The sequence below is a fragment of the Pelophylax lessonae genome (assembly GCF_965119305.1).
Source record: "Pelophylax lessonae genome assembly, chromosome: 4".
Lineage (NCBI taxonomy): Eukaryota > Metazoa > Chordata > Amphibia > Anura > Ranidae > Pelophylax > Pelophylax lessonae.
Genome location: NC_138771.1, coordinates 79,188,629 through 79,260,717, shown reverse-complemented (window position 1 = coordinate 79,260,717; position 72,089 = coordinate 79,188,629). Strand labels below are relative to the sequence as shown.

At 42.9% G+C, this 72,089-nt stretch overlaps 1 protein-coding gene across 1 annotated transcript; it reads left to right on the top strand.

The window, feature by feature from the left end:
• The first annotated feature begins 34,233 nt into the window (after positions 1 to 34,233).
• On the top strand, positions 34,234 to 70,854 carry AFG2B (AFG2 AAA ATPase homolog B). The gene is made up of 9 exons (XM_082254033.1): positions 34,234 to 34,284; positions 40,757 to 41,821; positions 46,786 to 46,971; positions 57,685 to 57,843; positions 60,536 to 60,745; positions 60,871 to 61,092; positions 65,682 to 65,816; positions 67,551 to 67,676; positions 70,524 to 70,854. Exons 1-9 carry the CDS (start codon positions 34,270 to 34,272, stop codon positions 70,686 to 70,688), a joined length of 2,283 nt encoding a protein of 760 aa, XP_082110159.1. The 5' UTR covers positions 34,234 to 34,269; the 3' UTR covers positions 70,689 to 70,854.
• The last annotated feature ends 1,235 nt before the right edge of the window (positions 70,855 to 72,089 follow it).

Below are 72,089 nucleotides of genomic sequence, written 5' to 3'. Positions count from 1 at the left end.
TCTCCCCCCCCTTGGAAGAACACAATGGGTCCACGGAGGGATTTTCCCATCAAAACTGACTGTGTTGATGGGAGTATGGTGGTTGCAGGAAAGAAAATCTCTTCGTCTGTGACCCAGCTTTAGACAGCACATATGGAAATGGAACAAAGTACTACCTCCCAGGGGAAGAATACTCACAAAAAAAAAAAAAAATCGAGGTGAGACTTCTTTTTTATAGTAGGATAAAACACACACAAATATCAATATCACTTTTGGCTGGACTGATCCTTAAGGCTACATTCACACCTGAGCGTAGCATTTTTGCGCGTTTTTTTACCGCGATTTTACCGCGATTTTTGTGCAGGCGTTTTTAGATTGAATAGAAACCAATGGAAAACGCCTGTAATCTGCCCAAAAAGAAGCTCATGTACTTTTTTGAGCGTTGGGCGTTTTGCTCACAGCGTCAAAACGCTCAGATGTGAACAGGGGCCATTGAAATGAATAGGATTTGTCTTGTTGGGCGTTTTGAGAGCTGATCCTAGAGCAGAAAAACTCCCCAAAAACGCCCCAAAACGCCTACATGTGAACGGAGCCTTAAAGTCGGACTATGGTCAGAAGTTATTATCAGATATGTTATGCAGGCTACCTATACCATTATGTGCCCATTCACACTTTACCATCCTCAACAAACCTTGATGGAAAAGTTTAAATGGGCCCTCAGACAGCACTGCTTGTTTTGTAAAATCCCTACTGTAACATAACGTTGGTATCTGGCGAGCATGCCAGCAGTATCTTGATCTTCGACTAACTTCAATAGAGTGACAACACTTTTTATTCTGTAGCGAAATCACTGTAACATTGTCACCTTTTGGAGCCACATGAACTACAGCAGTATGTGAAGTCTGATAGCATTCCTTCTAAGGTCCCTGGGGCATTCAGCAGCTGTGCGTCCCTAATGGCGCTTTAGTGCACCAAGCAGGGCTGAATCTGGTACTGAATGGAGCTGTCATTTAGGGCCTTGTCTGTTCAGGGATGAAGTTTTGAAGCGCATGTTTTCTGCGTTCTGGAATTTCAGACCTGAATTGAGAGGGCATTAAATGCCGGCCCTATTTGGTACAGAATTCCTCCCTGTCCAACCATAGACTGCTATAGACTTTGACAGTCTGCCTCCGGCTGGGCTGAATGCTGCAACCATCCTTCTTGGGTGCAGTAATGTGCTGTATGGGACTCACTTCTCCTTAATGCCCCAGTGTGCATGGTGCCTAACTGTCAGCGGCTGACATTCTCCTCCCAGGATTGACAACCCATCCAGCCACGGTGACTCCTAAATACACACAGTCTCCAGCTCATCTGCTAGCAGTGCTTACTGGAAATGTTGTATCATCAGGAGCTTTTACATCCAGGAAGGACTTGCAAGCACAGCTGAATCCCCCGCCTTCACTTTATAGTTGCAACCGGCTTAGAGACAACTGTTACAAATCATGAATCAGATAAAAAAACGAAAAAAAAAAAAACTAAAGCACTAAGAAAATGAACCGGCGGTTAACCCTGGACATGGTTAGTAATTAATCTGAAAAGAAAAATACGACAGGGTTTAAATGGACCTCAGTCTGTCATTTTAACGGCAAAATAGAATTGTTTTCTAAAAGTTTTCTGTACACACTGCTCTGATAAAAGGCGAAGCCCTTGTGTACAAGGCCTAACAACATAGCCAAGCGGCTCCGAGCCTCCCGCTGCCGGAGGCATTGTTCCGTTTTACAGCACAATGCAGTTTGGCCTTGAAAATTGTTTTTCAATACGAGCTGTGCTGAACATATGCATCTAACCTCATAGACTCATCAATAAGCAATGGGCTTCCAAGGATAGTCTGTATTATGCCAAAGAAAACCAAGCTTATCTAAGCTGCGGTAGCTCTAAGCGGCATGCTACACCTTCTCAGTGAGAAATTGACCTTGTACTAAGGTCTCTATATATGAAATAGCATGGAAAACAAAGTCATTTGTGTACAGATAATGTAGAAAAAAATGACGCAAATACCTTTCAGTAAAAGATATCTAAACCCAAAAACAAACATTTTATATAATGCAGCTTATTAGTTCTTAGATGTGGTGGCTGCAGAGGCATATACCCTTCCAGAGGCGTATACCCTTCAGGGCCAAGGTGCAAGAAACCATGAAGGGCCCCCCTGACCCCAGGTCCTTCCCTCTGAGCTTGGTGGCAGAACGCTGGGGTCCAGTCGCAAGTGCAACCTTTGCATCCCTGGTAGTTCTGCCATTGGGGTCAGTGGTTGTTTATTTTTGTTATTTTATTTTTAAATATTTTATACCATTTTACAGTAGTTTTTTTTTTTTCAATTTTTTATTATTATTTTTTTTTTCAGTTTTTCAGGAGCCCCAGTGGGGGGTTTTGGTGAAATATCAGGGGTCTAAACAGACCTCTGATGTTTCACCTTTAAAGAGAAAGGAGATTGAGGACACAGCCTGGCCCCTCATCCTCTATTTCTGCAGCCTGAGCAGCACAGAATGAATGGACAGGAATAGCATGTACAGAGCATCCATTTCATTCACGAACTGAAGCATAGTAAACACAGTTACTTGCCCCTTCCCCACTCCCCATCCTGACTCATCCCCTGCAGCAGTCGGCAGACACATCCCTCTGGCATGTCCCCTACAGGTCTGCCAGAAACCGTCAGAGCTGCGGGGACAAGGGAGGGCCAGGAAAGCTCCCTGTTTCGGATAGATGAGTTCTGTTTGATTAAGACTTTTATTTTATAGGATCTATTTTGTGATAGTACATAGGCTGTATCAATTATACTGTATATACAGTTGCATGTTCTTTATTAGGCTACTGTTCTAAACATCAACATTTTCTACTGCAATTGCTTATGTGTACCAAAGGACAGCTGGTACATTACACAGTTTGAGGAATTAGCTCAGCAGCAGGTTGTGCGTGACCCCCTGGATGATTCACAGCACGGTGAAAAAGGCACAGTAAGGCCGCTTACACACGGGCTTTCCGATCCGATCCGCCTGTCAGTTGTTCAGGCGGATCAGATTGGATGCTCCATGCAGCCCTATGGAGCAGCGGATGTCAGCGGAGACACCTCCGCTGACACCCGCTGCTATCCGATCCGATCCTGTCCGTGAAATCCGGACGGATGGAAACCCTATTTTCCATCCGTCTGGAGGATCGGATAGGATCAGATGAGAATGGACAGGCAGTCTGTTCTCATCCAATCTCCCATAGAGGAGAGCGGGGATCTGACAGCTCCGTCTCTGCACACAGAGCGGAGACAGAGCTGTCATCCTCCCGTGTAAAAGGAGCCTGAGACAGCAGGATCTCGGTGAAACACAACTGTGGTTTATTAACAAAGTCAGTGTTTACAAAGTGCAGGGATCAAAATAAAACAAAAATCAGAAAATAAACTCTTGCCACGTTGGGCGTCTAACTACCTGTCCTGGAGCAACCTACTGCTGCCCAGGCACCTGGCTGTCATACAGAATAAATTAAAGTCTTTGGTCACACAGACTAATGCTGGCCATACACTATACAAAAAATCGGCCAAAATTTGGTCATTTGGACAGTTCTTTCGTTTTTCGGCCAGTTAATGGGCACAAATCGGTAATCAGTTGGGATGTTTTTGAGCCGGGCAAGTTTGGAAATTTTCTGCCGAACGAAAGATAAATTGAAAGGTTAATGTGTTTCTTGTCCAAACTGTTTGCACTAGGTATATGTGAAAAAACAAACAAAACACTGATTCATTTATGTCCATTGAACGATTTATCGGTCATTACATGATGGCACGATCGTTTGCTCTCACGGCTGAGTATTTGTTTTTGAAAATAAGTTTGAACGATTTTTCATATAGTCTATGGACAGGAGTCATTATTATGTTGGAATACTGCCCTGCGGTCCAGTCTCTGAAGGAATGAGATCATTCTCTGCTTCACTATGTCACAGAACATGTTGGCATTCATGGTTTCCTTAATGGACTGTCGCTCCCCAGTGTCGGCAGCACACATGCTTTCCCAGACCATGACACTTCCACCACCATGCTTGACTGTAGGTAAGACACACTTGTCTTTGTACTCCTCACCTGGTTGCAGCCACACACGCTTGACACCATCTGAACCAAATAAGTTTATCTTGGTCTTATTAGACTACAGGACATGGTTCCAGTAATCCACGTTCTTAGTCTGCTTGTCTTCAGCAAACTGTTTGCGGGCTTTCTTGTGCATCACCTTTGGGACGACAGCCATGCAGACCAATTTGATGCAGTGTGCGGCGTATGGTCTGAGCACTGACAGGCTGACCCCCCACCCTCTTTAGCAATGCTGGCCGCACTCATACGTCTTTTTCCCAAAGACAACCTCTGGATATGACGCTGAGCACGTGCACTCAACTTCTTTGGTGGACCATGGTGAGGCCTGTTCTGAGTGGAACCTGTCCTGTTAAACCGCTGTATGGTTTTGGCTACCATGCTGCAGCTCAGTTTCAGGGTCTTGGCAATCTTCTTATAGCCTAGGCCATCTTCATGTAGAGCAACAATTCTTTTTTTCATGTCCCCAGAGAGTTCTTTGCCATGAGATGCCATGTTGAACTTCCAGTGACCAGTATGAGAGAGTGAGAGCGATAACACCAAATTTAAAAACCCCTGCGTCCCATTCACACCTTAGACTTTGTCGCAATAACTAGTCACATGACACCGTGGAGAGAAAATGGCTAATTGGGCCTACTTTGGACATTTTCACTTAGGAGTGTACTCACTTTTGTTGTCAGCAGTTTAGACATTAATGGCTGTGTGTTGAGTTATTTTGAGGGGACAGCAAATTTACACTGTTATACAAGCTGTACACTCACTACTTGTATTGTAGCAAAGTGTCATTTCTTCAGTGTTGTCACATGAAAAGATATAATAAAATATTTACAAAAATGTGAGGGGTGTACTCACTTTTGTGAGATACTGTATATGTTTTATTGTTATGCTTTATTTGGACCACTAAAGACACAGTTTTGAGTGTTCATCATAGCATGATATGGGCAGGGACAGGACTGGATGGTGGTGTAGGGGCAGCTGTCATGGGTGCAGTGTCTTTGTGTGTTGGGGAAGGGCAGCACGGGACAGCAGCCCAGAGAGTACATTCATCTGAGCTGAAAGCCTGTCATCACCCCTTCCATCCTTTACTCACCTGCACTGCTGCCTGGGGGCTACCTTACTTGATTTGAGGAGCACCAGTAGAGGAACAGGGAAGTCTCCCAAGGTAAGGTCCATTGTCTGCACCAGTGGTGTACTTAGAGGGAGCATTCCGCACCAAGCACCAGCACTATGGGGGTGCCATCTGGCCATCCAATATTTTTCTTTTGTTGTCCCTTGCAGCTGTCAGATGGATAGAAGTGGTGCTGTAGTGTTAGTATTATAGATCCCAGCTATGGAAGACAATCAAGGGCACCCACATCGAGAGGAAGTGTGCACAGTTTGGCATCTTCACCCTGTGCATTGGAGGAACGTATCATCACCCCTGGGTATGGGTCACACTTCAGCTAAGGTTGGAGTTATGGGTAGATGCCACAGCCTCTGGAACCATTTCCCCATGCTCATGTTTAAACTATGCAGAAATTTTTGAAGTACCATGAGAAAGAGTGAGAAAGTACAGACAAGCACCAGAAAATTATAATGGTTCTGAAGGGTATTTTAAAGCAAACAGGCTAAAATGAACCTTCATAGGAAGCAAAAATGTTTCTCAGTTTGATCAGTCTCAGAAATGCCTGATACCTGCTGTTTTTAACATTTAATGAATGAAAAAAGCTATTTTACAACTGTAAAGCACAGCGTGATATAACCGCCTGGTTAGATCTGCAGTCTAAAGAAACTAAAGACAGGAAAAATACATCATTAGGATAAGAAAAAGGATACGTCTATTGTCACTCCAAAAGCTTGTTATACATGAAAGGAACAAAATAAGATACTCGGGTCAAGATGAACAATAAAAAATCAAGACAAAAAACTAAAAAAAAAAAAAATACATATGCAAACATAAGTATAAGGCCTCATTCACATGAGTGCTGGGACTGGTAGTCCATAAATGGGCTATATGTTGATGCTGCTTGAGCTGCCAGGTTCTGCATACTGGCAGCCCAGATAAGTGTATGGGGATGCAGTGGCTGAAGGGACTTAGCCGCTTGTCCTAACTTGGCAGGTATAAGGGTTCACACACTGTTTGTGTTCAGGGCCTTTCACCCCCCCATACCTGTCAAATTGAGATGGGAGGCTAGGTCTGTGCAGCTGCTGGGTCCTTGTACAATTACATAGGCTGCCTGAATGTAGCCCCTGGTGGCTTAACCAACATAGACACACGGCCCATTCATGGACTATGGGCCTCAGCGCTTATGTGAAATACCCTATAGATAAATTGTAAATATAAATAATAATAATATAATATTTTTTTCAATGTGAGCAACAACTACACATAAAAGTAGCAGGATGCTCAATATGATTATATTATTAATTATCATAAAGTGCAGTATTATCTATATTAAAACGCAATGTCATCTAAAAGGGTACCCCCCCCCCCCGCCCCCATTATTGTAAACCTTTTTAGGATGATACAGAACTTATCAATCTCACAGCATCAGGGGAAAAAAAGCTGTTCCTCACTTTGATGGTTCTAGTCCTAATGATGTGTACTGAGTCCATGGGGCGGGGGTTGGACAAACAGTCCATAAACAGGATAGGAAGAGTCCTTATAATATCGGGTGGTGTCTTCCTAGACTTGCTGTTGTACATGTTATTGATAAAGGGGAAGATTGATGTCAGTAATCCTCTGGGAAGCCTTTACCAGACAGCACAGCTACTGAACAGTGATGCAAGAAGTAAGGATTCTCTCCACCACTGTGGTGCCAAAGCCAGCACACTTCCATCTCCTCAAAAAGGAAAGGTGTTCATAGGCTTTCTTCACTATGCTAAATGCATAATGAGTAGCGCAAGTCCACACACCACAAAATGTGCTCTCTTTGGTGCTACACACAAAATAAATATAATAACCAATTGTCTAAAAAACGAAGTCATCTGAAAGCCTTACCCTTCTAAAATGCATACAAAGAAGTACAAACTTAGACAAAGTGCAAATGCAAGAATAAGTGCAAACAAAGATAATGTGCAAACATCAAAAAATAGCAACAATGAAAGTGCTCTATAAGGCCCCTTTCACACTTGTGCAACCTAACATCAATTTTGTCGCAATTTTTTTGACGCAATTTTGATGCGATTTTGCCTTGATTTTGACTGGACTTGAAGCAATGCCTGTGTAATCTTGAGGTCTCATAGACCTCAAAACGCACCAAAGTCGGACCAAAGTAGTGCAGGGACTACTTTGAAGTCGCTGCAATTTGAAGTCACACAGATATGAATGTTACTGATTGGAAATCATGGATTACGACTTGTCATGCAACTTTTTATTTGTCAACAGCATAACCCCCCAAGCAGAAAGGAGGAGGGTGGCGTCAGTTTCCTAAAGTTCACAATCATTAAAAGAGAGATTGCTAAAGCAGAGTTCCATCCAAAAGGGGATTTTTTACCTCCTCCTCTGCTTATTTACCTCCTCCCCCCTCCGCTGCCACATTTGGCACCTTTCGGGGGGTAGGGGGGAGCGTGTACCTGGTTTTGAGAGGTACCCACTCCCACTTCCGGCTGACTTTGCCAGAACAATTGGATTTACTCCTTTTAATATAGGGTTATAACCGGAAATTCAGATACATGCCATTGGGATTTTAACAGGCCCTAATGACAAAGTAGAGAAAATACTGTTTATATGTAATGTACCCAAAAACAACTTAAAGTATATATACAATACACATCGGCTTCACATTACAGTTTGTCTCTTAAAAGCTAATAATCTTTCAGCTGTCAGTTTGTAAAAAATGTTGGTGCAGCCTACAGTAAATATGTGTAATGCGCAGTACAGTAGCGATGATCGTCTCCATCTTGCCGCTGACATGCACGCTACTTGGTTCAATGTTGTCCCACTAGAGAGCGCGAATAAGAAACTGACAGAAAGCTATGAGGGGGGCTCCAAGTTTTCAACTGCCTAGGGGTTTCCACCGAGTTTGATCTGGCAGTTGCCATTGCACCAAAACTCTGACTGTATTCTGCCTGCACACTGAAGTTAAGATTTGTTGCTGGATGACAGGAGAGATAAGGGTAAATGTAGTCTTTAATGTAAAGTTTTTAACTCTTTGAGTTGATTAATTTTTTCTATAATTTTAAGAAAGCTTCACTGTAATTATCTTTTAAGATCAAATCAAATGGTGTAGGGTCAATAAGCCGATGCCTATTCTGCCTATTTGGTATTCCAGCACTATTCTTCTGATTAGCACTGCAGACAATCAGGAGACAGCTCTCTTGCTTGGCACTAGCTTAAGGGCTCTTTCACACGGCCGCTCTGTGTGAAAGCTCCGCTGCGGGACTTTTTTCTTTTTTTTTTTTTCACGGAGCGGATGACATTTGTGTCATCCGCTCCGTATGTCCGCATATCATCCCATCCGTTTGTGGATGATATGCGGACATAATGTAAGTCTATGGGGATTGCGGATGTCAGCGGATGACACCGCTGACATCCGATTTTCCTTCCTTTCCGTTTTTTGAACAGAGGAAATAGGGTTCTGTTCCGTTCCAAAAAACGGAACAGAACTGAAAGGAGGAAAATCGGATGTCAGCGGATGGTATTCCGCTGACATCCGCAATGCCATTGACTTACATTATGTCCGTATATCATCCGCAAAAAAATAGGATGATTTGCGGACACACGGAGCGGCCGTGTGAAAGAGCCCTAAAGAGCAAAGCAATGCCTGGTACTGAGTTTGAGCAATGCATTACAACGCCAAGCCACCCTACTGCAGTTTCTTACATGTGTCCTTTATGACTGCCCCCTGTCCTGTGTACCCCTGACTTCAATGTGTTCTTTCATGCCTGCTATGCTGCCAGTGTTCATTGTATCTACCTTCTTGTGCCTTAGTGCACACCTCCCAACTTTCTGAAATGAGAATGAGGGACGCCTATTAGCAAACATATGTAGGCATAGGACACATCCCTGCCATGCCCCCCTAAAGGAGAATTATACAAAAAAAAATGTTTGGGTAAAACCGCAAGTATTTTATTTTATTTTTACCTCTACAATTCCTTTTAATTGGCTTTTGGAATTAACAAATGCAGCAATTTATAAATTGGATGAAAAGTTTAGCATTGTATAACACTTTTGGAAGGATAAATGGTGCATTTATATACAACTATATAAATCAGATCAGAAATGAGGGACAAATGAGGAGGAAAGAGGGACAGAAGGGCTTTGTTCAAAATGAGGGACAGTCCCTCGAAATCAGGGATAGTTGGGAGCTATGCCTTGGTGTTCCTGTGTGCCCCCATGTCTCTAGTGCGCCCCAGTGTGCCCGTGTCATTTAGTGACTCCAAGTGACCTCCTGTGCTCTCTGTCCTACTGGCTGTTTTTTTTTATTAGAATTCCTACTTCCTAAGTGCTGATTGGGATGGTCTTACTGTTAGATACATGATTAGTCCTAATGTAATAAGAGATTACTGTTTTAAGTAGCAGTGAGCTAAACATGAGCAGCAAATGGCATTTCTAGGAAGTTCTGTATGCCAATAGTTTACAAAACACCCCCATGCAATGGAGTCATTTTGTAACTTTCTGGCAGTTTTAGAAATTCATCTGTCTTGTAATAGTTTTGCCAGAAGATCTGACACTTGTTCTACAGTAGCCGTGTCCTTTCTAACAAGGTTAATTATTTCTTCCAAACTCAAGTGACATTGTGTCACCTTTTTACTATTGACAGGCTTTCCTGGCTTGTGTCTACTAAATTCCTCCTCCAACATATGCCCAGGGGGCAACAGGAGGATGGGTCACCTATTTCATCATGTTCTACTGGGTTTTTCATAATATTCCTGTAAGAAGTCATTCTCGTAGGTTAATTATCTTCCTCCCCAAAGGGCCCTAGTGTGTCTGTGTGAATGAATTAGTTAAATGCAAATCTTGTAAAGGGCTGTGAGATTTGTCAGCAGTATACAACCTATAAATAATAAAATGCGATCTTGCATTAGTTTAAGACAGCCATTTTCAACCAGGATGCCTTGGAAAAATTCCTAAAAGGAGCCCTAAAATTTTATACAAGTCGGTGGGTGGATGAAACCTGCCTTTTAGTTACACAAAGCAACAGATTTTCATTGTACACCATTACAACCTTTTGGCTGCCAGCATCTTAACAGCCAATGACATCATCATTTGATAAGGAGGATGTCAGCTGCCTGCATATCATCTTTGTTTGACCCTCCTGTGCCTCTCTCCATCAGCTTTGGGGTCTCATCAGCTAGGTGATGGAGAAAAATTGAGGGAGAAGACAAACATTGGAATACTAGTCAGTACCAGTTTGCAAAAGTGTGGATGTCCTATGTGTATTGATGATGCTGCATAATGTAAAATGATTAGAATAGTTTTTACATTTTAGAATAAGGTGCCTCAAGACTGTCCATAATTATGTAGGGTGCCTCCAGATTGTCCTTAATTTTAAAGGGTGCATTACCTGATAAAAAAAAAGGTGAGAAACACTGGTTTATAATAAAGTGCTTTAGAGGCCACTGTAGGCCTTATAAAAAATAGCTATTAGAGGAGCTGTATACAAGATGGATTACATAAAAAAAAAATGATAAGCTATAATTTTCTTTTATTGCTTTTTATCAGAAATATATGGTTTTGTAAAATGTTTGTAACAGCAGTTTTTAGTAACAATAAAAGATTCCAAAAACGAGTATATACTGTATGTTCTGAACAGCTAAGGCCCAAAGTGCAATAAAAAAAAAAAAAAATTATTGCCAGAAGTTAAAAAAAATAAACACCCATGGGGCCCTATGCACATAGCGCTTGTGCCCATTTAAATCTGTGCTGTGGATTTTAAAGAAAATTAATATTTTTTCTATTTGTGTGGGCTTTAGCTTCACTTCCCCCCTCCCCCCGAAGTCCAAAATATAGATGTTCCCATTGGGAGTTACAGCCATCACTCAGCGTATGGCGTGTTCTGAAAATCTCCTGACCAGAGCTCAGGCCTTGCATATCCAACTATTCACCTCCCAATGCAGTGTGTGAAAAAGCAATGTGCTTGGAAATGCTCATTACAAGTTTTTCTTAGGGGTTGATTTACTAAAACTGGAGAGTGCAAAATCTGGTGCAGCTCTGCATGGAAACCAATCAGCTTCCAGGTTTTTTTTAATCAAAGCTTAGTTGAACAAGCTGACGTTAGAAGCTAATTGGCCACCGTTCAGAGCTGCACCAGATTTTGCACTCTCCAGTTTTAGTAAATTAACCGCTTGCGGACCGCCGCAAGTACATATACTGCGGCGGTCAGCCCCTCACAGGCAGAGTGACGTATCGGTACGTCACTAGCCTGTGAGGCTCTGGGGAGCGAGCGCGTGCTCCCGCGCGGTCACGGACCCCCCCGCGCGTGTGACCACTCTGCGATCACTCTGCGGTCACTCTGCGATCGTCGGGGGAGAGGGAGAAAGGCAGGTGGCTAGTGTAAACAAGCCGCCTGTCATTCTCCCCTGTGTAGAAACACTGATCATACGGTTCTACTATGTAGGACCGTTGATCATTGTTCCTACAGCTCAAGCCACAGCCAATCACAGTTAGAATCATGCCCTTAGGGACACACACAGCCCCTCCCTCTCAAATAAACTTAACCCCTTCACTGCCAGTGTAATTTTACAGTAACAGTGCACTGATTACTGTAGAAATGTCACTGGTAACCCCAAAAGTGTCAAAAATGTCAGTCAAGGGTCTGATCTGTCCGCCGCAATGTTGCAGTACCGCAAAAAAATCGCAGATCGCCGCCATTACGCGTTAAAAAAAAACAACAAAAATGACAAAAATCTTTCCCTTTGTTAGTAAACGCGATAACTTTTGCGCAAACCAATCAAAATACGCTTTTTGCAATTTTTTTTTTACCAAACATATGTAGCATAAAACAAATTGTCCGAAAATGTTAAAAAATTTAGATTTTTACTTGTTTTTGGGGGGAATTTCATATAAAAAAATGTGAAAAATATTGTTATTTTTGCAAAATTGACGCTCTTTTTTTGTTTATAGCGCATGATCAAAAAATCGCATAGGGGATCAAATACCACCAAAAGAAAGCTCTGTTTGTGGGGAAAAAAAGACGTCAAATTCATTTAGGTACAGCGTCGCACGACCGTGCAATTGTCTGTTAAAGTCACGCAGTGCCGAATCGCAAAATACCCCCTGGTCTTTTAGCAGCCAAATCCTCCGGGGCTTAAGTGGTTAATGAACTAATAAAACCCTGCCATCAGCTATACTGGAGAGACAGGATGGAAACCATGAGCTTGTGCTGTTGTGAATGATTGAAGGTGAAGAGAAGTGCATTCATTTACACAACACAAGCTAACAACAGCACAAGTAAAGTACTACACTTATTCAAGAGACTAGTGTAGTAGCCTAATAAAGAATTACAGAGTTGTTTTGGGACTTTTCATGTACCTTCTTGGGTTAAAAACCACTTGACCAACCAGTTTACCGTATATATTAAGAAAATGTGTACCGTGTGCACACTGTGTAATATGCAGATAGGAGTTGCCTATCAATAAAATGTCCAGAACACATATCTTTATTCAAAACTTTAAACAGTTCTTTAAAAAAAAGAGGTTTGTCTTAAAAACAACTTAACAAACTGTTTGTCCAGTATGGTGTTGTCCTAGACCTGAGATCCGAATTTTTGTCTAGCCAACGCGTCAGTGCCTCAGATCATGTTAAATATTACAACTATATATAATGAGAAAATTCAAATATAAAACAATGAATATGTTATGTTTAATATTTAACAAATCAAATTCCATATTATATGATGTTGCAAAAAATATATTTATTATTTACAATCTTTTTAAAGGTTCTATCCATTGCAAAAAATCATAGAAGAAGGTGAATAACATTTCACAGCATAATACATTTTTAAGTAAAAAAAAGAAAAGATGATATATAGAACAGGTCATCTTTATAGTATTGCTTCATAGTTGGTAGGTAGGTAGCCTGGGGAGCCCGTGGGGAATATCTCCAAACCCTCAGAAGACAAATACCCACAACCGATACTTGGACGATAATATATGTCTGGGTGTTAAAAATATTTCCTATAATATATTTGTGTGTATATATATATATATATATATATATATATATGTATATATATTTGTGTGTATATATATATATATATATAGATATATATATATATTTATATTTTTTATATATATATATATATATATATATATATATATATATATATATATATATATATATATATTTATTTAAGCATGATCTCACAAAAGTGTGTACACCCCTCACATTTTTGTTCATATTTTATTATATCTTTTCATGTGGCAACACTAAAGAAATGCTCAGTTGTTCAACCTACACTTTCTTAAATGTCCTTCAATACTGTGATTGGTTACACTGAACTGCCTGCATTAAGTTGTCTCCCATATGGGCATACAGTATCTCACAAAAGTGAGTACACCTCTACCATTTTTTGTAAATATTTTATTATATCTTTTCATGTGACAACACTGAAGAAATGACACTTTGATACAATGTAAAGTAGTGAGTGTACAACTTGTATAACAGTGTATATTTGCTGTACACTCAAAATAACTCAACACGCAGTCATTATTGTCTAAACAGCTGGCAACAAAAGAGAGTACACCCCTAAGTGAAAATGTCCAAATTGGGCCCAACGTTTCAATATTATGTGTGGTCACGATTATTTTCCAGCACTGCCATAACCCTCTTGGGCATGGAGTTCACCAGAGCTTCACAGGTTGCCACAGGAGTCCTCTTCCACTCCTCCATGATGACATCATGAAGCTGGTGGATGTTATAGACCTTGCACTCCTCCACCTTTCGTTTGAGGATGCCGTACAGATGCCCTACAGATGCCCAATAGGGTTTAGGTCTGGAGACATGCTTGGGGAATCCATCATCTTTACCCTCAGCTTCTTTAGCAAGGCAGTGGTCATCTTGGAGGTGTGTTTGGGGTCATTATCATGTTGGAATACTTCCCTGCGGCCCAGTCTCCAAAGGGAGGGGATCATGCTCTGCTTCAGTATGTCACAGTACATGTTGGCATTCATGGTTCCCTCAATGAACTGTAGCTCCCCAGTTCCGGCAGCACTCATGCAGCCCCAGACCATGACACTCCCACCACCATGCTTGACTGTAGGCAAGAAACACTTGTCTTTGTACTCCTCACCTGGTTGCCGCCTCACACACTTGACACCATCTGAACCAAATACGTTTATCTTGGTCTCATCAGACCACAGGACATGGTTCCAGTAATCCATGTCCTTAGTCTGCTTCTCTTCAGCAAACTGTTTGCGGGCTTTCTTGTGCAGCATCTTTAGAAGAGGCTTCCTTCTGGGACGACAGCCGTGCAGACTAATTTGATGCAGTGTGGGGCATATGGTCTGAGCACTGACAGGCTGACCCCCCACCCCTTCAACCTCTGCAGCAATGCAGGCAGTACTCATACTTCTATTTCCCAAAGACAACCTCTGGATATGACGCTGAGCATGTGCACTCAACTTTTTTGGTAGACCATGGCAAGGCCTGGTCTGAGTGGAACCTGTCCTGTTAAACCACTGTATGGTCTTGGCCACCGTGCTGCAGCTCAGTTTCAGGGTCTTGGCAATCTTCTTATAGCCTGGGCCATCTTTATGTAGAGCAACAATTTTTTTTTTTAGATCTTCAGAGATTTTTTTGCCAGGAGGTGCCATGTTGAACTTCCAGTGACCAGTATGAGAGAGTGAGAGTGATAACACCAAATTGAAAACACCAGCTCCCCATTCACACCTGAGACCCTGTAATACTAACGAGTCACATGACACCGGGGAGGGAAAATAACTTATTGGGCCCAATTTGGACATTTTGACTCAGGGGTGTACTCACTTCTGTTGCCAGCGGTTCAGACAATAATGGCTGTGTCTTGAGTTATTTTGAGGGAGCAACAAATGTACACTGTTATACAAGCTGTACACTCACTACTTTACATTGTAACAAAGTGTCATTTCTTCATTGTTGTCACATGAAAAGATATAATAAAATATTTACAATAATGTGACGGGTGCACTCACTTTTGTGAGATCTGTATTTCCTATAGATTACATCAATTCAAACATAAATCTGCATGTGTTATCTATTGACAGTAAATTGCAGAATTCCTAGTTGTGGCTCCTCACCATGGTCATCATTGAACCAAGCTATAGTATTTCAATGACCTGTTGGCTGTTTTATAATGTTAATGAATAATTAGAGTATTCAGCTTTCAGCTTGAGCAAAATGATGGCGAGGCCGTCTCTGTTGGCAAGGTCTCCACAGGTGAAGTCTTACTGTCAGAGGTCTCATGAGCTATAATAAGGTAGCAGCAGGGCTGGCCCTACCATGTGTCCCGCTGGGTCTATTGGACCCAGGCGGCACTTGAAAAGGGGCAGCAAATTGACTCCCAAAATTTTTTTTTTTACAGCAGTTTTGTGCGTCAACAGTTTGCTGTGCATTACGATGGCATTTCCCCATCTCATACTGCCACTCATAGTGAAAACTGATGAGTATGAGGAGTCAGAGCGTCCCCTGGGGAACGTCCCTCCCGTGATTGTGGTGTGCGCAATAATGTCAGACATCAGCGCACTTTATCTCATGCAGGGCAGGCTGGATCTTCTAGGGCGGGGGCCGCGGCAGACACAGATGTGACAGGAGGACTGGGGACAGACAGTGGGTGTTTGGTGAACCGGTCCAGTGGTAAGTTATGGAAGAAGATAACAGTATATATGTAATCATTTCTAAATTTTATATTTATATGAAATAATGAATGGGGGGCCTTTTGGTGGGCGTGATTTTTTTTTTCTTTTGGAGGGGGCAGCACAATGTCTTGGGCCAGCCCCTGATAGCAGATGATTTTGTTTTTTAACGTCCACACAAAACTGCAATATCTGTATCAACTAAGGTTCACTTTCTTATAGGGCACATAAGGGTTATCTAAAGACACAGCTTGATATCCAGTGTGCTGTAACCATGTACATGAGGTAAATGAGTACATGTGTCTAGCCTCAATAAAATAGTTTTACCACTCAGGACATGCAAGGAACAGGATTTATATATATATATATATATATATATATATATATATATATATATATATATATATATACATATATATATATATATTTATATATATATACTGTATATACAGTGCCTTGCAAAAGTATTCGGCCCCCTTGAACTTTGCAACCTTTTGCCACATTTCAGGCTTCAAACATAAAGATATAAAACTGTAATTTTTTGTGAAGAATCAACAAGTGGGACACAATCATGAAGTGGAACGAAATTTATTGGATATTTCAAACTTTTTTAACAAATAAAAAACTGAAAGATTGGGCTTGCAAAATTATTCAGCCCCCTTAAGTTAATACTTTGTAGCGCCACCTTTTGCTGCGATTACAGCTGTAAGTCGCTTGGGTATGTCTCTATCAGTTTTGCACATCGAGAGACTGAAATTTTTGCCCATTCCTCCTTGCAAAACAGCTTGAGCTCAGTGAGGTTGGATGAAGAGCGTTTGTGAACAGCAGTTTTCAGTTCTTTCCACAGATTCTCGATTGGATTCAGGTCTGGACTTTGACTTGGCCATTCTAACACCTTGATATGTTTATTTGTGAACCATTCCATTGTAGATTTTGCTTTATGTTTTGGATCATTGTCTTGTTGGAAGACAAATCTCTGTCCCAGTCTCAGATCTTTTGCAGACTTCATCAGGTTTTCTTCCAGAATGGTCCTGTATTTGGCTCCATCCATCTTCCCATCAATTTTAACCATCTTCCCTGTCCCTGCTGAAGAAAAGCAGGCCCAAACCATGATGCTGCCACCACCATGTTTGACAGTGGGGATGGTGTGTTCAGGGTGATGAGCTGTGTTGCTTTTATGCCAAACATAACGTTTTGCATTGTTGCCAAAAAGTTTGATTTTGGTTTCATCTGACCAGAGCACCTTCTTCCACATGTTTGGTGTGTCTCCCAGGTGGCTTGTGGCAAACTTTAAACAACACTTTTTATGGATATCTTTAAGAAATGGCTTTCTTCTTGCCACTCTTCCATAAAGGCCAGATTTGTGCAGTATACGACTGATTGTTGTCCTATGGACAGAGTCTCCCACCTCAGCTGTAGATCTCTGCAGTTCATCCAGAGTGATCATGGGCCTCTTGGCTGCATCTCTGATCAGTCTTCTCCTTGTATGAGCTGAAAGTTTAGAGGGATGGCCAGGTCTTTGTAGATTTGCAGTGTTCTGATACTCCTTCCATTTCAATATTATCGCTTGCACAGTGCTCCTTGGGATGTTTAAAGCTTAGGAAATCTTTTTGTATCCAAATCCGGCTTTAAACTTCTCCACAACAGTATCTCGGACCTGCCTAGTGTGTTCCTTGTTCTTCATGATGCTCTCTGCGCTTTAAACGGACCTCTGAGACTATCACAGTGCAGGTGCATTTATACGGAGACTTGATTACACACAGGTGGATTCTATTTATCATCATTAGTCATTTAGGTCAACATTGGATCATTCAGAGATACTCACTGAACTTCTGGAGAGAGTTTGCTGCACTGAAAGTAAAGGGGCTGAATAATTTTGCACGCCCAAATTTTCAGTTTTTTTATTTGTTATTAAAGTTTGAAATAGCCAATAAATTATGTTCCACTTCATGATTGTGTCCCACTTGTTGTTGATTCTTCACAAAAAATTACAGTTTTATATGTTTATGTGTGAAGCCTGAAATGTGGCAAAAGGTCGCAAAGTTCAAGGGGGCCGAATTCTTTCGCAAGGCACTATATATATATATATATATATATATATATATATATACAAACTTATATCTATTATTATAATCTTATGAAGTACAACATTTAAAACAGAGCCCAGTTTTTTGTATGAATAATTGAATCAAGAATATCACAGCAGTATTTACAAGTTGAGTAGATTTTCTGTATAAATGTTCAGCTCCAAGTGAAATCATCCCTAATCCAGGCTCATCTAAACAATATTAATAGTGTTCTAGAAAACACGGTGTTTATATCAATGGATAGGCTGACCTGGAATGCTCTTTTCCAAGCATTTATAGCTGCAATCTGAAATGTTCCTATGCTGAAACAGGATAGACATTTAGGGGTTGATTTACTAATACTGAGGAGTGCAAAATCTGGTGCAGCTGTGCATGGTGGCCAATCAGCTTCTAACCTTAAAGATATGAAAAACATTGTGCTAGAGTCAAGAAAGAGCAGCCAGCACTGAAAGTCAAATGCAAAAACTCCCAATGGATAACATAATACAATAGTGCAGTTCTAAAAAATTAATAATAAAAGTATAAGATTATAAATACAAAACAAATAAAATGAATGTACATATCAGTAAAAAAGAAAGAAAAAAATCCCATTCCCTAATCCAAGATCCCATATGATAGGAGGTGTAAAACAAAGTAGGACTGGAAAGGGTTTGTCGAACTCCACACCGTAGTGTAAACGGAGGCTGCTTACCGGACAAATTTGACCACTAATGCCTCGTTTCCACTGAGTGGTACGGTACGGTTCGGTTCAGTACGGTGCGGTTCGGAACGGTACACATTGCGTTTCCACTGCCAATAGTACCCTTTCATGATAGGTGTGGTGTAGCAGGAAAGCTGTGATAGACGATTCTCTGTCAACCAATCAAAGTTCTGCAGAGTGTAGCTCCACCCTGTTGGTACGGTACTAATGTGCTTGGTACCCCAACGAAAGGGTACCAAAAAGTGGTACGGTACGGTTCGGAATTAGGGTACCATTCATAATGGAAACTGCATAAATAGAGTACCGTACCGAACCGAACCGTACCAGAAAGCTCAGTTGAAATGAGCCATAAGTTATAGGTAGTCAAATGCAGCACGGAAAAATAATGGCCTCCCCAAAACCCTGCATACGATGTCACCACTTAAACTTGTCCGGCAAAATGGATATGTGGGGAAAAGCAGACAAACACTTCCATAGCCTAATAAGTATGAACTCGTTTTATTACATAAAAAGGATTGCACTTACAAACTTCCAATAAAATCAGTTCGTATGTGGAAAAGTATGTATAGTGGCGTCCCTCCAGATCTCCCTCCAAACTCTTTCGTCAAACAAACCAATCGGAGAAGCATATATGTAATGACGTCACTGTCGTAAGCCCCACCCTACGCATTTTGTCATATATAACGTCCTCTGGGGATAGGCTATCAGGGTGGGTGCTTACGACAGTGACGTCATTATGTACTATATACGCTTCTCGGATTGGTCTGTTTGACGAGAGAGTTCGGAGGGAGATCTGGAGGGATGCCGCTATACTTACTTTTCCACATACGAGTTTGTAAGTGCAATCCTTTTTATTTAATAAACAAGTTCATACTTATTATGCTATGGAAGTGTCTGTCTGCTTTTCCCCACATATCCGAGTTTAAGTGGTGACATCAAGTGCATGGTTTTGGGGAGACCATTATTTTCCCTGTGCTGCATTTGACCACCTATAACTTAGTGGCCAAATTTGTCCAGTAAGCAGTCTGTGTTTGCACTACGGATGTGGAGTTCAACTAACCCTTTCCAGTCCTACTTTCTTTTAGACCTCCTATCATATGGGATCTTGGATTAAGGACTGGATTTTTTTCAGTCTTTTTTTCTGATATTGACTTTCATTTTATTTGTTTTGTATTTATAATCTTATACTTTTATCCTTAATTTTTTAGTGCTGCATTATTGTATTAAGCTTCTAACCTTAGCTGGTTCAATTAAGTTTAGACAAAAAAACTGGAAGCTGATTGGTTTCTATGCAGAGCTGCATCAGATTTTACACTCTCCAGTTTTAGTAAAGCAACCCCATAATGTAGAATTGGCTATTCTCTAAAGAAAGCAGAAAATGTAAATATTGAGGTTGTTTTTTTTTTTTTGTTTTTTTTTTCAAAAAACGAGTCCGTTGGGCTTGCTATCCTGCATCTGGCAAGTACTATACACTGTTTTTTTTTTTGTTTGTTTTTTTTACAGTAATACATCCCATTTACCCCTTGCCAGCTTTAAATATTTGGGTTAAGCTTTGCAAACAAAGGATCAGTATTCCATTTTTAATCCAGCAAGAATGTGCTGCTGAATTCAAATTTGCATATGAAATGTGAGATTGGATTAACTGTGTATTTAACCACCTAACAGATCTAATACCATATTATTTCAGACTAGCAAAAGTGTGCCCATTCCACAACAGTCAATGTTGGGGATATTACAAACAATGCTTGAGAAATGTCTTTACGGAGGGTATGACACCAGGCAATGTGTGCAGGAAAACAGTGTGAGGTGCCGAGTGAAATGCAGAGGGTATGACAGTGAACAGTATGTGCAGGAGAAGAATGTAGAGGGTATAATGGTGAGCAGTATGTGCAGGAAGCGAGAGCAGAGGGTATGATGGTGAGCAGTATGTTCAGGGGAGGAGAGCAGAGGGTATGATGGTGAGCAGTATGTGCAGGAAGCGAGAGCAGAGGGTATGATGGTGAGCAGTACGTTCAGGGGAGGAGAGCTTAGAGTATGACCGTAAAGAGTATGTGCAGGGGAGGAGAGCTTAGAGTATGACCGTAAAGAGTATGTGCAGTAGAGGAGTGCAGAGGGTATGACAGTGATCAGAATGTGCAGTAGAGGAGTGCTTAGGGTATGACGGTGAGCAGTATGTGCAGTAGAAGAGAGAAGAGGATATGATGGTGGGCAGTATGTGCAGTAGAGGAGTACAGAAGGTATGACAGTATACAGTAGGTGCAGGAGAGGAGTGCAGAGGGTATGACAGTAAACAGTATGTGCAGCAGAGGAGTGTAGAGGGTATGACGGTGTGCAGTATGTGCAGGAGAAGAATGCAGAGGGTATGACGGTGAGCAGTATGTGCAGTAGAGGAGTACTTAGGGTATGACAGTAAGCAGTATGTGCAGTAGAAGAGAACAGAGGATATGACGGTGAGCAGTATGTGAAGTAGAGGAGTGCAGAGGGTATGACAGTGAGCAGTAGGTGCAGGAAAGGAGTGCAAAGGGTATGATGATGAACAGTATGTGCAGTAGAGAAATGCAGAGAGTATGATGGTGAGCAGTATATGCAGTAAATGAGTGCAGAGGGCATGACAGTGAGAAGTATGTGCAGTAGAGAAGTGCAGAGGGTATGATGGTGAGCAGTATGTGCAGTAGAGAAGTGCAAAGGGTATGATGGTGAGCAGTATGCGCAGTAGAGAAGTGCAGAGGGTATGATGTGAGCAGTATGTGCAGTAGAGAAGAGCAGAGGATATGATGGTGAGCAGTATGTGCAGTAGAGGAGTGCAGAGGTTATGACAGTGAGCTGTATGTGCAGTAAAGGAGTGCAGAGGGTTTGACAGTGAGCAGTATGTGCAGTAGAGAAGTGCAGGGGGTATGATGTTGAGCAGTATGTGCAGTAAAGGAGTGCAGAGGGTATGACAGTGAGCAGTATGTGCAGTAGAGAAGTGCAGAGGGTATGATGGTGAGCAGTATGTGCAGTAGAGAAGTGCAGAGGGTATGATGGTGAGCAGTATGTGCAGTAGAGAAGTGCAGAGGGTATGATGGTGAGCAGTATGTGCAGTAAAGGAGTGCAGAGGGTATGATGGCAAGTAGTATGTGCAGGGGAGGAATATGGAGAGTATGACAGCAAGAAGTATGAGCAAGGGAGGAATGTGGAAACTATGCCACATGTGTCGGGGAAGAGTGCAAATGGCATGAAAGAGGGCAGCTTGTACAGGAGATGGTATGATAGCAAGCAGTATGGGCAGTGGATGAATGTGGAAAGTACGATGGTGGGCAGTAAGTGCAGGGAGGGAATTCGGAGGCTGTGATGGAGAGCAGTATGTGCAGGGGATGAGTACCAGGGTTATGATGGCAGGGATTATGTGAAGAAGCAAGACAGCTGGCAGTATGTACAGTGGAGACGTGTTAAGGATATGATAGAGCACTATGTGCAGAAGAGGAATGCTGAGGCAATGAAAACAAGTACAAGTGAGGATTGTGGAGGGTATGATGATACGTATTATGTTCAAGGAAGGAGTGAGGGGGGTATGCGCATGTAGAAGGATGCAGAGGGTATGACAGAGAGCAGAAGATAGAAGGGAGGAATGTGGAGGGTATGACAGCAGGCAGTGTGTTCAGGGGAGCGGTACGGAGGGTGTGACAGCCGGTAGTATATGCAGGGAGGAATATGGAGAGTATGATGATGGGCAATAAATGCAGGGAAGGAATGCAGAGGGTATGATGGAGATTAGTATATTCAGAGGATCAGGGCAGAGGCTATGATCGCAGCGAATATGTGCAAAAGATGAGTGCAGAGAGTATGAGGACAGTATGTGCAGGGGAGAAGTGTGAAGAATATGATAGAGCACTAGGTGCAGGAAAGAAATGCTGAGGGAATGGCAGCTGGCACTAAGTGCAAGGGATTAGGATGAAGGGTATGACAGTGGGTAGTATGTTCAAGGGAGCAAGGGAAGCATGTGAAGGGTATGAGAGTGGGTGGTATGTTCAAGGGAGGAGTGCGAAGGATATGACAGTGGGTAGTATGTGCGGGGGGGGGGGCAAAAGTGCAGAGTGTATGATGATGGGCAGTACAGTATATGCAGGAGAGGAGTGAACAGCATATAATGGAAGACAGTGTGTGAAAGGCTGTCTAGAAGGTATGATGGAGAAGAGCATGTGCAAGGCTGTATAGGGTATGAGAGCAGCTAGGGGGTGCAGGAGAGGAGTGTGGAGGGTATAACAGTGGGCAGTATGTGTACAGCGATGAATATGCAGTGTGCTCAGTGTTTGGAAGAGGTGGTGGGAAGAGAAGTACACAATATATAAACACAGTGTGCAAGACATAAGGGTGAAGGAGTGGAAAGTATGGGTAGACCTGGCACACGTTTGCTAGTTTTTATTATACTGTGGTGACAGGTCCTGTTTTTAGGGTACATCAGAAGTCTATTCAACCAATAATCACCACCTGTGACCATTAGATGAAGAACAAAGTGTGAACTCTGGTTCTGTTCTGTCAGTATGTGGTCTATCTACGGTGAATGAGACTGAATGTGTGTATGGGTGTGTATGTGAGCATATGAAGTAAAAATCCTGCCCGTGGTCACAAGCTCCAAGCTGTTTGGATACAAAGCCAAAAGGCTATTACAGAAGTCTGCTAATGCATTTCAGCGTTTTATCGCGCTTAGTCGTCACAGCCACACCAAACATACTGTATATACAGTACATATATATATATAAATATAAATATATAAAAATATAAATATATAAATATATAAAAAACAAGCTGCGCTAGAAATTTAAACAGTCCATATGAATGTCCATAAATGTAAATGTAAAGTGATGACACTTGTGCAGGTACCGCTTACCAGATTCCAAACAATAAAGAGCCAAATAGGTGAAGGCAGGTATCTTCAAAAGTGAGACGCGGTAAACTTCAAAGGACTCCAATATGATTTTTACAAGTGCATCTGAAGTTCTAACACTTAGTCCAGATCTTCTTCTTCCAGTAGACAGGCAGTAACTCTGCAGCCTCCTGGGCGTTCAGGAGGCTGCAGAGTTACTGCCTGTCTACTGGAAGAAGAAGATCTGGACTAAGTGTTAGAACTTCAGATGCACTTGTAAAAATCATATTGGAGTCCTTTGAAGTTTACCGCGTCTCACTTTTGAAGATACCTGCCTTCACCTATTTGGCACTTTATTGTTTGGAATCTGGTAAGTGGTACCTGCACAAGTGTCATCACTTTACATTTACATTTATGGACATTCATATGGACTGTTTCAATTTCTAGCGCAGCTTGTTTTTTATATTTTTACTTTTGGGGTGTTGGTCGCACTTGAAGTTGCTGCTTCTGTTTTGAATTAGCGCAGTTGTTTTTTCTTATATACAGTACATACCCTGCTCCTTATATACAGTATATACCATTCTCCGTCCAATCAATCCAAATTAACCAAAAAACACCTGCAAGTAAAATCTAAAAGTGACATACAAAATATTTAAAAGAGACACAGTATGTGTCACACTATATTACCAAAAGTGTTTGAACGCCTGCCTTTACACATAAACTTTAAAGTGGGGTTCTAGCCTAATGCTTATCTGCTCCCCCCCCTCCTTCTGGTGCCACATTTGGCACCTTTCAGGGGGGTGGGGGGAACGGTTACCTGTTTTTGACAGGTAGCCGTCCCCACTTCCGTGAGCCTATGCTGCGGCCCCCCCCTCCTCCTTCCCCCTCCGCCGGGCCAGTTAGAAAGCTCAGTGCACTTTGTGCATGTGCAGTAGGAAACCGGCTTCACTGCCAGTTCCCTTACCACCAATGGTGGTACCGACATCACGGGATGCTGAGGTGCTGACACGGCGGGATCCCTGGACAAGTAAATGTCCCAATATTAACAGACAGCAGCTACAGTATTTGTGGCTGATGACTTTTAATTTTTTTTGTGGGGGTGGGGGGCAACTCCGCTTTAATGACATCCCTTTGCAGCTATACCAGCTTCAACTCCTCTGGGAAGGCTGTACACAAGGCCTAGGAGTGTCTCTATGGGAATGTTTGACAATTCTTCCAGAAGTGCATTTGTGTGGCTAGGCACTGATGTTGGCTATGAAGACCTGGCTCGCAGCTCGCTCTCCAATTAATCTCAAAGATGTTCTATCTGGTTGAGGTCAGGACTCTGTGCAGGCCATTCAAGTTCCTTGAACCCCAAACTCGCTCATCCATGTCTTTATGGACCTTTTTTTGTGCACTGGTCCATATCATTTGGTGGAGGGGGGATTATGGTGTAGGGTTGTTTTTCAGGTATTGGGCTTGGCCCCTAAGGCGTCAGCATACCAAGACATTTTGGACAATTTCATGCTCCCACCTTTTGGGAAAAGTTTGGGGATGGCCCCTTCCTGTTCCAACATGACTGCGCAGCAGTGCACAAAGCAAGGTCCATAAAGACATGGATGAGTGAGTTTGGGGTGGGGGAAATTGACTGGCCTGCACAGAGTTCTGACCTCAACCCGATAGAACACCTTTGGGATGAATTAGAGCGGAGACTGCGTGCCAGGCCTTCTCATCTACATCAGTGCCTGACCTCACAAATGCGCTTCTGGAAGAATGGTCAAACATTCCCATAGACACACTCCTAAACCTTGTGGACAGCCTTCCCAGAAGAGTTGAAGCTGTTATAGCTGCAAAGGGTGGGCCAACTCAATATTGAAACCTACAGACTAAGACTGGGATGCCATTAAAGTTCATGTGTGTGCGTGTAAAGGCAGGTGTCCCAATACTTTTGGTAATATAGTGTATATCCAATTCTGGACTGGAAGGATTTGCCCCCTTAATGACCAGGCCATATTTTGCGATTCGGCACTGTATTACTTAATGGACAATTGCGTGGTCATGTGATGCTGTACCCAAATAAAATTGATGACCTTTTTTCCCCACAAATAGAGCTTTCTTTTGGTGGTATTTGATCACCGGTGCGATTTTTATTTTTGGCGCTATACACAAAAAAAACAATATTTTTCGTATTCTACTATACGACATTCTCAAAAAAAAAATGTAAAAATCAAAATTTTTTAACATTTTAAGCCAATTTGTTTTCTGCTACATATTCTTGGTAAAAAAAATTGCAATAAGCGTATTTTGATTGGTTTGCGCAAAAGTTATCGCGTCTACTAACTACGGCAAAGAATTATGTCCTTTTGTATTGTTTTATTTTTTACTAGTAATTGCGGTGATCTGCGATTTTTTGCGGGACTGCGACATTGCAGCAGACAGATCGGACCCCTGACTGACATTTTTGACACTTTTGGGGGGACCAGTGACATTACTACAGTAATCAGTAAAAATATGCACTGCTACTGTAATAATAACACTGGCAGGGAAGGGTTACATTGTGGGTGATCAAGGGGTTAAGTGTGAGCCTAGGGGAGTGATTATAACTGCTGGGGGGGCGTGGCTTCTGAAATGACCATAGAGACCTGTGTTCCTATATATAAGGATCACAGGGGCTCTGTGATCATTCCAGGGAGAAAAACGGTGGGCTGTGTTTACAACAGCTGACCGTTCTTCTCTCTCAGCGGGAAGCGATCGCGGGAGTCAGGCGGCAATCGGAGCCACCTGCCCGCTGCATCGGCTTCCCTGCTGACGAGCGTTGGCGGGTGCGTGCCAGCGGCGGCCCGCGCTCGCCCCCTAGCCTCCTGTGCGCGACCAACGTATAACTGCGGCGGGCGGGCGTAAAGCGGATATAGTTATCTTACTATAGTATTCGTTTTCCACACCTGTATGTTCTGTATGTAAGATGTGAAGAGCAGCAGGAATTCCTAATAATATTTTATACTCATACTAGCAAAAGGAACATACTGTATGTACCCATATTAGCTAAAAAAAAAAAAGAAAAAAAAGTACTGTGAATCCAACAGCTATAATTTGTAGCAAATCTATGAAACCAAATATTGCCAGACCTGCTATAATGTATTCAATTATATTACTTTATTGTAAAAACTGATCCACATCCCAGAGATGATTTAGCTCTAGTTCCTAATCTATCTCTATTCTGTTATGGAGGTCATACGCTCTATCTAATAAATGGGAAGGCGGAGCCTGGAGTTGTGGGAGGGGAGGAGCCGCCTATTTAAAGGCAGGCCCCCCAGCCTCTTCTGGGCTGCCGCAGGGATCGTTTATCCCTCCCGCCACTGCCCCTTTTCTACAGCATTCCCCTCTTCTTCCTTCCTTCTGGGAGGGCCCATTTTATTTCACAGGCCTGCCCGAACAACGGTTTTGGCACGCTACTACCTACTAATTATGCTATATTCTCCATCTCGCCTCTATTCCCTGACCACAAATGAACTTTTTGTATTACTGAAAACACAAAGGAGGACACATCACCCTGATGTACCTCTAAAATGTGTTTGGATACATTAGATGAGAGGTCTCCAAACTACAGCCTATGGGCCACATCCAGCTTGCTACAAGAGTTTATCTGGCCCACAGTCAAGTGGGGTACACACTATAAGAAAATTGGGCGAACGATCATCCGATTTTCCTCGTTGTTTCACAGCAAATCGGAACCGATGAACGAAAATTCAGAATCGGTTGTCGAAAGTTGTGTACAGGGCCGGTGCTTCCACTAAGCAAGCTAGGCAGCCGTCTAGGGCGCATTGCCACCTAGGGGCGCATCCATGAGGAAGGGAAGGGATCCCACCGGAGTGCTGCCTGCATGATGATCCTCTTTGTCTGGAGCTGAGTGGCATAAAACCATGGGCAGGATGTAACTCTCTACACTGAGCTGATGGGCAGCCATTCATTTCCCTGGGTCGGTATTAAGCAGGGAGCGGAGGAGAGCTGAACCTGAGCCGGAGCTCGGCACTGGAGGGTGGCACCTTTACTGGAGCAGAAGAGACAAGGCACCGGAATGGTCTGAGGAGGTTGGTGATGAAGGATGTGTGCAGCTCTCTGACCGCTGCTTCTCCCTTCACCAGGTGCCGGTTGGAGCTGCGGTGAGCACTGTGGTCCAAGAGAGGAGCACCCTTGAAGAAGGAATCAGCAGGATCATGGTCAAGGAGGGCAGAGTGCGGGCCACTCTCTTCATACTGCCCGGTGAGTGTCCCCAGAACAGGGGATCAGGGTCCCTGGGTGTGACATGGAGAATCCCTGGTGTGAAAGAGAATCAGGGTCACCAGGTGTGCCATGGGGAATCGGAGTCGCCAGGTGCGACATGGGGGATAGGGGTCACGAGTGTAACAGGGGTTTGGGGTCACCAGGTGTGCAATGAGGAATTGGGATCTCTGGGTGTGCCATGGGGGATTGAGGTCCCCAGGTGTTACATGGAAGAACATCAGGGTCCCCAGGTGTGACATGGAGGAACATCAAGGGCACCTGGTGTGACATAGAGGAACATTAGGGTCACTGAGTATGAAAGCATGACATGGAGGAACACAGGGGTCCCTGGGTGTGACATGGTGGAACATCGGGGTCAGTGGGTATGACGGAATGACATGGAGGAATATTGGGGTCCCAGGATGTGACATGGAAAAACATGAGGTGTGAAATAGGGGGACATCAGGGTCCCCAGGTGTGACATGGAGGAATATGGGGGTCCCTGGGTATGACAGCATTACATGGAGGAACCATCAGATCAGGGTCACTGGATATGACATAGAGGAGATTTTAACCCCTTCCCTTTTTATTTATTTGGGGGGGCGCAAGTAGCTGGTCTTGCCTAGGGTGTAAAATAGTGTAGCACCGGCCCTGGTTGTGTACACACTATACGAAAATGGTACAAAAATCCTTTGGACGAAAACTCTTGCCCAATATTCTTATAGTGTGTACTAGCCTTCAGTCCTGGTTCACACTAGTGTGATTTCATATTGCGACTTGAGTCGCACAGATCAAATGCACATATTCACCAGCACACCACATATCGTTGATTACATCCAAATCTTTGATCACCTGTGTGATTTTTATTTTTTGCGCTATAAACAAAAAACAAGCAACAATTTTGAAAAAAAAAAAAAAAAACAATATTTTTTACTTTCTGCTTTAACCACATAATGACCGCCGACCGCAGTTTTACTGCAGCAGGCAGCCGCTCCTGGGCAAGGCGACATAATGTGACGTCGCTCGCTCAGGAGACTCTAGAGGGCTCAGGACTCAGGAGACTCTAGGGGGCGAGCGCGCGCCACCGGTGGCTCGCTCCCGCCGCCGCTCATCAGCTGGGGAGCCAGTGCATTTGCCCGGCGGCTCCGATGGCCGCCAGCCACTCATGATCTCCGGCAGCTGAGAGAGAAGGACAGACGGCTGATGTAAACACAGCCGTCTGTCATTCTCCCTGAAGTGATCACAGAGGCTATGTGATCCTGCTATATAGGATCGCATGTCTCTGTGATTATTTCACAAGCCACGCCCCCTGACAGTTAGAATCACGCCCCTAGGGATAGATTTAACCCACTGATAACCAATAATGTTAACCCCTTCCCTGCCAGTGTAATTTTTACAGTAACAGTGCATATTTTTAGCACTGATTACTGTAGTAATGTCACTGGTACTCCCAAAAGTGTAAAAAATGTCAGTTAGGGGTCCGATCTGTCCGCCGCTATGTCGCAGTCCCACAAAAAAAATCGCAGATCGCCACCATTACTAGTAAAAAAAAAAAAAAAAAAAAAAAACATAAAAATTACATAAATCTTTCCTGTAGTTAGTAAACGCAATAACCAATCAAAATACGCTTATTGCGATTTTTTTTTTTACCAAAGATATGTAGCAGAAAACAAATTGGCCTAAAATGTTAAACAATTTTGATTTTTGCCTTTTTTTTTGTGAATTTCATATAAAATAATGTGAAAAATATTGTAATTATTTCGAAATTGTCGCTCTTTTTTCGTTTATAGCGCAAAAAATAAAAATTGCACAGGTGATCAAATACCACCAAAAGAAAGCTCTATTTGTAAGAAAACAGCGTCCCACGTCCACGCAATTGTCCGTTAAAATAACACAGTGCCGAATCGCAAAATAGGGCCTGGTCGTCAATGAGCAGCCAAATCCTCCAGTCCTTAAGTGGTTAAAACCCATCCAATAAAAAAATATAAAAAATCTAACTTCTTCCAAAATTTAAGCAAATATGTATTCTGATACATATTTTTGGTAAAAATTAAAATCTGAATAAGTGTATATTGATTGGTTTACACAAAAGTTATAGAGTCTACAAACAATGGGATATTTTTATGGAATTTTTTATTCATTTTGTTTTTTTACTAGTACTGGTGGCGATCAGTAACTTATAGCCGGACTGCGACATTGCGGTGGACACTTTTAACACTTTTTTGGGGATCAGTGACATTATTACAGTGATCAGTGCTAAAAAGTATGCACTGTTACTGTACTAATGATACTGGCAGGGAAGGGGTTAACATCAGGGGCAATCAAAGGGTTAAATGCGTTCCCTGGGAGTGCTTGCTAGCTGTGTGGGGGTTGCTCTGACTGGGGGAGGATAAATATCGGTGTTCCTGCTTAGCACGCGCCCCCTGGAGCCCCTTCATGAAATGATGTACAGGTACGTGATTTTGCACAGGGGAGACGACTTGCTGCAATAAAAGTACATTAGGCGGTCAGCAAGTGGTTAATGTTACCACGAGTGCGACCCACATTTTTCATGCGTTCCCTTGACATGCAGTTGAAAATGCAGCCTCTGCGACTTCTTTTACACGTTTCTTGTGTGCAGGGCAGCCCAATGGAATAAATGGGCTGCCCTGCATGCAAAATGCAAGAACACGATGAAAGCGCATGGAAACACGAGCATGCTCGGTCACATTAGACAGTAGTCAGTTTTCTTCTTCGGACACGGAGTTACACACTAGGGATCGACCAATTATCAGCAAAGCTGATATATCGAGGGCCGATCTGCACTTTCCCCGATATATTGGAATTGGCCCCTGACGTTACCGATATTGCTGATATTTCGGGAAATTGCTGTACTGGAGTGATGCCTGCAGCTAGAGGCATCACCCCGGTACCGGCGTCCATAGGCGACAGTTGGCTGTCTAATGACAACCGATGCAGCTGAGAAGCCACTCGGCTGTCATTACAAGGAGTTGGAGGGGACGTCCGTCCCCCCTCCCGCCACCTTCCGTGGCTCGCCCAGGTGTCCCGTGCCACCGGGAGACCCAGGCAACCAGCCTGCAGGGCCGCCGAAGAATGCGGCTTTGATCGGGTCTCCATGCAAAAACCCGAAAGTCATGTCATGACTTCCAGGTTCTGGCGGCGCCAGATTAGAAAAAATGACAGCATTCAAAACAGCCAAACTTGGCATTTTGAATTCATTTAAGTGCAGAGGAGGGGTTTGGGGTCTTTTAGACCTCCAGATCCCTCCACAAGAGTACCTGTCAAGTATAAAAAAAAAAAAGTTTTAAATGTACGAAAATATAGGCCCATACCGACACGGGATGACCATAATATCGGTATCGGCAATGAAAAAATAATATCGGTCGATTACCATCACACAGCTCCTATCCGAAAATAGATTCAAGTAAAGGCAAAACTTTTTTTTTTTTTTAGTCTTGGATAGAGTGGAGAGGGATTAGAACCCCTGACAGTTTTTATTGCTGTGTCCCAGGGTTAGGAAGACACGCCCTCTCTATTTGTCCTGATCACCATTGTCATTGAAAGGAAAAGAAAATCCTAAATTTTGGGTTGTCCCCAGAAGAGGGGAAATCTTCCAACCACCTATAGTTCTCCTGTGAGTCAGCCTGGGAGAAGATGACATGTGGGGAACACTGCACACATCTCCATCACAAGGAGATCACTGACACTCCGGACACGGCTGTATTGAACGATCGCAGGCTGCCCCCTGCTGGTCATTTGGCATCTTTACAATCACCTTCGGAAATGCAGCAAGTAGAACAGACATAACCCCGCCTACTTTACGCTGCCCACTCAGAAAACATCATTTCTATGTCTGTATCAGTAGACGGGGTATTGTTCTTTGTGACCCAGAAAGAGGCGGGACCCTCCGCAAATCTATAGGACTCAAGTTCATACAGCACACAATCAGCCCCTCCCAGTCATCTCACCGCTCTCCTCCATTGGATGAGAAGGACGGAACTACATCTCCCGGCATGCACTGCGGTGATGTCACTTGTCATGAAACCCGGAAGTTGATGGTGGGGGCGCACATGTGAAGCTACGTATGGGATGTTGTGTTATATGGTATACGGGATAGTGCATAGTCTAGTATTGTATATGGGATGGTATATAGAATATAATATAGGATATGGGATGGTATAAAGAATATAATATAGGATATGGGATGGTATAGTATAGGATGTGGGGTAGTGTTAGGGTTGCCACCTCATAATTTTAATCTGGGACACGTATGAATCACTCAGGGGCTTATATAATACACAAAAGGCACCGGATGAGTTTAATGACCACCTTAATCAGCCCCAGAACCTATGGAATTAATATGTGTCCTGGTTTAAAGGGATGAGGTGGCAACCCCAGATAGTGTAAAGAATAGGATATGGGATGGTATAAATAATATATCTAGGATATGGGATGGTATAAATAATATAATATATGGTATAGGGCAGGGGTCTCCAAACTTTATAAACAAAAAGCCAGTTTATTATCCTTCAGAGTTTAGAGGGGCTGTCAGTGGGAGGAATGTGCCCCATCATTGGTGTTAGTGGGAGGAATAGTGCCCCATCATTGGTGTCAGTGGGAGGAATAGTGCCCCATCATTGGTGTCAGTGGGAAGAATAGTGCCTCATCATTGGTGTCAGTGGGAGGAATAGTGCCCCATCATTGGTGTCAGTGGGAAGAATAGTGCCTCATCATTGGTGTCAGTGGGAGGAATAGTGCCCCATCATTGGTGTCAATGGGAGGAATAGTGCCCCATCATTGGTGCCAGTGGGAGGAATAGCTCCCCATAGTTGGTGACAGTGGGAGGAATAGCGCCCCATCGTTGGTGTCAGTGGGAGGAATAGTGCCCCATCATTGGTGTCAATGGGAGAAATAGTGCCCCATCATTGGTGTCAGTGGGAGGAATAGTGCCCCATCATTGGTGTCAGTGGGAGGAATGGTGCCCCATCATTGGTGTCAATGGGAGGAATGGTGACCCATCATTGGTGTCAGTGGGAAGAATAGTGCCCCATCATTGGTGTCAGTGGGAGGAATAGTGCCCCATCATTGATGTCAATGGGAGGAATAGTGCCCCATCATTGGTGTCAATGGAAGGAATAGTGCCCCATCATTCGTGTCTGTGGGGGGAATAGTGCCCCATCATTGGTGTCAATGGGAGGAATGGTGACCCATCATTGGTGTCAGTGGGAGGAATAGTGCCCCATCATTGGTGTCAATGGGAGGAATAGTGCCCCATCATTGGTGTCAATGGGAGGAATAGTGCCCCATCATTGGTGTCTGTGGGAGGAATAGTGCCCCATCATTGGTGTCAATGGGAGGAATAGTGCCCCATCATTGGTGTCAATGGGAGAAATAGTGCCCCATCATTGGTGTCAGTGGGAGGAATAGTGCCCCATCATTGGTGTCAATGTAAGGAACAGTGCCCCATCATTGGTGTCAATGGGAGGAATAGTGCCCCATCCCTTGGTGTCAATGGGAGGAATAGTGCCCCATCATTGGTGTCAGTGGGAGGAATAGTGCCCCATCATTGGTGTCAATGGGAGAAATAGTGCCCCATCATTGGTGTCAATGGGAGAAATAGTGCCCCATCATTGGTGTCAATGGGAGGAATAGTGCCTCATCTTTAATGTCAGTGGGAGGAATAGCACCCCATCATCAGTATTAGTGGGTGGAATAGTGCCCCATCGTTGGTAACAGTGAGGGTAATAGCACCCCCATCATTGGCATCAGTGGGAGTAATAGCACTCCATCGTTGTTAGTAGTAGTAATAGCACCCCATCATTGGCATCAGTGGTAGTAATTGTGCCCAATCATAGGTGTCAGTTGGAAGAATAGCGCCCTATCATTGGTGTCAGTGTGAAGAATAGCAACCCATCATTGACATCAGTGGGAGGAATAGCACCCCATAATTGGCATCAGTGGGAGTAATAGTGCCTGATAATTTGCGTCAGTGGAAAGGAAAGCACCCCATCATTAGTATCAGTAGGAGTAATAGCACCCCATCATTGGTGCCAGTGGGAGGAATAGCACTCCATCATTGGTGCCAGTGGGAGGAATATCGCCTCATCAATGGGAGGAATGGCACCCCTTCATTGGTGCCAGTGGGAGGAATATCGCCCCATTGTTGGTGTCAGTGGGAGGAATATTGCCCCATCGTTGGTGTCAGTGGGAGGAATATTGCCCCATCGTTGGTATCAGTGGGAAGAATATCGCCCCATCGTTGGTATCAGTGGGAGGAATAGTGCCCCATCTTTGGTGTCAGTGGGAGGAATAGTGCCCCAAGGGCAAGATAAAAGCCTGCATCTGGCCCCCAGGCTGCGGTTAGGAGATCACTTGTATAGTACCATGTATGAGATGGAGTACAGAATATAGTATAGTATATAGGTAGGTATATATTATAGTATATAGGATGATATAGTGTATAGTACAGTATATGGTATAGTATATTGTATGCTAATGCTGATTGTACTCTCCTTTAGGCATAATAAGGGTGGAATGCTTGTATCACCATTACATTGACCTCAGCCTGATGTCCTGTGTTAAGGTTAGTTAAAGTGGAGTTCCACCCTATTTTTATACTTACCTCCATCTTCTCGCTCCGGGTCACCTGAAAAAGAAATGGATAATCGCATATTTTTTTTTTTTTTACTTACCTCGTAGCGAACAAAATATACTTACCTTACTTCCTTCTTCCTCCTTCCTCGGCCGCGGCCCGTCGTCACTTCCTGGCTCTGCAATGATTCCTGGGAGCTGGACGTCATAGCTCCCAGGAATCATTGCGCCTGCACCGGCCCCGACGTCAGTTCCGGGTCGCGCGCGTCATCCCCTTCTAAACAGCTTCTGGGCATGCCCAGAAGCTGTGGAGGGGTGACGCGCGCGACCCGGAAGTGACGTCGGGGCCGGCGCAGAGCATCGTGGGACCACAGAAGGCGGAAGAAGACGCCGAAGAGGACGCGCTGGCTTCAAGCTGCCCACATCTGAGATGGCAGCGCTGGACAAGACGTTTGCAAGGTAAGTATTTCGTCTTGCAGGTAAGTGCAACCCGGGACAGATCAGAGGCTAGCCATTGTGGAATGCACTAGCCCTGACTGTCCCGGGGGTATTAAAAAAAAAAAAAACAAATCCAGGGTGGAACTCCGCTTTAAAGAGGTTGTAAACTCGTATAAATTTTTTTTTTTTTTTTTACACCCTGCAAAAGAAAGACATAATGAGCTAGTATGCATCGCATATTAGCTCATTATGCAATACTTACCTCAGAACGAGCCCCCGCCGTGCCGCTCACTCACCTCTATGACGGGCGACATGTCTAGTCGCCCGTCTTCCGGGATCGCGGCATCCGGCCATCTGATTGGCCGGAGCCGCGGTGACGTCACTCCCGCGCACGCGCGCGGGAGCCGACAGTCACGGCACGGGGCTCTGAAGGAACGGCACGATCGGCCGTTCCTTCAGAGCGCATGCGCCAGTGACGTCACTGGCGACATGTAAGGTAAATATCTCCTAAACGGTACATGTTTAGGAGATATTTACAGTACCTATAGGTAAGCCTTATCATAGGCTTGCCTATAGGTACAAGTTGTAGAGGAGGGTTTACTTCCTCTTTAAAGTTGTGTTTAATATTACAATTTTGGGTTCCTTATATTTGCAGGCAGCATACAGTGGCCTGATTACAGGCACAGAGCTTCACAACTTAAAGTAGAAGTTAACTTCCAGCTGAAAGTGGCAAATTTTGACCCCTAATTGCTCTTTGCTATATTTGTGGAAGGTTTCAGAGAATATTTACACATTGTGGCACATGTACCCAGGAAAAGCGCTGTGATGTTTGCATTCCTAGTCATGACCAGAGCTTCCATTGATGTTCTTCCAGGTTCATAGTCATAGGCTGGGCGAGGATGATTTAACTGCTGCTCATGCGTAGTGGATTTACTGTGCCCTGGCACTGAGCTGTACTTGCCCAGATCGGTGTACAGTCAGAAAAGAAAAACTAACAGGCAGGAAGAAGCATTTAAAGAGAGAGTCTCACTTCCATTTTTTTTTTTTTTTATTAAATTCTTTATTCAAACCAAAAGAACAATCCAGAAGGTATATAGGCATTGTCTATTCCAATTAAGTAAAATAATAGGTTATGATTCATCAGTATAGAGTAGGGTCCAAATGACAAAAATACAGCCATCCTTCCTCTCCATTTACCTTTTTAGAAATCTAGAAAGCACTTTAGAAGAGAAAATAAAGTAATAGTAGGGGGGGGGGTGAGTTTGGGGAAGAAAGTAAAGTGGGTGAGTTTGGGGAAGGAAGTGAGTTGGGTGAGTTTGGGGAAGGAAGTGAGGTGGGAGAGATTGGGGAAGGAAGTGAGTTGGGTGAGTTTGGGGAAGGAGGTGAGGTGGGAGAGATTGGGGGAAGGAAGTGAGGTGGGAGAGATTGGGGAAGGAAGTGAGGTGGGAGAGATTGGGGGAAGGAAGTGAGGTGGGAGAGATTGGGGAAGGAAGTGAGGTGGGAGAGATTGGGGAAGGAAGTGAGGTGGGAGAGATTGGGGAAGGAAGTGAGGTGGGTGAGTTTGGGGAAGGAAGATGAGGTGGGTGAGTTTGGGGAAGGAATTGAAGTGGATGAGATTGGGGAAGGAAGTGAAGTGGGTCAGTTTGGGGAAGGAAGTGAGGTGGGTGAGTTTGGGGAAGGAAGTGAAGTGGGTGAGATTGGGGAAGGAAGTGAAGTGGGTGAGATTGGGGAAGGAAGTGAAGTGGGTGAGATTGGGGAAGGAAGTGAAGTGGGTGAGATTGGGGAAGGAAGTGAAGTGGGTGAGTTTGGGGAAGGAAGTGAAGTGGGTGAGTTTGTGGAAGGAAGTGAAGTGGGTGAGTTTGGGGAAGGAAGTGAAGTGGGTGAGTTTGGGGAAGGAAGTGAAGTGGGTGAGTTTGTGGAAGGAAGTGAAGTGGGTGAGTTTGGGGAAGGAAGTGAAGTGGGTGAGTTTGGGGAAGGAAGTGAAGTGGGTGAGTTTGGGGAAGGAAGTGAAGTGGGTCAGTTTGGGAAAGGAAGTGAAATGGGTGAGTTTGGGGAAGGAAGTGAAGTGGGTGAGATTGGGGAAGGAAGTGAAGTGGGTGAGTTTGGGGAAGGAAGTGAGGTGGGAGAGATTGGGGAAGGAAGTGAGGTGGGAGAGATTGGGGAAGGAAGTGAGGTGGGTGAGTTTGGGGAAGGAAGATGAGGTGGGTGAGTTTGGGGAAGGAATTGAAGTGGATGAGATTGGGGAAGGAAGTGAAGTGGGTCAGTTTGGGGAAGGAAGTGAGGTGGGTGAGTTTGGGGAAGGAAGTGAAGTGGGTGAGATTGGGGAAGGAAGTGAAGTGGGTGAGATTGGGGAAGGAAGTGAAGTGGGTGAGATTGGGGAAGGAAGTGAAGTGGGTGAGATTGGGGAAGGAAGTGAAGTGGGTGAGTTTGGGGAAGGAAGTGAAGTGGGTGAGTTTGTGGAAGGAAGTGAAGTGGGTGAGTTTGGGGAAGGAAGTGAAGTGGGTGAGTTTGTGGAAGGAAGTGAAGTGGGTGAGTTTGGGGAAGGAAGTGAAGTGGGTGAGTTTGGGGAAGGAAGTGAAGTGGGTGAGTTTGGGGAAGGAAGTGAAGTGGGTCAGTTTGGGAAAGGAAGTGAAATGGGTGAGTTTGGGGAAGGAAGGGAAGTGGGTGAGATTGGGGAAGGAAGTGAAGTGGGTGAGTTTGGGGAAGGAAGTGAAGTGGGTGAGTTTGGGGAAGGAAGTGAAGTGGGTGAGTTTGGGGAAGGAAGTGAAGTGGGTGAGTTTGGGGAAGGAAGTGAGGTGGGTGAGATTGGGGAAGGAAGTGAAGTGGGTCAGTTTGGGGAAGGAAGTGAAATGGGTGAGATTGGGGAAGGAAGTGAAGTGGGTGAGATTGGGGAAGGAAGTGAAGTGGGTCAGTTTGGGGAAGGAAGTGAAATGGGTGAGTTTGGGGAAGGAAGTGGGATCACTCACAACTTTACGGCTTGACATGTTGGTTATCTCTTTACTTGGCACAACCTCATCTTTTATTTATTACTCTAACCATTAGAGCTCCCTCTAGCTGAAGACTGGTAATAACATCACTTCCATTTTTTTATTGTGTTCTTTTACCTTGAAGAAAAAGTTAATGTAGTAACTGTCTCCTCTTCCTAGCAGAAAAGTGCTTTGAGATGGAGAAAAGTGACGTTTGTCAAAACAGCTGCTTGCTAGCTGCATAGAAGAGAGAAATGGAGGCATAATGGACTTTGATGGTACCATAAACACTGGACATAAATGGGGAATACCAATTTTATATTTAAAAATATGAATTTATTAAATCACCATAAAATCATTTGTGAAAAACACATACAGAGACCTAAGACAGAAGAGACTTATGCCTCGTACACACGCAACGATGATCGGCCGTCTTTTGTCCAGTGTTGTTGTGTTGGTTGAAATGTGCTCTAGACTGCGCATGAATTTTCTCGGCCAACAAAAACCAACTTCAGAAGTGATGTCATGTGCTGGTTTACTTTCCGTGTGTTTTTTCTTCTCTGAGCATGCCCAGTCTTGCTCATCAGATTTTTGTCTGCCGAAATCTGTACTGACTGACGGAAAATCGGCCGTTGTGTTGACGACCAGCAAAAATTTTATAGCCTGCGCACCAGATTTTTTTTGGCCGAAAAGTCGGAGTCGGTCGTCGAAAGCATCATGCTAACAAGCCGAAAATCGGCCGATTGGAAGTTGGCCGAAAATTCACGGCCAACTATCGATGCGTGTGTACGAGGCATTACAGAATCTACCTACCTGTTAGCTTGTTTTTTTACTATATAGGGAGTTAACTCCTGCTTTAGAGTAGTGCTTTAACCTAAACTTTTATATATTTTTTTTTTAATAGAGTAAGCAAGTGTTAATCTTGAATGGGGAACTTTCCAATAGGGGACACAAGAAACACCTAATTGCAACTCCAGGCATGCAACCGCCCTCACCCCCTCCCCCATATCCGATTTCCCACTCTATTATAAAAGAATTTGCTGTCCCTGTTGGAGAGATTTATTTTTGCTTCCTGTCCTGAGTATCTGTCACCAGTAGGGTAAGAGACAAAAAAAAAAATCCTCCTTTACTCTGTCTAAGATGTTTTGACTGGAGATCAACTTGCAAGACTTGTCTCTGGATATTTGTTTTCTCTTCTTAGGATTACCTTAGTTTTTTTTTACATCTTTGATAGCATGGAAAACACACATAGCAGTGCAGGTGAATGACTAGAACTGCCTTGGTTTTAATAATCAGAACAACCTAATCAAAGAAGCAATGGGAACTTTTAGACTTGCAAGTGTAGTCAGATGAAGGAATACTTCACACAAGCTCAATAGCCCTGGTGATGCTGCTCCCACATGGCAAGGCTTTCCTCAATGAGCCCCCAACAACAGCTCAGACTACAAGAAGGAGCGCCAAACCAAAATCAGATAAGAGTCCAAGGTCATTTTAATTATTTATAAAAAAAGTCTTATAAGAAAGCCAACATGTTTCAGGGGCAACACCCCCCCCCTTCTTCAGAGGTGAACACAGGATAAAGCAGGGATGGAAAAACCAATGACCTCACAGATCTATATTAGAACCAGTATTAAACTCTCCACATGGAGAAACAACTTGACAGCAGTTGCTGAGCAGCAATTGAGCTTTTTTGCCCAGCAACTGCTATCAATTCATTCCTCCATGTGGAGAGTTCAATACTGGTTGTAATATAGATCTGTGTGGTCACTGGTTTTTCAGAGTCCATCCAAGATTCATTCTGTGTTGAGCCCTAATGAAGATGGAGTGGTGTTGCCACCCCAAAACACGTTGGCTGTTTTATGTGACCTTTTTTTTATCATCAATCAGAATTCTTTGACTCTTTTGTCTGATTTTTGGTCTGGCGCTCATTTCTGTATTTCTATAATTTTATATTTTTAAACATGGCCAACTGCAAAATATAAAAACTCTATATGTAAGTCAACCTTCTTCTAAAAATAGTTTGCAAAATGCGTTAATGATGAATATAACTAACATAGGCGGTATGTTTATCTGTTCTAGCAGATGACAAGCTAATATTTAAAGTGTATGTATAGTCTAAGCGGGTTTGTTTAAGTTTTGGATAGAGTAGGGAAGGGTTAAACCCCGTTCAGTTTTTTTTTTAGCTGGCTGAGTCCCCATTGGTGAGATTTTCACTCATTCCTTCAAAGTATGTACATTTCCCTTGCAGACAGTTGTCACTGAAACAAACATCCATATTGAAAGAATACTACCTATATTCCTATATTCCTGTTCCAGTGATGACTGGAAAGCTTTTGATTTCCCATCACCAAAGCGGGCTATACATTAAGCAATTTTCTTTCCTGTAATCACTCCATTCCCCCATCAACACATTCAATGTTGATGGGGGAATATCTTCTGCAGAGCTTTTGTATTCGGACAGCGGGAGGTTTCCCCAACTGTCAGAATACAGTGATCACTGTCGGCTGCTATAGCTGCTGGCAGTGATGGAACGGGAAAAAAAACAGACAGGCTGGTTGTACTGAAGCCGAGTGATGGATCGGCTTCATTACAACCAGCCTGATCATAGATGGATCAAAATGTTTCTGTCTTAGGGACCATGATCACCAGTAGAGATGGTCTTGAGTTTGACTTGGGTTCGGTTCCAACCCAGCTGTCAGTTTAGTGTCCGCCAAGTCAGCTGCGGTCAAGGCACTACCTATGGCCGTACCAGGTTTGATGTCAGAAGCATCCCTACAACCCGGGGGGGGGGGGTAAATGCCTTGCCCGCAGCCGTATGACCCAGCATTGGTGGCTTACTTCAGGATTAAGCCAAACATTGGGTTCAGAGCAACCCAAGCTCACCCCTAGTCACCACTAAAAATAGAGGGGTAGACTCTCCCCAGCAGGAACAGAGACATCATTAAAAGTCAGACAAAAGTTCTAACCCTTTACCATTTTATCCCCAGAAAAGTTTTAGGCTATACGTAAACCTTTATCTCATACTGATATCTATTTAACTGTAATGTTATTTTATTACAGATGGACACAGAGCTCAAGCTATTGCCATTAGATTATGAAGACCAAGGATCACAAAGATGTAGATTGGGACCCAAAGCTATGTCGCATCTGGAAGTTAAAATAGGCTTCCCTATCTTGATATCATTACCAAGTGGCTACTGTCTGTGCACAGCTTGGCCAAGGAAGGACCTTTCTGATGGCTTTCTCCAAGTTGACACCATGTGCTCTGCAATGCCAAAACCTACTATAGACTACACAGGTTCAGTTTCTTTAAATTATTTAAAAGTTTTAAATCCTATCAAGTTAAAAAAGGTGACCGTCAAAGTGGTAGTGAGGAATTTGGAAGTGAAATTGACTTTATCGGAAGCCATGCTCCATGAGGTGGTGAGGGACTTGCTGAGAAATATGTATGTGCTACCTCAATATGTGGTAAAAATGACTGACGACTTACCAGTTGTGATTGTGGAGGTAATGGACATGGAGCCTTTAACTGGGGGCGCTGGCATAATAACTGCAAAGACAAGTTTGAACATTAAAGAGGTCATAGCACTGGAGTGGTACAAGCACATTGATGACAGTGCTCCTCAGTACAAGGTTGCCGGAATGGAGGAAGTATGTGCCTCTCTCTGTGAGATCATCAATTTACCTTTCCACTATCAAAAGACCTTAACCAGACTAGGTTTAACTTGTCCCAGAGGCCTTCTCTTAGTTGGTCCTCCTGGAGTTGGGAAAACTCTTCTAGTAAAAGCTGTTGCAAGACAAGTTGGAGCCTATCTAATTAGCCTGAATGGGCCAGCAATTCATGGATCGAGGCCTGGAGAGAGTGAGGAGAATTTAAGAAAGTATTTTGAGAGAGCCAGAGACATCTCTCATGGAGGACCTTGCATCCTATTTATTGACGAGATTGAGTCCTTGTGTCCAAAACGTGGAGGCTCAAGTAATGCTCCTGAAAACCGCATAGTTGCTCAGCTTTTGACACTAATGGACGGGATTCACAGTGATAACAAAATGGTTATTGTTGCGGCTTCTAACCGTCCTGATGCTATAGATTCAGCGCTGAGACGACCAGGGAGATTCGACAGGGAGGTAATTACTTTAGATGATATCTAGCTAAGAGGAGTGGACACAGACAGAATCCAATAATATTTTTATGCTAACCATACATTGGAAGATTTTTGAATGAACATTCCTATGAATATTCTCAATACATTCATTGACTTGACAGATGTTGGTCCAAAGTACCTAAAATGTTGTTTGCATTTAACCACTTAAGCCCCGGAAGATTTTACCCCCTTCCTGACCAGGGCCTATTTTGCGATTCGGCACTGCGTGACTTTAACGGACAATTGCGCGGTTGTGCAACGCTGTACCTAAACGAATTTGACGTCCTTTTTTTTCCCACAAACAGAGCTTTCTTTTGGTGATATTTGATCACCTGTGCGATTTTTTGATCATGCGCTATAAACAAAAAAAGAGCGTCAATTTTGCAAAAATAACAATATTTTTCAAATTTTTTATATGAAATTCCCAAAAAAAAAAACGTAAAACATTTTAGGCCAATTTGTTTTCTGCTACCTATGTTTGGTAAAAAAAAAAACCTCAAAAAGCATATTTTGATTGGTTTGCGTTTTACTAACTAAGGGAAAGATTTTTGTAATTTCTTTTTTTTTTAACGCGTAATGGCGGCGATCTGCGATTTTTTTTTTTTTTTTGCCGGACTGCGACATTGCAGCGGACAGATCGGACCCTTGACTGACATTTTTGACACTTTTGGGGTTACCAGTGACATTACTACAGTAATCAGTGCTATACATATGCACTGTTACTGTAAAAATGACACTGGCAGGGAAGGAGTTAACTTTATTTGAGAAGGAGGGGTTAACTGTGTCCCTAGGGGCGTGCTTCTAACTGTGATTGGATGTGGCTTTTCATGTAACAGCAGAGATCTACGGTCCTACATAGCAGAACCATATGATCGCCATTCTTACACAGGGGAGAATGACAGGCGGCTGTGTTTACATTAGCCGCCTGCCTTTCTCCCGCTGTAACTGACGATCGCGAGTGCCTGGCGGACATCGGGTCCGCCGGGCACACGCGCAGGGGGGGGGGGTCCGTGAGCGAGCCTCCGGCGGCGCGTGCTCACTCCCTAGAGCCTCACAGGCTAGTGACGTAGTCCTACGTCGCTTTGCCTGTGAGGGGCTGACCGCCGCTGTAAATAGTTGTGCGGCGGTCGGCAAGTGGTTAACATTTGATTTTGGAATGAATGTAAATTTCCCATTTTGTTCTTTTGAATTTTCTCGTCAATACAGTTGAAATTTTTAGAATGAAATTCTACAAGTGTATGGCACGCTTCAGATTGTTATCATCATAAGAAAAACGGCAATGTATATAGAAAGGAAGATACTTTAGCTATAACACCCAAGAACATTTAAAAATATAAACTGAACTTTTGCTAAAAAGTGCTCAGATTTTATCAACAATGATTTTTAAAATCGGCCAAAAATTCTTATGGTAAAACAATGAATGCACAAAGAAGACTATTTCAGATTATAGCTTTGCCACCATGTCACCCGTAGTGGTCAGCATGTTTCACAGAATTTCTCTTGTTTCTTTCGAGTCGGTTCACACTATGGCGACACGACTTTGGGGCGACTTGAACAAGTCGCCGTGCACCGCGACTTCGGCGCGACTTGCACGGACTTCACATAATGGAAGTCAATGCAAGTTGCTCCGACTTCGGCCAAAAGTAGTGCAGGAACCTTTTTCTAAGTCGGAGCGACTTGAGTCGCTCCTATTAGAACGGTTCCCATAGCACAGAATGGAGCACGACTTGTCAGGCGACCAAGTCGCCTGACAAGTCGGAGTAGTGTGATCCGGCACTTAGAGTGATTGCTGACATATTGTTGATATTATCTGTACATTTTTTTTTTAAATAGATTACAAAAGTTATAAATCCATACAACAAATTGCTCCCAAAATTTCATAATAATATGAATAAATTCTATATTCATATAAAATGTAAAGTTATTTCATCAACTATAGATACTTTTTTTCCTTATACAGTTTTGGGAGAAAGTTTTAAGTTGCCTAGTCAAAAAATTTTGTGATTCATCGTATATGTGCTCATATATTGAGATTATGTTTAGTTCTATATTTGATGAAATAATGGGGTTGATTTACTAAAACCTGAGTGCAAAATCTGGTGCAGCTGTCCATAGAAATCAATCAGCTTCCAGTTTTTTTTGTCAAAGCTTTATCAAACAAGCTAAAGTTAGAAGCTGATTGGCTACCTGTCATATCTGCACCAGATTTTGCACTCTCCAGTTTTAGTAAATGAACCCCAATATGTTTAAATTGCATTTTAGTCTATAATTTGTAGGGTTGCACCGATTCCGAGCATTTGCACGAGTACTTGTACTTGTGCAAATGATCCGATACCTAAAAAACCAATACATTTTGTCGTGCAATTTGAGCCTTTGCAAAATGATTGGGCCCAGTTTGCACTCCAAAGAATCACATGCAGTTCCTCCACCTCTCCTGTGTGAACCCAGGCTTGTAATAGTGACTTCTGCCTGGGTTCACACGGGAGTGGTGCGGGAAACCACATGCAATACCACAAGTATCAATACTGGTACTGGCCGAGAAAAAAAACCCTGTATCGGCATAACCTTAATTTGTTCATTTAAAATGACACTCACACAAAATTTCTGGTGGAAAGCTTTGAGGGGGGAGAAGTAGGGAAGCAAAATATAAGCAGATGACACTTTAGCTTTTAAGGGCTCTTTTACACGAGCATCGTTCCTTCTGTTATGAAGACTGATTTAAAAATAAAAGCATGAAAACTGAATTGGTTTACAACAAAGGTGAACAGACAAACGCTCAGCAACTGGTTAAATCTGCAAATACAGAAAAGGCAAACCTTTTACTTTTTCTTTTTTGCAGACATAAAGGAACTCCAAAGTGAATAGACAGACGCACACAATGTAAACTCCATAGTAGTACATTGTGGTTCAGTTTGGATTTGTCTGAAAGGCTGACTGACAGATCAAGACTAAACGCTCGTGTGAAAGGACCCTCGGGGTTGGTTCAAACCGGATGGAGTCTAGTGTGATTTTTATTCTGCATCAAAAATGCATGGATAGTGTTTAACCACTTTACCACCGGAGGATTTTGCTGTCTTCCGTCCAGGCCACTTTTTGCGATTCGGCGCTGTGCGACTTCAACTGACAATTGCGCGGTCGTGCGACGCCGTACCCAAACGAAATTTACGTCCTTTTTTTCCCACAAACAGAGCTTTCTTTTGGTGGTATTTGATCACCTGTGCGATTTTTACTTTTTGCGCTATAAACAAAAAAAGAGCGTTTATTTTGAAAAAATAACAATATTTTTAACATTTTTTTATATGAAATTCCCCCCAAAAAAGATGTAAAAACCAATTTTTTTAAAAATTTTTGGCCAATTTGTTTTATGCTACATATGTTTGGTAAAAAAAATCGCAATAAGCGTATTTTGATTGGTTTGCGCAAAAGTTATTGCGTTTACTAACAAAGGGAAAGATTTCTGTCATTTTTGGTGTTTTTTTTTTAACGCGTAATGGCGGCGATCTGCGATTTTTTTTTGCGGGACTGCGACATTGCGGCGGACAGATCGGACCCTTGACTGACATTTTTGACACTTTTGGGGGTACCAGTGACATTACTGCAGTAATCAGTGCTATAAATATGCACTGTTACTGTAAAAATGACACTGGCAGGGAAGGGGTTAATTTTATTGGAGAGGGAGGGGTTAATGTATGCCTGGTGCTTACTGACGTGTAGGGGGGGAGGTGACTGTGTGAGTCATGGACAGATCGGATGTCCAGCTATGCTGAACAGTCCGATCTGTCACTCCCTGTCACTATGGAGATCCGCCCGCTGTGTTTACACACAGCGGGCGGATCTCCAGACTCGATCCCCGACGATCGGGTAAGAGCAGCGGCGATCGCCGCTGCTCCTCCCCTGGCCCGACTCCCGCTGTGAATGAAAACAGCGGGAGCGAGCCTCCGGCGGCGCGCAAGCGCCGCCCAGAAGGGGGAGTGTCCAACGACGTTAATACTACGTCGCTGGACGATAACGAACCACTCTGCCGCAGTAGTATTACTGTGAGCGGTTGTAGAGTGGTTAATATGGATTCCAATGGGCCTAGTTCACACCAGTTCAGTCCGTTCCATTGCAGTCAACAAAAGCAGTACATGCTGCATTTTTTCTGTATGGAAGGCATCTGGAATGCTGCAAAATGCATCAAAAACGCACCAAAACACCTAAAAAAATGCACATGTAGAAATGCCTTTAGAATGCAGAAATTGTGGTGTGAACCGGCCTTAGATCAGAGAATTCTGCAGTGATGAATGTCTTCATCACACAGTGGGAGCATTTCATTACCTGGAGTTTACTTTACACTAAAGGTTTTGTGTTACAAGTTTGTTTTATTCTATAAGAAGAGTAGAAATTTAAGCATCACACCGTTGCTAAGAGGTCCAAATACAACTTTATTCCATTAAAAGTCAGGGGTATGGATCAAGAAATAGGCAAAGCGTTTCCAGCGTCTATATGCCCCCTTCATCAGAGCTAGAAAGAACATAAGAAGATTACCATCTCACTCTGACATCAGTACAATGTCCCCTCCTGATGTCAGATTAACATTATAATCATCTTATGTTTTTTCTAGCTCTGATGAAGGGGGCACGTAGACCCCTGAAATGCATTGGCCTTTTCTTGATCGGTACCCCTGACCTTTAATGGAATAAAGTTGTATCTGGACCTCTTAGTGGTGTGGTGCTTAAATTTCAACATTTCTTATAGTACATACCAAGGAGACTGCGGAGATCCTCTGGGGTGTAGAAGTCGCCTGCCCAGGAACCAGAAACGGGTCCAGCGCTATCTTTCCACTTTCCTCAACAATTTTATTCTTTGTCACATTTCATTCACTGGTGGTAAATATGTTTATTTCTAATCAATCCTTGTAGCCTAAATGAAAAGAATTTTGAAAAAAGGGCTGTTTCTCTTCTGTAGGTTATTATTGGAACCCCCACACTCTGCCAGAGAAGAGCAATTCTTGAAGTACTCCTATCTACTATGCCCGTGTGCAGCGATGTGGATGTTGGTGCTCTGGCCGAGATGACGGTGGGCTATGTTGGGGCTGATCTCACTGCGCTGTGCCGCCAAGCTGCTATGCAAGTTGTGCTGCAGGTGCATCAGGTAAAATACGTGGCTACGAGGACTTTTGGCCAGTTATGTGTGTTTGCAGAGTTGCTACATTAAAGGTGATGTATAATTACATTTGTTCATTCATATGTTAGAGGGTTACAATTATTAAAATGAAATTCTTACATCATTATTAAATTAATATATCCAATTAATTGTCGACTGTCCACTGCAGATATACTGCGGCAGGCTGGCTCGCCGCTGAGAGAGAACGACGGTCTGCTGTTGTAAACACAGCAGACTGTAGTTCTCTCTGGAATGAACACAGAGCTCCTGTGATCCTCCTATTTAGGATCACAGGTCTCTGTGTTGATTCCACAAGTCCCTCCTCCATACAGTTAGAAAACACTCCCCTAGGCTCACACTTAACCCTTTGATCACCCCTGGGTTAACCCCTTCCCTGCCGGTGTCATTATTACAGTAACAGTGCATATTTTTAGCTTTGATTACTGTAGTAATGTCACTGGTCCCCCCCCAAAAGTGTAAAAAATGTCAGTTAGGGGTCCGATCTGTCCGCCGCAATGTTGCAGTCCCACTAAAAATCCCAGATTGCCGCTATTACTAGTAAAAATAAATAAATAAAAATGACTTAAATCTTTCCCCTAGTTTGTAGACGCGACAACTTTTGCGCAAACCAATCAAAAAACTCCTATTGTGTTTTTTTTCTACCAAAAATATGTAGCAGAATACAGATTGGCATAAAATGATGAAAACTTTTGATTTTTAATTTTTTTTTGGGGGAATGTTATAGCAGAAAGTGAAAAATATAGTTTTTTTTTCAGAATTGTAGCTCTTTTTTTTGTTCATAGCGTAAAAAATAAAATTCGCAGAGGTGATCAAATACCACCAAAAGAAAGCTCTATTTGTGGGAAAAAAGGACATCAATTTTATTAGGGTACAGCGTCGCATGACCGCACAATCGTCATTTAAAGTAACGCACTGCCCCCTCTCTCTCCTGGTTAGCTGAGTTTGATTGACACTAGTGGGAGCCAATGACACCTCTGTCAATCATACCTGTCAATCTTTAGGGGCTCAAAGCAGAGCTGCCCCTTAAGCCACAAATCGGCGCTGACCGCTGTAATATAAATCTACTGTTCCAAACTACCGGTCCGCGGCGCTGCGTCTAGACAGTCTCAGATTGTCAGTGACTTTCTGTGCGAAGAAGCCAGCATCTGGCCGGACCTGGCATCGGCGCCGCGGCCGTGCACTGAACATTGCTATGAGCCTAGGACGGAGCGAGCAGAGAGGAGTGGGTGGGGCCTTGAGCTCAACTGACGCAGTAGCCCCGCCCCTTGGTGTGTGATGTGACGGAGGGCCTCGGGGTAGGAGACGGAGTAGACAGCAGGACTGCACTGTAGAGCCGACAGCAGAGTGCTCTTGTCCTGGCTGTCACGCAGGGCGCAGTTACAACTAAGTTACAGCCACTGATCAGTGATCACAGCGGAGCTGGCTAGGACCAGACCAGGTAGGTCTTTCTCCTCTCTAGGCTCCCAGGCTTCCCATAGGTAGTAGTGATATCCCAATAGCCCTATACCAACTGTGGTTAGGGCATCAGTTGCACTTGCACAGATACAAAGTGGAGGGGGGGTGGGGGGGGTGTTAAACATGACAGCATTTAATACAGACTTTATTAAATGCTGTCATGTTTAAACACCCCCCCCCTCCACTTTGTATCTGTGCAACTGCAACTGATGCCCTGACCACAGTTGATACAGTTAGTTAGTAAATCCTGACCATTTCAGGCTGTGTTCAGAAGGATTTATTTATAAGGCCCCTTTCACACAGGCGGACCATTCAGATCCTCCTGTCCATTTCTTTGGCGGATCTGAACGGTCCCCCCCCATGCATCTCTATGGGGCATCGGATGTCAGTGGAGACATGTCCGCTGACATCCGATCCGTCAAATCTGGACGGATGGAAACCCTATTTTCCATCCGTCCAGCGGATCAGATCGGATGGGATCGGATGGGAACGAACCGATGGTCCGTTCCCATTCGATTTTCCCCATAGAGATGTATGGGGATCTGAGAGCTGTGTCTCCGCACACAGCGCGGAGAACAGCTGTCATCCTCCTGCTCAGCGGGGGATCGGCGGATCAATCCCCCGCTGAGATAAACGGAGTCCGTCCGACGGACTCCATGTGTGAAAGGGGCCTTAGAGAGCACGTTGCATGGCTCTGGGCCACCACCAGACACTGCTTGATGGGCCTACTTTAGGCCTGATTCACATGTATGCAGGTTGGGGGCCCACATTTTCAAAGGCACAGCATCCTATTCATTTGAATGGGCTGCTATGCGTTTCCAGCAGAAAAAAAGGTGCATGCAGCATTTTAAAATTTCAGTGACATCATGCACCATGCAACTTACCTGCAGTTCCTTCACTGGCAAGCTTGCTGTATTTTTAGGTATGTGGGCCATGCATTTAAAAACACAGTGCATTTGCGTTAACTGTGTCATGCAAAAGCACTGTATTTTGTAATGGGGTGTTGTAATGTGATAAGGGGTACTGTGATGTGTAAAGGGGCACTATGACAGGAAAATGGCTGCAATGTAATGGGGTGTTGTAATGTGATAAGGGGTACTGTGATGTGTAAAGGGGCACTATGACGTGAAAATGGCTGCAATGTAATGGGGTGTTGTGAATTGTAAAAGGGGCACTATGCATGAAAATTGCTGCAATGTAATGGGGCGCTGTGATGTGATAAGGGGTACTTGAAAATTTATTATCCAGCACTGCCATCTCAGGTGTGGGCAGCTGAAGCCAGAGCGTCCTCTTCTTCGTCCTCTTCTGCCCCAGAATGCCCTGCACCAGCCCCGCTCGTCACTTCCGGTGCAGGCCCGTCATCCCTGCACAGCTTCTGGGCATGCCCAGAAGCTGTTTAGCAGGGAATGCGCGCCTGCACCGGAAGTGATGAGCGGGGCTGGTGCAGGCGTATTGATTCTGGGGAGCGATGACGTTCAGCTCCCAGGAGTAAACGCAAGAAGGAAGTGACGGCGTGGGCCGCGGCTGCAGAGGGAGGAAGTGGAAGAAAGGTGAGTATATTTGCTTCAATATCAAGGTAAGTAATTGGAAAAAAAAAATCGGGACTATCCACTTCTTTTTTAGGTGACACTGAGCAAGCGGATGGCCCAAAGTGGATTTTGAGGCCGGAACTCCGCTTTAAATTCAATTTTATTGAAAGTACTAAGAAATATATATTCAAATCTTGAAAATATTTATTCTTTAATCTTTGAAAGTAGGTGCGTAAATTGGGGCAGGCTTGTAAGTGCATTACTAGATGCTATTAAGATGCTGTTCATACTGAGGTCTCACTGATCTCAGCATGTAGTTTGGCATTTTACTTCTGAATGCCACACCATAGAAGCATTTATTAATAGCTAATAAGAGACTGCACAGAGCATAATTTGTGTTTTTAATACAGGTGTCAGTCACATCTATTTTTTGAAGAGCTGGTGAGGAGGCCTCAATATGTCCAAACCTCTCAGTGGTGCACAGAAGCGAAAGAAGAAGCAGGAGTTGGAGGAAAAACTATGCAGAATTCCAAAAATAACTGGTTTTCTTGTATCTAAGAGTGGATCTTCTGAAGAACATGCTAGTACATCTCAGGAAGTGATCCCTGCTCAGAGTGGATCTTCTGAAGAACATGCTGGTACATCTCAGGAAGTGATCCCTGCTCAGAGTATATCTGAATTTGGCTCTGAAGCTGATGCAGTGGTGTCTTCTGATAAACTTACGCAACTAGAAATATCACCTGTGCCCATGGAAGTGGAGAAGCAAGGCCTATTCAGTAATATTTGTTTGCTGCCTAGCCTCCATACTGTGGAAATGCAAGAGCCTACTGCTGAAGCATTTGATATACTGCCAGAAACTGTGGAACAGTCAGGTTTCATGACTGACATTGGTTTGTGGCCCAACCCATCTACTCTTGAGATGCGGGAATACTGGTCCAAAAATGGGAATTTGTTAGTGAGAAAACCTTTGGCACAACTAAGAAATGAAGGGTTTGCTACATCATTTAAAGACGGGCGTTGCTGCTCTGTAGACATGTTTATGCGTATCTGTCCCAATGGAGACAAGGTTGAACACAAGTGGCTTTGCTACTCAAAAAACACCCTGGCAGAATCTAATGTTTTGACTGTAAATTGTTTAGTTCATCACGAAATGCATTTTCCAGTGATGGCTTCAGTGACTGGAAACATGCCAGTGAACAAATTTCATCCCATGAGCAGTCTCAAAACCATATTCATGCTGTGATTGATACAGCCAAATATTCTAAACTGGAGGGTTGGATTGACCACAAAATGCAACAACAAATTGAAGAGCTGACAAGCTATGGTCAAAACTTAGTTAAACGTTTGCTTAGCGTCATCATTTTTCTTGCCGAAAGAGGATTTGCTTTTAGAGGAGATGCCCAAGTTATTGGATCCAAACACAATGTCAACTATCTTGGAATTCTGGAATTACTGTCAGAATAGGATGCTTTCTTAGCACAACACATCCAAACAAGGGCAAAGGATGTACAAGTTATCTATCAGCAAATGTCTGTGAAGAACTTATAAAGATTACAGGGGAAAAGATTTTAGAACCTGTCATCAACCGGGTTAAAATGGTGAAGTACTATCCAGTGTCTGTAGATTCATCTGAAGATTATTCCCATACTGATCAGCTCACAGTGATTTTACGATACTTAGAAGGAAAACAACCTGTGGAGCGTTTTGTAACATTCTTACCCTCAACGGGGCATAAAGTAGAAGAAATGGCAAATGCGCTCATAAAATTCCTTAATAATGTTGGACTTTCCATACAAGAATGCCGTGGACAAAGTTACGACAATGCAAGCAACATGTCTGGTCACTACAAGGGTATGCAAGCAAAAATTGTTAACCTGAATAAATATGCGAAGTATATACCTTGCTTTGGACACTCACTAAACCTTGTTGGAAAGGATGCTGCAAATTCCTGTAGTGAAGCTGTCAAGTTTTTTGATTTCATACAAGCTCTGTATGCATTCTTTACTGGCTCAACCAGACGCTACAAGAAGCTTAAAGACAAGCTTGATGAGAAAAACCTCACTGTGTCCATGCCAAAAAAGCTAAGTGACACACGTTGGTCATGTCATGCTGATGCTTGTCAGGCATTAGTCCATGGCTATCAAAATATAATGAACATTTTGTTGGAAATTTCAGCTGACTGTGAAGAAAGATCAGAGTGTCGCTATACGGCAAAAGGACTGTTTGATCAGATGAGCAAACTTGAGACTGGGATTTTTGCAGAATTCTGGAACACTGTTTTACAGCGCTTCAACAGCAGCAGCAAAACTTTGCAGTCTTTTCAACTCAACCTAAATTCAGCAATTGGCGTTTTGAAATCTTTAAAAGATTTTATTAATGAACAACGTACTAAATTTGATGCATTTGAAGAAGCTGGCAAGTGTCTCACAGATACTGAAGAGTATACTGTGGCTCATGTCGTCTTCAACGCCGGAATGTCTGTCAGCAGCCACTTGACTATGGACACAGTGAAGAAGCACACTTAACACCCAAGGAGACCTTTTATGTGAAAGCGGATTTCCACCCTGGAATACTTTTTTTTTAATAAAAATACCCCCGGGACAGTCAGGGCTAGTATATTCCACAATGGCTAGCCTCTGATCTGTCCCATGTTGCACTTACCTTTTAGGACAAATACTTACCTTGAAAAAGTATTGTCCAGCGCTGCCATCTCAGGTGTGGGCAGCTTGAAGCCAGCGCGATCCTCTTCGGCGTCCTCTTCCGTCTTCTTCGGTCCCACGATGCACTGCACCGGCCCCGCCGTCACTTCCGGTGCGCGCGCGTCATCCCTCCACAGCTTCTGGGCATGCCCAGAAGCTGTTTAGAAGGGAATGACGCGCGCGCCCTGGAACTGACGTCGGGGCCGGTGCAGGCGCAATGATTCCTGGGAGCGATGACGTTCAGCTCCCAGGAATCATTGCAAAGCCAGGAAGTGACGACGGCCCGTGGCCGCCGAGGGGAGGAAGAAGGAAGTAAGGTAAGTATATTTTCTTCTCTACGAGGTAAGTAAAAAAAAAAAAAAAAAAAAAAAAATGCGATTATCCATTTGTTTTTCAGGTGACCCGGAGCGAGAAGATGGAGGTAAGTATCATTTTAGGGTGGAACTCCACTTTAAGGCCTTTCTCCCATGTGTTGACAAACTTTTAGTGTGTCTGGAGCATCGACTAGGAGCTTACAGTGAAGTGTGTGATTTATTTGGATTCTTTATAAATTTTCCAGTGATGGACTTTGATTCCATTAAAATTGCAGCTCAAAAGTTGTCTGCTTTCTACAAGCATGATTTGGGCACAACCTTTGGTGACGAGCTAATTCAGTTTCAGTCATTCATTTCTTTGTTTCTCGATAAAAAACCAGATGACTGCAGCATAGAGCAATTTATGTACAATACAATTTTTGACAAGGATGTAAGGGATACCTTTCCCAACAGAGAAATTGCTTTAAAAATGTATCTCACTTTAATGATCACTAACTGTTCATGTGAACGATCATTTTCAAAAATGAAACGGATCAAAAAACTGTCTAATGTCTGCTGAATCGGATATACTTCGCAGTCTTGACTTCACCGACATTACAAAGACATTTGCTGCTAAAAAAGCACGTAGAATGGTGGTATAAATTGCATTAAATGCCCCGTACACACGTGCAGATTATCTGAAGACTTTTGTCTTCAGATTTACCTTTTCTATGTAGTGCAAGGGCCTGCCAGATTGCATACAAATTGAAAATGTTTAGGTTTGACCTCATATTATATGGTTTTGGTAAGTCTGCAGACGTGTGTACGGGGCATAAGTATTTCTTACTTTTTATGTATAGTTATCTGCACTTTTAGATTAGTGGTTGACCATAGTATAGCAGCTGTTGCCTAATAGGAATGTTAACATACAAGGATTCTCCATAAAGATTCCCAAGACTGCTATACAGAAAATCCTGTTTTTTTTTTTTTTTTAAAGGATGGTTTTATCCCCCTTTTTAATGCAGAAGCACATAGCTTCAAGCTTTAGTGTAGTAGATGATGTTACTCTGCTACCTGGTTACCTTTTCTCTAAATTGGAGTGGAACATAAGCACTTTATCTTTAAAGTGGAGTTCCACCCTATTTTTATACTTACCTCCATCTTCTCGCTCCGGGTCACCTGAAAAAGAAATGGATAATCGCATATTTTTATTTTTTTTTACTTACCTCGTAGCGAAGAAAATATACCTACCTTACTTCCTTCTTCCTCCTTCCTCGGCCGCGGCCCGTCGTCACTTCCTGGCTCTGCAATGATTCCTGGGAGCTGGACGTCATAGCTCCCAGGAATCATTGCGCCTGCACCGGCCCCGACGTCAGTTCCGGGTCGCGCGCGTCATCCCCTTCTAAACAGCTTCTGGGCATGCCCAGAAGCTGTGGAGGGGTGACGCGCGCGACCCGGAAGTGACGTCGGGGCCAGCGCAGAGCATCGTGGGACCACAGAAGGCGGAAGAAGACGCCGAAGAGGACGCGCTGGCTTCAAGCTGACCACATCTGAGATGGCAGCGCTGGACAAGACGTTTGCAAGGTAAGTATTTCGTCTTGCAGGTAAGTGCAACCCGGGACAGATCAGAGGCTAGCCATTGTGGAATGCACTAGCCCTGACTGTCCCGGGGGTATTAAAAAAAAAAAAAAAAAATCCAGGGTGGAACTCCGCTTTAATGTTTGATGTTGGATTCTACGGGTTATACGTTTTGATATTGGTTTATTTAATTGCTGTGTATTGTTGTTAATTGTTATTTTATTTATTAATATTTCTTTTTGTGTTACTAGGCAACATAGCTATTTGTTTTACACACGAAACATAATGTTGATTTGCACTGTTTTACTAAAAGTTGGCGAGTACTGTTACATACAGATCTAGCTAAGGACTTGACTTGCTTGTGGACTAGTTCTTTATGTTTACATTATTAAAGTTTTTTTTTTTTTTGATAATTCTATGTGTGTGTATGTTTTTTGAGATTTTGGGGTGGAGAGCTAAATTGCATGGGCGGGGGGGCCCCAAGAAAATGTTTGCCCAGGGTCCAATTCATATTAAAGACGGCCCTGACCTTATACATATGTCGTTATTTTGATCATTAAATGAACTATCATGAATTCAGTGGTAATAGGGTTAACCTGATAAATGTGATTTTTTTTTTTTTGATCTGCGACTTGTGGCAATATGAAGGTAGTTCAAAGAACAAAGTACACAGAGCTCAGCGTTGAAATGGTTATATGAGAATATTGCACTTGGCACATTTATCATAAAGTTTTATTCTATATGTGCATAAACTGCATTCTCTATTTTCTTCATAAGTTTATGGAAGTGGTTTGAAAATACTTGCTAGGCCAACATATGGTATACATACATATAAGGTACATTACTGCTTGCATTAGATTTATAGTACAAAGAATTTTGGATTAAAAGACATGGTAATACAGAACCAAAAGGAGGTGAGGCAAGCGATGTATTAATCTGGAATTATATATATATATATATATATAATTGCATAAGACACACAGAGCCGTGGCTTGGCCCCGTCCCCCACTCTCTCCTCATTGGCTCCTTGGCTGTGATTGACAACAGTGGGAGCCAATAGCTCCCCACTGTTGTGTCTGAACCAATGAGGAAAGAAAGACCGGGGACAGCCGAGGCTCCCCCTGCACATCGCTGGATCGAGAGGGGGCTTAGGTGAGTATTGGGGGGGGGGGGGCTGTGGGTGGAGCAGAATGCATGAAGGTAAAAAAAAACTTCAGCCTTTAAAACCAATTCAATGCAGCTAAGAAACAGGCTGGAGCTGATTTGTGTGTGTTCTGCTGTGAACTCTGAGAATGCATTTCTCCACAGTGTCAGCAGCTACAGAGGCCAGTAAATGTTTATTTTGAAGCTCATTGACTGCTTATTCAGAATGGTATGATACTTGAATATATATAACTTAGTCACAACTTCACATCAACAGTTGTAAATGATAAACCCCTTGCATTAAGAGTTTTGTTCATTGCATTAAAGCGTTGTTACCCTAAAAAAAAAAAATAGATCCTGTTTCCTTAAAGCATGTTATACAGCACAGTGCTTGTGATGTGTCATTTTACCCTCTGTATCACCTAAGAAACCTGGCTAATCCTGCCAGTTTCTATCCTCCCCTCTGTAAACTGACCATGGTGTATCATGGCTGCTGAGCCCTGATACCGTGGTCAGTGTACACGCCTCCATCAGCCGCAGACCTGCTCTGTCCTCTCTGTCATCCTCTCCCCCTCCCTGCCGGTCTTCCCATGTCAGTGCCTGCCCCTTTCCCTCCCGCTGCTCTCATATTTTTATATAAAATTATCCCATCCCCCTGTAATATAAAAATAAGTGCCCCTGTGTCTGTGTTATAGAAAAAAAATGCCGATCTGTACCTATATCAGAGCGGCTCCCAGCGATCGCATGACCGCTCAGCTCTTTTCCCCTCCTCCTTGGCTGATGTCAGTGGCAGTACTTGCCCCCCCACCCCACTCCCCCACTGGAGCTGTCACTATCAGCGGCTTAACAACCACTTTAACTGCTTCCGGACCGCCCGCCACAGTTTTACTGCGGCAGGCAGCCCCTCCTGCGCGAACTGACGTAGGTCTACGTCGGTAGCGCGCCTGCAGCTAGAGGGCAAGCAGGTGGTGCCCTCCCACCCCCACTCGTCAGTGGGAACCCGATGCACGGGGCAGGCGTCTCCGATTGCTGTCTGACACCCGCGATCGTTCCCCGCTGAGAGAGAAGAACGGTCAGCTGTAAACACAGCTGACCGTTCTTCTCTCTGGAATGATCAGAGTGCCTGTGACCCATCTATATAGGATCACAGGTCTCTCTGATCATTTCAAAAGCCCCGCCCCCATACAGCTAGAATCACTCCTCTAGGCTCACATTTAACCCCTTGATCACCCACAGTGTTAACCCCTTCCCTGCCAGTCTCATTATTACAGTAACAGTGCATATGTTTTGCACTGATTACTGTAGTAATGTCACTGGTCCCCCCAAAAGTGTCAAAAATGTCAGTTAGGGGTCCGATCTGTCCGCCGCAATGTCGCAGTCCCCCAAAAAAAATTGCAAATCGCCGCCATTAGTAGTAAAAAACAAAAAACGAACAATAAAAATTACATAAATCTTAGTAGACGCGATAACTTTTGAGCAAACCAATCAAAATACGCAAATTACGATTTTTTTTCTTTTTTTTTCTTTTACCAAAAATATGTAGCAGAAAACAAATTGGCCAAAAAATTTTGATTTTTAAAATTTTATAATTTTTTTGGGGAATGTTATATAGCAGAAAGTAAAAATAATTATTATTTTCCAGAATTGTCGCTCTTTTTTTGTTTATAGCGCAAAAAATAAAAGTCGCAGAGGTGATCAAATACCACCAAAAGAAAGCTCTATTTGTGGGGAAAAAAAGGACATCAATTTTATTTGGGTACAGCGTCGCACGACCGCACAGTTGTCCGTTAAAGCAATGCAGTTCCGAATTGCAAAAAATGGCCTGGTCATTAAGGGAGAAAATCCTTCCGGTCCAGAAGTGGTTAAATATTAGGACCTGAGATTTCAGTCTTTTTATATAGTGCTTAATTGATGATTGCTCTATGCATGAACTAATAAATGATAATTATACATAAACCATATAAATGATATTCTTTTTTTCAGGACAGTCAGACGAGTCAAGTCACTAGAGCACATTTTTATGAAGCTTTTAAAAAGATCCGTCCTTCTACCGCTCGTAGTGCCATTGGACAGGTGGAGTTTAAGCCAGTCTACTGGGAGAAAATAGGGGGTCTGGAGAATGTTAAACTCTTACTGAAACAGGTAAAAGACCGCTTGATCTCTAAGTGTGCAGAGATGTTCTTATTGGGATTCCTTACGTCTGCAGAAATTTCATATGTTCTGCATCTTAAAGTGGTTGTAAGTCAGAAGGTTTTTTTATCATAATGCATTTTTGCATTTTATACATTTGGATAAAATCCTTCTGTGTGCAGCTTCCCCCCAGCCCCCCCTAATTACCTGAGCCCCCTCTTGATCCAGCGATGGCCCCCACTGTCTCAGCCATTCGGGACTACCGTCCTCATTGGTTAAGACACAATAGGGCGGCACCATTGGCTGCTGCTGCTGTCAGTCAGTTAGCCAATGAGAAGAGACAGGGGGTGGGACCAAAGCTCAGCTCCATGTCTGAATAGATACACGGAGCTGTGCCTCAGCTCCGGTGACCCCATAGCAAGCTTCTTGCTGTGGGGGCACTCAAAGGGAGGGAGGGGCTAAGAAAGCTGAAGAGGAGGATCCAGGCCGCTCTCTTTGTTATTTTTATTGAAAAAAAATAGACTTTACAATCACTTTAAGACAATTACAAAAATTCCAATACACATTTGTGGTAAAAAACCCATTAAAGCCTAGCTCTGGGAAATATGAAAATTATCCCTTGTAGTGGGGCTGTGCCTGCAAGAAAAAGTTCACTGCTTGTCTAGTCTAGGGGAGAGAAGCACTTGATACCCGATACTTCACTCCCCCAGCAGATGGTGCTTTCCCATGCTTCGGCAGCCGGACATCCCTTGGCGTCCTCACATCCAGTGCAGGGCTGTGTCCTCTGTATTCGCCTTGATGGCATCAGGACTTCAGACCACTGGAGCATAGGGGAGGAGACACTGTGTGGACTGGTCTAATAGTGTGGAGGATTGGGTAAGTAAATCACCTTTAAAAGCTATGTTCACCTTTTGGAACATGTTACACCGTATTTGTTGTGTAACCTGTTTCAGCACATGTTCCCTCACCCCCTCTCCTGTGACAGCAGACGGGGGTTCCTCTTCCCCACAGCTGCTGTCGCATTTTAAAATCGGTGCATCTTTACGTCATTCATTTACAGCCATCTGTGAATTTACTACAAGTCAGGTCTGCCACCGTGACACAGACTTGAAGTTTTAATGGAGTGCGAGCGTGCTAAACAGTGCGCTCATAGTCCATTCACAGTTCCTGCAGCTTTCCAACAGCCTGTACAGACATATGCGCAGAAAGCTGTAGGACTTGTCTGCAGGGGCCTGACATTGCACCCCCAATCAACTAATCAACCAATGACATCACTTCCAGGTACTGGCAGCGCCGAATTAAAATAACTTACAGCATTCAAAACAGCCAAACTTGGCGTTTTGAATGTTTTTAAGTGCAGAGGAGGGGTTTGGGGTATTTTAGACCCCCAGATCCCTCCACCACAGTACCTGTAGACATTAAAAAAAAAAAAAAAAATTTTTAGAGTCCAAAAATATCGGCCGATACCGATATCCAATGACCAAAATATCGGTGTCAGTATCGGCATTAAAAAAAAAATATCGGTCGATCACTAATTTTATACCCTTTAGAAATTCTGCATTTTGTTTAGACCTATATCTGAAGTTATTTGTGTCTCTACGGACTCATTCAAGATTTTAACAGACTGTGGCCAGTATACCATGGAGGGGAAGGGGGAGATGCTATTTTCATATTCCAGAGAAGGAGGCCGTTAGTTGTGCTAAAGTGACTTTGTCACCAGTTTTAGAACTTGAAAAGCAGTCCTCTCTCCGAAGGATGCCGTTGGTACTCCTGTTCCACTTCCCTACACCTAATACTGTAAGGCTTCCTGCACACAGCCACAAGAGGGCATACAGCCTACATGGAGCATAAATAAACTGTGTAAGCAAGCTGCAGGTGCAGCATGCCGCCTCTCCCATTGCAATGAATGGCTGTATACTGCTATACAAGGGTGTACACCGTCACTTGTAAACTTTCACATAGGCATACAACCTTGGATGCAAGTTTCTGTGTCGTTTGCTGAATTGCTGCGCATGCGTGACCTAAACCAACTTTAGGTGTAAACCCTCCTTTAGCAGTGGATTGCCATTCACTGCAATAGGACGCTGTATGCTGCACCTCTGGCTCAATTAAACCAACTATTTACGCTCCATGCACGTCATATGCCTTTCTGTGGTTACGTGCATGATGCGTAAAGTTTTCTACAAAAAACATTTTTCAGCATTTAGCACTTCTGGGTGTGTCAAATGCTGGTCACTCCTGCTGCGCTGTGTAGATTTCTCCACTTTGCCCCAATGTCATTCTAGTACTCAAGGGCTGGTAGAAGGGTCCACAGTACACAACGGAGTCAGGGTATTTGACATACCTGAAAGGGTGCTGAATGTTGAACATCTTTTGAGCAAACTGTTTTTCAACCCATCTTTATTAACTCAAAACAGCCAATAAAAAAGGGTATTGCTTAAAATCCAAACTTTTAGCATTTTTAAATCTATAGAATTAATCGTTGACAACTATTTTCATAATCGATTAGTTGTCGATTAATCGATTAGTTGTTTCAGCCCTAAAGTTAATGTTTACTTCTCTTTTCCAATTTACTCACAAAGTTGAAATGTTGGACATAAAAAACATAAACCATGCTCTTTGACCCCGTCCTTTTTTCTGCTTTATGGGAATTGGAGAATGGCAGAATTCCTTTTATGGATACATTTTGTTTTTCTTTGTCTAGAGCATTGAGTGGCCTATGAAGTATCCTGAAGCTTTTCTGAGAATGGGTCTGACGCTACCAAAAGGAGTTCTGCTCTATGGGCCGCCAGGATGCGCTAAAACCACGCTGGTAAAAGCTTTAGCGACAAGCTGCCATTTTGGTTTTTTCTCAGTCAGTGGTGCTGATCTCTTCTCACCCTATGTGGGTGACTCGGAAAAGACATTAGCACAGGTAAATATTAATGGAGTTCATGTTTCTTTTTCCCGATGAAGGAAATCCAAAATCTAATTGGTGTACCCCAAGAACTAAGTTACTTTGATACAAATTTCATAAATTGTGTTTTTTTTCCTTTACAGCTTTTCAGACAGGCAAGAGCCAGCACACCAGCAATCGTGTTTCTCGATGAGATTGATGCTATAGTAGGGTGTCGATCAGAGGCCAGGACAGGTTCTGGTGTACAGGAGAGAATCCTTTCTGTTCTCCTGAATGAACTGGATGGAGTTGGGCTGAAGATTACAGAACGCAGAGGGAGCCGGAATTTGTTGGAAGGCAATTGTGATTATCGCCAAGATGAACCTGTAAGTTTTTCTATTCAACTGCACTAGATGCATGGTAGAATTAAATTTCGATTAAAAATTAAGATAATTTTGTATTCAAAATTATTTTTCTTTATTTCAAGGGACTTGGAATTCTTTTGCAGTGGAGATATGTGATCATAAAAACAGAAGTAGCATTTTACAATTACAACTGTAGAAGTGCTTTTCAACAGGCCATAAAGGGATCTTTAATGCCACTGTTGCATTCGTGGTTAGAGAGAGATTTGCTAAGGCATACTGGAACATCAATAAAAGAGAACATTACATTCATATACACTAATTGTGGACTGAAATGTACTAGTGTTCCAATAAGGATTTAAAATAGCCATAGACCTAAAGGTTGGGGCAGCGCGTCTGCAATGCAATAATCAAAGTAACACTAGTGACTTTTTGGGGAAGTCTGCTGTTTTGGGGAAGTCTGTCGCCCTGATTTTTTTTTTTTTGAAAATTGCATCTGGTTGAACTGCATGGTCTATTTTAAACCAGACTATGTAATATTTGTTAAAGATTAGATTATAGATCAGATATTTACTCCCCACTTTAAACTTAATAAACAACAACAAAATGGTAACAGTATAATTGGGGATTATGCAGTAATGTATCTATAATCCACATATACCTGAATCATTTTATTTATTTAAAAAAACCTTTAATTTACCTTTTAAAAACCTTTAGGGTAAACATTTGAACCTGATAAAGTTGAAGTAGAACTAAAAAGTTTTTTTTTTTTTTTAATTTTGGGTAGAATAAGTGAGGGTTATAACCCCATTAGCTATACACCCCTATTTTTATTTTTTATGCCATCTGCGTTACATTGGGGAGATTTCTCTTCACTTCCTGTCCCTTAACCACAACAGGAAGGGAGAAATCGGTCCAAAGTGAGGAAATCCTTGTTTTCCACCAGATCTAGTGCCCCTAATGGAAGATTTCTCCTCTACTTCTGTTCATTTTCACATTTTTACTCCTGATGATGGTGGTAAATAGAACAAACAGGGTGGGTAAATTTCCCTAACGGGGACATAGAAAGCATTTAAAACCTGACGGGTGTTAAAATACCTACTCCATGCAAAACTCAAAATAAGACTGGGCACACATATGTCATGCGTTAAATTATTGTCTTCTGTGCCAGCTCTGTATGAGTTGTATTTCACAGGAGTTTTGAGTGATGACTTTATTGTGTGTGTGTGTATGTATATATGTGTGTATGTGTGTGTATGTATATGTGTGTGTGTGTGTGTGTGTGTGTATATATATATATATATATATATATATATATATATATATATATATATATATATATATATTTATTTATTTATTTATTTATTTTTTATTTATATATTATCCTTTTAACAAGTTCAGCGTCCAAAGAGTGAACCTTTAATCACAAGCTAATGGTTGCAGTTAAAGTCATGAGCTTGAGGGGGTTTTGTTTAGTCACCTCGTTGCTGATCACTTTCACAGAGCCGGCAGCACGGTGCCCCTTCCCTCATGGTTCCCGGGTTCTCCCACTCTTACCAGAAGCCTGGGATTACAACTGCCAGCTAGGGAAGAGGGAGAGCAATGTATAGGTATATCTGGGTCTCAAACTCACATGTAAACCATAAAACCGGATGCGACTATGATTTTGTAACTTCTGGTTTCAGATCCACCATTTATTGGCCAGTACAGCCAGGGGACAGCATCTAACCAAGCGGATTTATGCTTGGTTAGATGCTGTGAAGGGCAGGGTAGACATTTGGGTCTATTGGACCCCTAATGTCTCCATAAAGAGTACCTGTCACCTGCCCAATTCTATCACATGGGGGTTTATTAACAAAAGAGAATTGATGATATTAGATCAATAGAGGTATATGCAATTAAAACACTTTGTGACAACACTGACGCAACCAATTAGATCAGAGGAGAAGTTAAATCCAATAGAACTATGTAATTTATAGTTAAAAATAAAACACTGTATATCGCTGATTTACAAAATACTCATGATGTTAGAGGAACCAAAAATACCTCCATTCATCGAAAAATGGGAAAAAGAGGGTCCTGTATACAAGAGCAACAAGTGAGCAAAGAACTGAGGGCTGTACATGGTCTGGCAGGGGATATAAATAGGATATAAAAGAACTACAAATGTTTGGTAAGATGGTATATTACACCTGATAAGGCACAAAAAGCCAGAAAAATCCTCCCTATGCTGGAGAAGATGTAATCGAAAAAAGCACCATGGCACATCTTTGGTGGGATTGTAGAAAAATACAGGAATATTGGCAGGAGATACAGGAATGGAGATACCTGATGACCCATGGGTCTGCCTATTCCATAACATAAGTACTACCAAGAAACAATACAAAAGTACAGTAGTGCACCATCTAATAAACGCAGCAAAGGGAGTAATACCAAAAACATGGCAAGACCCAGGAAAGCCCACAATTAGAGAATGGTTGAAGAGGATTGAATATAAATATATAAAATGAAGCATTGGAGTAGCAGGGAAGAGGACCAGGCAGAAAGATTCGCCAGCACATGGGATAGATGGATACATTTTAAGAAAACTAAGAAATATGCAGAGATAAAGATAGAATAGGAAAAAGAAGGAAGGAAGGAGTGGGGGGAAGGGGAAGGGGGAGGAGGAGTGCCGCACCTAGGGTAGAGGGGTGGGTAGGGAGGGAAAACATAGAAAGAATGAAGGAATATGTTTATGTATGTGTATTAGTAAATGATATGTAAATTGTTTTATATATGGAAAATCAAATAAAGTTTTAAATAAAGAAAGATGCTGTGAAGGGCAGGGGAGACATTTGGGTCCATTGGAACCCTAATGTCTCCATGAAGAGTACCTGTCACCTGTCCAATTCTATCACATGGGGGTTTGATAATCACTTGTGATAGCAATCAAGTAAAAAAACAAAAGTTGAAATTGTAAGAAAATGTATTAAAATTTTTTATATATATTTTTTTTTTTCCCTTAACCCCTGTTGCCCCGTGCACAAATGCAAGCCCAGGGTTCATACACGTATGTAAATTGTGGTCGCACCACACGTGTGACATATCCTCACTAACATCAGAGTGGGAACAATAATTCTAGCACAAGAGCTCCTTGTTCACTCTTAACTGATGTCCTGTAAATGCTTTTAACCACTTCAGCTCTGGAAGGTTTTATCCCCTTAATGACCAGGCCATTTTTTTGCGATCCGGCACTGCGTTGCTTTAACTGACAAGTGCGTGACATTGTACCCAAATAAAATTGATGTCCAATTTCTTTCCCCACAAATAGAGCTTTCTTTCGGTGGTATTTGATTACCTCTGCTGTTTTTGTTTTTTTGTGGGCTATAAACAAAAAATTACCAACAATTTTGAAAAAATAAAGCACATCCAATAAAAACATTTCAAAAATCAAATTTCTTTATCAGTTTAGGCCAATTTGTATTCTGCTACATACTTTTGGTAAAAAAAAAATCCCAAAAAGTGTATGTTGATTGGTTTGCGCAAAAGTTATAGCGTCTACAAACTATGGGATAGATTAATTTTTTGTTTTTTTAATTGTTTTTATTAGTAATGGCGGCGATCAGCGATTTTTAGCTGGACTACGACATTGCGGCGGACAAATCTGACACTGGATGACACTTTTTGGGGACCAATGACACCAATATAGTGATCAGTGCTAAAAATATGCACTGTTACTGTATAAATGACACTGGCAGGGAAGGGGCTAACACCAGGGGCAATCAAAGGGTTAAGTGTGCTCCTAGGGAGTGCTTTCTAACTGTGTGGGGGATGGACTGACTGCAGGAAGAGAGAGAGCTTTGTTCCTGATTAGTAGGAACACAAGATCTCTCTCTTCCTGTCTGACAGAACGGCGGTGTGCCTTGTTTATATAGGCAGACTGCATTTCTGTCATTCTCCTAAACAATCACGGGTAGCCAGTGGTCATCGTGGCCACCGGACCTTCTGATTGGCTCATGCTGTGTCCAAGCACAGCGGTAGCGCGGCTCAGGCGGCGGTTGCGCCCTAGAACCTTTCTAAAGAATTACGTACAGGTACCTGATTTTGTGCTTAAGGGCCGCCTTGCCGCAGTAAATGTATGTGGGGCGGCCCTTAAGTAGTTAAAATATCACCTTTTGGTCGTTTTTTTTTGGGATATAATGGGAGCACACAATTTTAAGACTTGGGATGTTTGGTATCTATTTACTCTATGCAACCTGATTTTTTTTATATTTCAACCAAAAAAAAATGGGTATTCTATTGAGTGTTTCTGCACTTAAATTCATTTTATTATACTTTTTACTGAAAATTTGCTTTTAATACACAGCTGGGCAAATATCATGTGACATACATTTGCAACTATCATCTTTTTATTCTACAGGGCCTTTGCTTTTAGAAAATATATAATGTTCTTTCGGTTTAAGTAATTTTTTTGTCAAAAATTAGGATTTTTATATGTATGCGAAAAATAAATAAAAAAATTGCTCTGGAGCCGAACTGGTTAATTATTCCATAAATAATTAATTGCAATAAAAAGTATTATCCTTAAATTGTTTTAATATGTGTTTAATATGATTTGTTTGTGTTACTCCCAGGACAAGTTTCAGGAAGTGGTTAACAAATCGGTAATGATTGTGGCAGCTACAAACAGGCCTGATGTTCTGGATGACGCTTTGCTGCGACCAGGCAGATTGGATAAACTACTTTATATTCCACCACCAGATGAAAAGGTAAGTGTTGGTTTCTTCATTTGACAATCAAAATTGCTCAACGCTGGTCCTCAAGGTTCATTAATAGTGCACTTTTTTCTAACACTGGCCTGGCACATAGCTTCATAAATCACTAAGCTGTGCAATATACATTGACTATATACTGGATATTGAATTCATTTTTTGCTACCTGCCACATATTTCCATCTGTGTTTTGTCTTAGGGAAAAAATAGATACTTTTCAAAATCCTCTTCCATTTTGCCTGGCAGTAAGAAAAGAGCTCAGATTGCAGACAAATCCACACAAGAAGTGTTGAGTCTGGAGGGAGACATTGAAACTCCTTAGGATACTAATCTACACTGAGCACGATTGGTAGTGGTGGGGCTATAAAAAATCCTATCTTGGCTGGCCTGTTGATTTTTGCCTAGTGTCCTTTCTCCTGTAGGTGGCATGAAATACACATGGTTATAGACCAGTGGTGATCAACTTTGATGGCCTCAAGGTGCAGCCCCTGACACTTCCAGAGGGCCGCACAATAGCAGAACAATTTTAGTGCTTTGTGACAGTTTTGGTCCTATACATTTTTTGCAGTGCATCACAATGCACACTGAAGAGTTTAATAACCCCAGCATTGGGGTCAGTGACGAGAATATCCCCCATCATTGGTGTCAGTGGGTCCAATAATAACCCCCAACAGTGGCGTCAGTGGATGCAATAATAACCCCCCCAATCAGTGGTGTCAGTGCAGTAATAACCCTTAAATATTGTGTCAGTGGACACCACTAACCCTCAGCACTGGTGTCCATGGAGGCAATAATACCCTTCAACAGTGGTTTTGGTGGACATAATAATAACCCTTAACATTGGTATCGGAGGATGCAATAATATCCTCCACATTGAGGTCAGTGGACGTAATAAAAATCCTCAACATTGATTTGAGTGGAGGCAATAATAGCCCCCAATATTGGTGTTAGTGGACACAATAATAACCCTCCAAATTGGTGCCAGTGGTTGCAATAATAGTTCCCAGCACTGGTGTCCGTACTAATAACACACTCCCCACATGGTTGACACTGGCAGTGACATTTACCCCCACCTCCCTGCATTGGTGGTCAGTGGCAGTGACATTTCAGGACCCTATTCCCAATGATTAGATGGCAATTTTGTACCTTTTGTAGCAAGTTATAAGGCGAGAGCCAGCAGCCGTGACTGATCTGTGTTACATAGGTGAACTAGGCAAAACTACACGGGTACCAAAATTGTATATGTTTGTGGGTCAGCATCTTGATCCAGGAAGCAGATGGTGATCATGAATCATACCTTAACATATTTGGTTTGGGTCTTCTGGAGAAACGTGCAGAAAAGGGCATTGTCCCGGGGATTAGTAATAAATACCTAGAAGTGTTACACCTGGTCTAGTATGCATGCACTTAACATGTGATTCTAGCTCTGCTTACCAGAACATTTATGATCTATTCAAATACGAGAGTCAGACCCTGATGGTAATTCTGACATTCAGTGTTCTGTATTCAGGTCGGTGATATTGGGATACAACATGGAGATGGCCTCTGACATTAGTCAGTGGTTGTAACAGTATTGGGGAAGGCCAGGTACTGAATTATAAAAGTAGTGAATAGGGTGGCAGTGAAAAGATACTTAAGGCTCTTATGTTCTTTTTATTATACTGCTTTTGTCTTACCTGCTATTTGGGTTCTGATTTGTTCACTGTTTTTTTTTTTCTGCTATGCTGACAGGCGCGGCTATGTATCCTTAAAATCTGCACTAAAAATGTGCCATTACATTCTGACGTGTGCTTAGAAAGGATGGCAGCTGATACTCCATTTTACTCTGGCGCTGATCTCCATAATCTTTGCAAAGAGGTGAGAATGAGTTCAGTATTGGAATGGTACCTTCGGTTGGTAAAGATGGAACTTATTATATGAGTTCCAAATCTCACTGTAGATTGTGAGATTAAAGGGTAAGTTCACATTTTGGGAAAAATAATGAATGCACATATCGTTGCAGGGAAAAAAATGCATTTATTATTTTTTTTTTCCCAAAAGGATCCTGGAAAGCATTGCACCCATGATCAGTGAATCAGGGATGTAATGGCAGACAGCTTTCAGCCTGTACCTGCATACGGGCTGGCTGGCTGGTAAATGAACTACGAGGCCGCTCATCAGCGACCTTGCAGTCCATTAGGAACTACAAGCCATCAGCAGCAAAGGATGGCGTTACTTGTAGTTCAAGTCATTCACAGGATCTGTGAATGAGTGATGTGCCCGTGTGGGCAGAGCCCTGTACAGGCCTTGCTATTTTCAAATAGTGACAGCGGGCACCAGGAGAAGTTCCCTGCTCACTGTCACTGGGGAGGGGGAGTGAGGCTGCAGCTACTGGAACATGGTACATGTTCTACCCTAAATACAGGTGAAACATGTAACATGTTCCAAAAGGTGAACTTATCCTTTAACCACTTTAGCCCCGGAAGGATTTGCCCGCTTTCTGACCAGGCCCTATTTTGCGATTCGGCACTGCATTATTTTAACGGACAATTGCGCGGCCGTGCGACGCTGTACCTAAACGAAATTTATGTCCTTTTTTTCCCCACAAACCTCCATTTAAAGCAGTGTTTTGTAATGTTTGTGCATGGTTACGACTACGCGGACCGCTGTGCATTTTTCCCCATGTCTCTGACTGTTGTGGTCATGTTTTGCATGTTTTTATCCTTTGGACATCAATAAATCTGGATTTTAATACTTCACATCTTCAACCAGAAGTGCGGCTCTTTGTTTTCTCACACTAATACTGAGGGTGATCAAGGGGTTGTGTGTGTGTGTGTGTGTGTGTGTGTGTGTGTGTGTGTGTGTGTGTGTGTGTGTGTGTGTGTGTGTGTGTGTGTGTGTGTCAGGGACAGAGATCACAGTTTCAGCATAGCTGAAACTTCTGATCTGTCCCTGCCTGTCAGTGAGAAGATATGTCTGCTTTGTTTACATAAGCAGGTGGGTCTTCTCTCTCTTTCCCAGACGATCGGGGAGGAAGGTGGCAATCGCTGCCTCTCCTCCCCCGGCCCGACTCCCGCTATGTCTAAATACAGCGGGAGCGTGCCTCTGGTGGCACGCATGCGCCACGAAAACTGCTTCCCCTCCACTCACTTAGTACTACGTGACTGGACCCAGGGGAGCCGCACTGCCGCAGTAATATTACCGTGGGCGGTCGGCAAGCGGTTAAAGAAGAGTTCCAGAATTGGTGTATTTTTACATAGTACTGTACCTGGCTGATGCCCCTGGAAATCACTGCAGTAGACGCCGCTACTTCAGTCATCTCCACTTGCTTTCAGGTTCAGTGATGAGTGGACAGCCTGATGCATTGAGAACACAATACTTCACATTTTCTGAATGATCGCAAGGTGTTCTCGTTGGAGAGGCGGGGCGGTGATGACATCATGCTCTCCACCTTTTCCAGTAGAGGAAACAAGTGGAGAATACTTGAGTAGCTGTGTCTACTTTGGTGATTTCCAGTGGCTCAAACTGGACCAATGTAATGAAGTAAAAATTTACCATGCATGGAATTCATCTTTTTTTTTTAAAAGATGTCTTAAAGAGTTTGTAAACCCATAGATTTTTTTTTTCCGCAACCTGAAAGAGAAAGACATAATGAGCTAGTATGCATCGCATACTAGCTCATTATGAAATACTTACCTTAGAACGAGCCCCCGCCGTACCGTCCGCTTACCTGTATGACGGGCGACATGTCCAGTCGCCGGTCTTCCGGGATCACGGCATCCGGCCATCTGATTGGCCGGAGCCGCAGTGATGTCACTCCTGCGCACGCGCGCTGGAGCCGACGGTCACGGCACGGGACTTTGAAGGAACGGCTCCAGCGGCTGTTCCTTCAGAGCGCATGCGCCAGTGACGTCACTGGCTGCATGTAAGGTAAATATCTCCTAAACCGTACATGTTTAGGAGATATTTACAGTACCTATAGGGAAGCCTCATCATAGGCTTACTTATAGGTAAAATTGTCAGAGGAGGGTTTACTTCCTCTTTAAATTCTATTTAGCGTGTTTAATCCAGTGAAAGTTTCCCTGCTTAACTGAATAAAAAAAAAAAACCTAACTGGAAGGGTCAAACTCTCAGGTTTTTATTGCTGAATGTATCCCAGTTGGGGAGATTTACAGGCCATACATTGACCAATTTTTTTTTAATTCAACCACGGGTTGAAGGGAAAACAATTGGTTGATTCCCCCATCAACACATTCAGTGTTGATGGGGGAATCCCTCCTGTGCAGCTATTGTATTGTCTGACAGGCAGTGATTGAAAGGAAAACAAAAAGACAAGCTGATTGTACAGAAGTCGATCTATCGTCTTCAGTACAACCAGCCTGCCTATATATGGATTGAAATTTGGACCGTTCCTGCTTAATGAGCCACATTTCGATCCATCTATGGCCGCCTTTACTCACTTTCTGTCCTGAAGACTATGTGTAACAAGGACAGAAAGTGAAAGGATATCTCTGTCCCCAGAGTTTGGCTCTTACCAGTCCATCCAAAACATTTAACTGAAGATTACCTTACAATAAAATCTAATTTATTCCCCCTTGATTTTTGTGCCTAGCCCATTGCTGCTTTAGTAAGATTTGGTTGTACAAGATGGGCAAAGGAAAGCATATAAGTGTAAAGATATGTGTGTGTTATTCTGATACGTGTGTGTGTTATCTTTTCCTGCAGGCTGCCCTGGTTGCGTTACAGGAAACTGAACTACAGGCTACCCATGTGAAACAAGAGCATTTCCAAAGGGCTCTAGCATCCGTACCACCATCTTTGAATGCCAGAGATCTTTTAGCATATAAAAAGTTACATGGACATACAGACCATGAATTTCTTTTTAAATAATGAATAAATGTACTTTGATCTATTTGAAGCATGTTTGCTCTCAAAGGCATATGTCAAAGAATTCAGAAGAATCTACGAAGTGCCTCAAGCTGATATAAAATGCAATCATTCATCCACACAGGACCTTTACTGCAGATATACTGTCCACCTCTGCTACCGACATCTGTACTTTGCACACAATTATGGGGTCTGCAATATAAGAATAATGTTGTGGCTATTTAGGAATATTTCTGTTCAAATTGCACGTTCAAAGTAGTATGTACTTATTTTCAGCCTGTGATCTTTAGTGTCAGCCAGTGATGGCTGCAGGGGAGAGTGCTTCACATGCTTCCTTCTCCTTTCCCCTGCAGCCACCGCTGGCCGACACAGGGGAGCCCGATCTCATGACCAGGCTGAAAATAGGTAAATAGACATCTTTTTTACACCGTTAGGGTCCTTTCACACGGCCGCTCCGTGTGTCCGCAAATCATCCAATCCGTTTGCGGATGATTTGCGGACATAATGTAAGTGAATGGCACTGCGGGTGTCAGCGGAATACCATCCGCTGACATCCAATTTTCCTCCTTTCAGTTCTGTTCCGTTTTTACGAATGGAACAGAACCCTATTTTTCCTTCCGTGTAAAAAACGGAAAGGAAGGAAAATCGGATGTCAGCGGTGTCATCCGCTGACATCCACAGTGCCATATACTTACATTATGTCCACATATCATCCGCAAACGGATGGGATGATATGCGGGCACACGGAGCGGATGACAGAAATGTCATCCGCTCCGTGGAAAAAAAAAAAAAAAAAAAGTCCCGCAGCGGACCTTTCACACGAAGCGGCCGTGTGAAAGGAGCCTTAGTCAGCAAAGGTTTTAGAAGTGGGGGAGGGAACATTTTTAAAGTGGTTGTAAACTATACCCTATAATGTTAGTACCTATATTATACCTATATATTTGATCACCTGTGCGATTTTTTTATTTTTTGCGCTATAAACAAAAAAAAGCCACAATTTTGAAAAAAAAACACAATATTTTTCACAATCTGCTATATAACATTCCCCAAAAAATGTAAGAATCTAAATTTTTTAACATTTTAGGCCAATTTGTTTTCGGCTACATATTTTTGGTAAAAAAAATAGCAATAAGCGTATTTTGATTGGTTTGCGCAAAAGTTATTGCGTTTTACTAACTACAGGAAATTTCTTTATTGTTTTTTTTTTTTTTTTTTTACTAGTAATGGCGGCGATCTGCATTTTTTTGCGGGAGTGCGACATTGCGGCGGACAGATCGGACCCCTAACTGACTTTTTTGACACTTTTGGGGGGTACCAGTGACATTACTACAGTAATCAGTGCTAAAAATATGCACTGTTACTGTAATAATGCCATTGGCAGGGAAGGGGTTAATACTATGGGTG

Excerpts from the sequence above, each read along its gene's own strand:
- AFG2B (XM_082254033.1), top strand. Across the intron at positions 41,822-46,785 it reads CAGGGAGATTCGACAGGGAG|GTTATTATTGGAACCCCCAC; the intron begins GTAATTACTTTA and ends TCTCTTCTGTAG. Across the intron at positions 65,817-67,550 it reads TTCCACCACCAGATGAAAAG|GCGCGGCTATGTATCCTTAA; the intron begins GTAAGTGTTGGT and ends CTATGCTGACAG.